The sequence below is a fragment of the Vicia villosa genome, linkage group LG7, assembly GCF_029867415.1.
Source record: "Vicia villosa cultivar HV-30 ecotype Madison, WI linkage group LG7, Vvil1.0, whole genome shotgun sequence".
NCBI classification, from domain to species: Eukaryota; Viridiplantae; Streptophyta; class Magnoliopsida; order Fabales; family Fabaceae; genus Vicia; species Vicia villosa.
This window is the reverse complement of record NC_081186.1, coordinates 37,957,628-38,029,716: the sequence shown is the minus strand read 5'-3', so window position 1 is coordinate 38,029,716 and position 72,089 is coordinate 37,957,628. Positions and strand designations below refer to the sequence as shown.

The window sequence follows — 72,089 nt, the reverse complement described above, 5'->3', positions numbered from 1 at the left end:
ATAAATAAAATAAAACCATAGAATATAATCCAAATAGTCTTTGGGCTTATTTTGATCTTAAAATCACGTGGGTAATCCATAATCCATGGCCCATTACTTAAAAACACAAAATTCTTCACCTAGGGTTTCATGCATTTTTTCAATTTTTGGCCAATTTCTAACAATCATAACTCTCTCAATTTTTGTCCTAAGAAGATGTTCTAGGACTTTTTGGAAAGCCCAAGATATCCTCTACAAGCCACTTTGGAACATATTTTTCATTTGGAGATTTTATCTCGATGATATTGCTCCTGACAAAAAACAGCTTTTTGCGAGCTTCTAGAAGGACCTGTAATGTTTTGACTTATATCTCTTAGGCGGAAGCATTTCTTGACCTCGGGCCCAACATGAAAGTTGTAGAGAATTGAATTTCCTTGGGAATAAGCTTTGGTTGGGGAATTTATGATAAAGCATGAGAGAATTATGGCCAGTCAAAGTACAGTTGACTTTTGCTTAGAAACCCTAAATTAGCAACTAGGACTTTTGTGGATTTCTGAACTTTCCTTGATGAATTATGATCAATCCTTGATCAAATGATGAATGATACTTTAAAATAAGTATGTAGATAAAAAATCAGGAGTTTTGACTGTATTTTGACCACAGTTGACTTTTAGGCCAAATTAGTCGACTGTTGACTTTTTGATCATTTGACTGAGCAATCTTATGAATCAGTGCTTGCAACTTGGCATGAGGATCCTTTGAGGCATATGAGAGACCAAGGGTTCCATTTGAGGTCTTAGAACTTGATTTTACTTTGAAAATATCAAAACCCTAGTCTGAGGGTTGTTGTTTAGGAGAGTGTACAGTCAGTCAAATCTTGAGCTTCTGATATTCAAATGAGCTTGAGTATAAAAATGTGGTGGGCAAATTTTGGGGTATGACAGTCAACAATTATGGAATTTGGGGAAAGGTCTTCTTACTTGACCATCTCCAACAAGAGAGAAAGAAAAGCTCAAGGAGTGGTTCGACGACCTTACAATTGATCAAAATCGAAAATATTTATATTGTGGTCGTGACTTTTGTGGAAATGACAACATTTAGATTTATCCGTTCGAGCGAACCCCCAACTAGATATGAGTTTTTTATTCCGATTCTTTAAACTCCTTGTTCACGCATTCCTTTAAGATTTTCTCACGCGAAGTGTTCAAGTGGGTGTAAGTATGAAACCTGGAGTGGAGTATGCACTCATTTTCTCTTTTAAACTGTCTAACACCTTTCTCTAATGGCCCCCACATGTCTCAATTTCCGTGTTTTCGTGTAGAATAGTGTGGAATGCGGACATCCGTTAAATTAATATGGATGGTTAGCATGATATTTGTGGATTGTTTGTTCAATGGACATAAAAAAAAATCTACAAATTCCACATTCAAAGTCTCGTTTCTTCATCATTGAGTATTTTTCTTCTGAATCTTACGGACGGCCCATAATATGCTATAAGTTTTTTTTTATAAAAAAAACTACTTTTTTTACTAAAGAAGGATCGTGTCATTAAACCATAAATCATAGTACAAGATAATAGTACAAGATAGTAACGAATAAAAAATGAGAATTAGATTCTAAATAATAAACAATGCCAAGACAAGAAAATGAACGACTATATTCACTTGTTTACGAATAAAGTAAACATTATAATTTAACTAACTATGATTGAAGCCATATTCGGAATGATCATATATTATATGTTAACTAATAGTACTATGATCATCATCCAAAATAAAACGTGGCCATATTCAAGCCATCTCTTAACGGAATATTAAAGCTACTTCCATCAAATATAGAGAAGTCTTATACGACATAACAGAGTAAAAACCAATGAAAGTTCAAACCACAAAAAATAAAAATAAAAATAAAAACAGCAAATTGTAATATAAACAAACTACTTGTCTTGGTTTTGAGCCATAACTTCAATTAATATACATATATTTGTTCCATGATTACCTATTAAATAACTATACAAGTACAATTATAGAACAACTCTATAATCATGGCTTCACATGGTCACAGTTAATATTCTAAATTCTTTATTTTTCTATGATTTATATAAATTGTTTAAATTGTTTAAATTGCCAACAACATTTTCACGTGGACGAATAACATCGACTAATAATATATCTTTTTTTAATTATATGACAACTAATTTAGCAATATACATATAAATATCTAGAACAACTTTTCTAGATGGAATAGAGCAACTTATTTTGACCTTTTAAGCACGGTAGAAAGTTTCTAAATGGAGCAAAGCCAGACTCCTCTGATAAGGACTAGATTCCACTTGTTTAGGGCATGAAATGTCAGGCCACTTTGTTGATATTTTATATGAGACTTGGTTAACAATTTACAATTTATTTAAAGGTAATTAATGAATGTAAATTGTCTTAATCTTTGTTAAAATTGTTTAATGACTAATATACTATATTATATTGACCTTGACTATACATGAATGGACCCATTAAGTAAGAACAAGAATGCCAAAAAGTTGAAGTGAGGAGACTTTGTCGACGACAAATGTCTCATTCAGTTGTTTCTTACTTCTTAAGTTTGTTTCTTGATCACATTGGTACAACTTTTGAGGTTTGAATAGTAAGCTATTGCGAATACTTCTATTTATTTTACGTAACCACACCAAAAAAAAAGCAATTTGAAAAAGAGGTGGAAACACTATTTTCAATAATTTATATAACATTAATTCATGTTATAATTGGATAAAAATGTTCAGGGCTAACCCAGGTGACTGGCTCATTAACCCCTGTCAAATTTGTAAGCCTAATAATTTAAAAGTTAAGTGTCCAAGTTGGAGTTCCCTTCTATGTTTAAGTTACTGCTAAAAGAATTTATACTTAAATGTCAGAATTTTGTATTTAAATTCACCATTTTTTAGCTGTCTGTTTATTTGAAGAGAGATGAGTACACCATAAATGTCATACTATTTCTTTGGTTGGAAATGTACAACAAATCTTTGAATTAATATTGATTTTATTAACTTGCAATCTATCAAATGAGCAAAAACACAACAACAATAACAACAACACTATCATGTGAGATAGATTATAGATTGCACGGGTAGAAAAATGTTTTTTTCTAGATAGAAGAACATTGGAGATTTTTTCTATCTTGCAATCTGTTAGGGTAAAGGTGGTGATTAGCTTCTCATTTCATAGGCCAATGCCTTATATACACAAGTACAATAGGATGCAATAGCTAAATCACAGAGGCCCAGTCAATTGGCCTTTAAGCCCAACAAACCCTCCCTTAAGTTGAATATCACAACAGATATCAACTAAAACAACAAACAAGAAAAAGAACATACAGCAGTAAGTAAAATTACATAAGGGAACTAATATCACACATTCCAAGTCCCTCCCTTAATCTGCAGAATGTTTCCAGCTTTAGAACCTTGGTCATGATGTCTGCAAGTTGCTCTTCAGATTTGCAATGCTTCAGTTCTACAATTTCATCCCTGCTTAATTCTCTAAGGAAGTGGTATCTCACATCAATGTGTTTAGACCTCCCATGCATGACTGGATTCTTTGATAACTTTATGGATGAACTATTGTCACAGTACACAATCGTGTTCCCAGTTTGTTCTTGCTGCAATTGCTTCATTATAGCTCTCAACCACACACTTTGACATGCACAAGAAGCAGCTGCCACAAATTCTGCCTCAGTGGTTGACAGAGTAACTATGGGCTGTTTTTTAGAACACCATGATATAGCTCCTGATCCTATAGTAAAGACATAGCCTGATGTGCTTCTCCTATCATCATAATCTCCAGCATAGTCAGAGTCTGTCCATCCTACCAATTTCAAATTTCCATCCTCACTCTGCTTGTACAGAATTCCATAACTCATAGTGCCTTTTAAGTATCTCAAAATCCTCTTGATAGCAGCTACATGTAATTCAGTGGGCCTTTCCATGTACCTTGCAGCAAGACATACTGAGAAAGCCATGTCTGGTCTAGTTGCCAATAGATACATCAGACAACCAATCATCTGTTTGTAGTAGGTGGCATCAGTAGGCTTTCCATGTTCATCTTTGATAAGTTTACATCCAGGCACCATTGGGCTGCAAACCTTGTTACAATCAGTCATTCCAAATCTGCTCAGTATCTCAGAGGCATATCTGTGTTGATGAATGAAGATTCCTTGTTGGGTCTGATTCACTTCAACCCCCAAGAAATACTTCATTTTGCCTAAGTCAGTCATGGCAAATTTCTCCTTCATAGATTCCTTGAATTGTTTCATCATTTGTTCATTGTTTCCAGTGTAGATTAAGTCATCTACATATAGGCTAACAATTAGAATCTTGTTTTTTCCTTCACACTTAACAAACAGTGTGTGTTCATGAGAACACTTCATGAATTTTTCAATGATAAAATAAGACTCTATCTTGCTGTACCAAGCCCTAGGGGCTTGTTTTAATCCATATAATGCCTTCTTGAGCTTGTACACTTGATTCCTGTTCTTTGTTTCAAAACCCAAGGGTTAATCTACATACACATCTTCAATTAGTTCACCATGCAAGAAAGCACTTTTAACATCTAATTGAAAAACACTCCAACTCTTGAAAGCAGCTAGAGAGAGTATAGTTCTTATGGTATCCCACCTGGCCACAGGAGCAAATACTTCATTAAAGTCAATGCCATATCTTTGAGCATATCCCTTTGCTACAAGCCTAGCCTTGTGCTTCTCAATTTTTCCCTCCTCATTATATTTTGTCTTGAAAATCCACTTCACCCCAATAGATTTTATACCCTGTGGAAGTTCAGTTAATACCCAAGTGTCATTCCTTTGAATTGAATCAATTTCTGACTCCATTGCTTTTCTCCATACTTCATGTTTTACAGCTTCATCATAAGTATCAGGATCTTCTTTAGAGCTAAACAGGGCAAGGCTTTGCATTGAATCGTGTTGATCTTCTGTGACATAATCTCTGAGGTAACTAGGTGGCTGTCTTGTCCTAGCAGGCCTTTCTTCCACATTGTCACTGTCACTGTGTTCTTCTCCAGCTTCTTGTCCTTCTTCTGTAATGTTGTCATCTGCACCATTGTTTCCACCAGTTTCATTAACAGCTTCAATCTCATCTTGGCTATCTAGTGCCTCATTAATTTGCTCTACTTCATTGTCAGCAATCTGATTTTCTCCCCTGCTGTTACCTTTGTTGCCCCAGTCCCAGCTCTTATGTTCTTCAAACACAACATCTCTGCTGATGATGATCTTTCTTTCAGTTGGATTGTACAATTTGTAAGCCTTGGATTCTTCACTAACACCAAGGAGAATGCACTTTGTACTCTTCCCATCCAATTTCTTTCTCTGCACATCTGGAATATGTACATGTGCCAGACAACCAAACACCTTGAAATGATGGACTGAGGGTTTTATACCACTCCATGCTTCTTCTGGAGTCATGTTCTTCACAGCAAAGGTAGGACATCTGTTCATGACATAAGTGGCCCAGTTTACAGCTTCAGGCCAAAATCTCTTGGGAACACTTCTAGCTGACATCATGCTCCTGACCATGTTCAAAATAGTCCTATTTTTCCTTTCAGATACTCCATTCTGCTGAGGTGTGTAAGCTGCAGTTAAGTGTCTTTTTATCCCTTGTGCACTACAAAATTCATTGAAAGTTGTTGATGTAAATTCTCCACCTCTATCTGTTCTAAGACACTGAATAACACAGTTTGATTCTTTTTCAACTAAGGACTTAAATTTTTTGAAAAATTCAAGAGCTGCAGATTTTTCTTGCAAAAAATAAGTCCAAGTTTTCCTAGTGTAATCATCTGTGAAGGTAATAAAGTACCTGTTGCCACCATTAGATTCTGGCTTAATTGGTCCACATATATCCGAGTGCACTAATTCAAGCCTTTGAGAAGCTCTCCAACTAGATTTCTTAGGGATGTTGTCTCTGTGTTGCTTGCCAGATAAACAGTCTGCACATTTGTCTTCTGTAGCTTTCACCTCTGGCAGTCCCCTCACCATTTTCTTTTGATTGAGAGTCCTCAAACCCTTGAAACTAAGATGAGCATACCTGTGATGCCACAAGTAGGATTCATCAATTTTGCTCATCTGCAGACACTTGGGTAGAATTACAGGAGCAAAAATCCTGTACATTCTATTGTTTGAAATTTGAGTGGTGAGAATTAACCCCTTTTCATCATGAATAACTTGGCAGATATCCCTTTTGAATATTAGAGTTAAATTTCTCTGTTGAAGTTGGCCAACACTCAACAGGTTGCTACTCAGCCCAGGCAGATAGTAAACCTCAGTAATCACATGAACCTTTCCTCCAATATTCAGTTTGATGTTGCCTTTGCCCATAACTGCCATCTTGGAGTCATTTCCTAGTTTGACTGATTCTGTGAAACTGTCATCAAAATCATGTAACCATTCCTTTGTGCCAATCATATGATTGCTACAGCCGGAATCAAGATACCAAATCTCCTCTTTGGTGCATTCACAGTTTGACTCAGCCATCAGTAGCATTTCTTCTTCCTCGTAAACCTCGGCGTAATTTGCATTTTCCCATTCAGGACACTCATTTTGATAGTGTCCAAATCTGTGACACTTATAGCATTGAACAGTTTCTTTGCTTAGTCTTCCTCTTCCTCTACCTCTTGCAGAGAATCTTCCCCTTCCTCTTCTACCACCTCTGCTAGCGCTAGCTACCTTCAATGCTTGTTCATCACTTTGGTCCTTCTGACACTTCATTCTTCCCTCATGAACAAGCAAGCTGCTCTGTAGCTCATCAATGGAGAGGGTTGTAACGTCATTCGATTCTTCAATAGAACACACCACATAGTTGAATTTAGCCGGCATAGAGCGGAGAATCTTTTCAACCACTGTGATTTGTTCAAGCTTTTCACCATGACTTGTCATGCGATTCGCAATTGCAAGCGTTCTCGCAAAGTAGTCATTCACCGTCTCATTTTCCCCCATTGCAAGAATTTCAAATTCTCGCCGTAAAGATTGTAACTGTGCTCGCTTGACCTTCGTAGAACCTTGATACTTCTTGCGCATCGCCTCCCAGATATCTTGTGCAGTATCACGAGTGAGAATCATCTCCAAGATCGATCGATCGATAGCTTGAAAAAGGTAGTTCTTGACCTTCAAATCACGGAGTTTACTGGCTGCCGCAGCTTGTTGTTGAGCCTCAGTTGCATTTGTCGGTGCTATTGTGACGCCATTTTCAATTTGTCCCCAATATTCCTTCGATCGGAGAAGGTTTTCCATAAGCATTGCCCAATGTTCGTAATATCCTTCGAATTTGGGAACCGCCGGTTGCAGAAATTGAGAGGAGTCAGCCATGAACAAGCCTGAGAGAGAAGAATGCAAGAATTGGAAAAGAAAGAAGGAGTGCGAGACGGTTAGAACCGTTAGAAACAGAAACTGCAGTTTTGTGAATTGTGAGAAAAATGGATCGGGGCTCTTTGATACCAATTGTTAGGGTAAAGGTGGTGATTAGCTTCTCATTTCATAGGCCAATGCCTTATATACACAAGTACAATAGGATGCAATAGCTAAATCACAGAGGCCCAGTCAATTGGCCTTTAAGCCCAACACAATCCATCCTAAAGAATGATGCATGCGAGTTTGGGCGACTTCAAATAAGTAAGGATTAGGTTAAAATTTATTTGACGAGTGCTTTTATAGTGAAATCTGATTATTTGATCCCTCAGTTATATCAAAAAACCGAAGGTTTAGTTCATTTAGTTTACACTTATAAACAAATAAAAATATAAACTGCAAAAACTGGAATTCGAAGCGTGTCCTGATTTATTTTTCCCCTCGGTTTTCATAAAAACCAAGGGAATATGTTATTTTTATTATTTTTAAAAAATAAAATATGGCACGCCTAGGCATAATACCTCTTTTTTTTCTGGCTGAGGTGAAAGCTTCGTCATGAAATATATTATTTGTAGTTGTGAGGCCAAGAAGCTTTTATGATATATCATTATAGATCCTAATTTTCAATATACAGGTTGTTTCACTTAGGTCCTTCATAGAAAAGTATTTCCTTAGCCAAGTTTTTACTTGGTGCAAGATAGAGACATCATTTCCAATGAGTAATATGTCATCTACATATAATATCATAAAGATGATCATGCTCCCACTAAACTTCTTGTAGACACAATGCTCATCCTCATTTTTAATGAATCTGTATTATATTACAATTCCATCAAAAGAAAGATTTCAGCTTCTGCATGTTTGCTTCAAACAATAGATTGATCGTTGTAACTTGCATATCTTTTTGGCTTCTTATGATACGTTAAATTATTCAGGTTGTGTCATGTAGATATCCTCAAGAAGATTCCCATTAGGGAAAGCAGTATTGATATCCATTTTCCATATTTCATAATCATATATGCATCAATATCAAGTAAAATCCCAATAGATTTGAGCATTGCAACTAGGGAAAAGGTTTCATCACAGCCAACACCATGGATTTTCTTATAACCCATAGCAATCAGTCATGCCAATAAGTATGTACGTTACCATCCATGTCAGTCTTCTTTTGGAAGACTCGCTTGCATTCTATAGGATTAAATTCTACACGAGTATCTACCAAGGTTCAAACATGGTTTATGTAGATAGATTCTATTTCATATTTCAAGTACTTTAGTCAGTTCTCAGACTCACCACTAGTGATGGCCTCTTGGTAGGTCATAGGCTCATCTTGATCCATGGGCTGTTAGTTCTCTATTTTGTTGATTGACATTAATTTTAGTAAAACAAATATAGCAACAATATGCTAAATAGAACGTGTTAACTTGCTAAGAAGAATAGGTTAAGCCAGAAGTACTATTTTATGTAGAAACATGTTGAGATGAAATATTTCATCATTCGGAGCAGCATGTCGGACAAGATATCCTATACATAAGTCATTTGACATCGTGACTGTTTGGGCTGAGCTATTGGATCGGTTCAAGATTTAATAGATGCAGAATATTCTAGGAATATTATGCAGTCCTATGTGGCTCAGATTTTAAAGATCTGGAAGATTCAAGTCAAAATCAAGAAGAATATTCACTTTCTAATAATGGAGATGATTTAGGAAGATTTTATTGAAGACCTATTTTTGTGCAGAATCTTCTGCAGATTTGTAGTAGCTCTTTTTCTAAACAGTTTGTTTGATGATCAAGCGATGCCATGGTTGTTGTAGTCTGCTCCATATACCTGTTAGAGGGAATCTCCTCTTTAGGTGCAAAATGACGGCATTTGACACCTCAAAGTCAGACATGAGGTCTGAAAGAAGAAGATTCTTGAGGTGTGCATGCTACTGCATGTTCCTATGGTCTAATCTTGAAGGTTGATCAACTACTGATGTGTATCTCTTGATGTCTGAACTAATGTTGGAACATTATTTCAGTTAGATTCTCTTTCAGTCAAGGAAAGTTGTTTTGCTCATGATGGAGTGCAAGGTCAAGCCTCTGACCTAATCTGGAATGGTGTGTCTAGTCGCTGGAGTAATTTGTGGCATGACTATTTGGCGTGATGAAGAGTCCTTGTGTAGTAGTGGCATACAGAAGGAGGAAGTCAGACAAATTGTGCTAATAGATAGGAAAGCATAATCTATTGTTTGGTATGAGGAAATTCTCCTCTAATGACAAATACCTTAACGAGAGCTGGGTATTAGTCAGATATGTTGGAGATGTGCATGTAACTGATGGTAAAGGCCTTGTCGAGAGCTGGGTACTTATTTGATGTGTGGATGCAAATCTGCTTTCTGAACTTCTTGCTTCCGAAACTGTGTGTGAGTTTCTTTCTCTCCATGGTGTTTAGGTGTATATGATAACCTGAATAAGCTGCAGAAGGTGTGTTTTAAGAGTTTCTTGAATGACCTTTCTGCATAATGAGCTCTTTGGATGATGAATCCTGAACAAAATGATTAGGTTCAGTGATAAGAAGATGATGTCCTAAATGATGTTGGAACAATATTTATGTGAGTATCTTGGAAAGATGCTTGGGGGTGAATGTATTTTCAGAAGAGGCGGTTTATGATCATATGGATTAGAATGTGCAGATTCTGATCTTGTCTACGGTAGTGTGCTTGGAAAATGCATGACCACCATATTGAAGACTTCTCTAGTATTATCAATTGCTACTGAATGGGAGGACATAGGAATGTTGTCAGATAATGTGATCTGATATATTTTTCAAGGTGTTTTATTCTGTGGCAAGTAACCCTAAGAGATATTGGGTTGCCCGAACTTCAGTAAAGTTGTCAAGTAAACTGAGAAATTTAGAGTAGAGTGCATGATATCCTGGTCTTCTAAGAATCATGACTTGGGAGGACATTGTTCAAATATGTCCTTGTTAAAGCATATAAGTTATAAGATTTTGTTGTGCCCTCAAGGAGTGATAGTGTGTATGTAAAGGTGTTCATCAAGTGTGAGAAGCTGCAAATCTTCACTATGAGAGTATGAAGTCTTTCATGTCTTTTCATCTGGTGTTCAAGTGGTTATGATCAGTAGAAGCACAGTTTATCCATGACAGAGGGAGTTAATTATTTATCTATGGATGGTTACTGCAATAATACATATATTCTTTAAGCTTGGGCATTGTTCAAGCTTGTGGTTTTGTTATGCCTCTTATGAGAAAGGGTGTTTATGCTTAGATGTTCAGTTGTGACTTATGTTCTGAGTTACCAGAGGTGGTGGTTGTGTTTCCCTTAAGGTTCCTCTTATTCTCCATGGTTCTCTTATGCCACCACTTGAGAGGAAGATTTATCCCTCTGTGACAAGAAAAGGTTCTTGGGTTGAGGGGGAGTGCAAGCTGTAAGAACAAGATTTGGTTCTGCAATATATCTCTGAGTTTTGATGATAACAATGAAATTTTTGTGAAAAAACTATTTTATATTCTGGTGTTTGTTTCTGTGCAAGATTATACTTATCAAAATTATCAAATCAAATAAACACTATCAAGACGAGTGCTAAAGATCATATGCGAGTTATTATGTGTAACACAAGTCGCAAACATTTTGGAGAAGCAAGTATGCTTCTACATCTGATCACAATCGGAAAGATCTAAGGATATATGATATTGCTATTGTAATGATCCTTTGGATTATATCTGAGAAGTGGTTCTGTTTTGGAAGCCAGCGGAGATTGTGTATGAATAATCCTCTGAAGAACCAAGTGCCGAAGACTCTGAAGACTACAGGTTCTGAAGGAACAAGTGCTAAAGATTATGAAGACTGGAGGATCTAAAGATGTAAGTTTTGAAGATCTGGTTTCTAAAACTAAGAATTCCAAAGACCAATTGCTGAAGACTCTGAAGACGCAGTTCTGAAGACTTGAAGTTCTGAAGATTTAAGTTATAAAGAAAAGCCTCTGAAGTTGAGAAGACAAATGTTACCGTTAGCAATGATAAGTACATAGTACGTATAAACTTTATTCCACTACCTCTCCATTAGTTTCAAGTATGAAAAAGGACAGACGTGGTAGTACTATTCTAAACCATTGTGTAACGACTCTCTTTCTATAGCCAGCTGCTTCTCAACAACTATTCTTCAACGGCTCTATTTTCTTTGGCTATATAAGAAGAAGATCACTTACCTTGAAATGTTGTTAGTGTTGTAATTATTAGAACATATCCAAACTATCAACCAGTATAACTGCAACAAAAACAACTTCCTTCAAATGGCTTTTGCATCATGTTGTTGATTATGAAGATGATCATATAGCTTCTCAATTACAAGTCCACAATATGAATATTGTGCTGTGAGATAATCATTGAAGAAATGAGAACAAGGGCTATTGTCCAGACCGTTCTCAGAAGAGTCAAGATGAAGACATTCTTCCTTTTGATTAAATCAAGATCAACAAAGCTGTTAGAAGCTTATGAAAAAGAAGACGTAAGAAAGTCAAGTGCTTTGGGCTATTTTCTGTGAAGAAGCTACTTGAATAAATGAAGACCATACATCAAGCTAAAATACAATGTAAAATTCTTAGTGTGTATTAGGATCTTCTAATGTACTTAATTGAGTTTACTCTTGCTTGTGTAGAAGCTCTAATTGTAAACGTAAAGTTAATCAACTGAATGTTGAGTGTTCCTTGAGAGACCGAGTGAAGGTCAGTAGCTCGAGAAGATAGTGGATATGGTCATTGTGGAAATCCTCTTAGAAGACCAAGTGAAGGTCAGAACTCTAAAGGGGTCAATGAATGTTATATTTTTTTATATCAGATCACTGAACAAGTCATTATTGGTAGTCAAAAGTCGTTGCTTGAGCAGGTGTTAGTCACAGGGGTCGCCTGTTCAAGATTGTTAGTCACCAGCGGTTTCCTGTGCATTATAGTTAGTCAATCGCGATAGCTTGTGCAAGGTTAGTCACCGACAGTTTCCCATGTAATTGTAGTCAATTTGGTTATAGTGGATTAAAACCTTAATTTCAAGGCAAAATCACCTCGGAAGGATGGACTGGATAAGCTTGAGAATCTCTCAAGTGAACCAGGATATATCATGTGTTATTTACTCTTTTTCTTTACTCTCCTGTTTATGCTTCCGAAATAGTTTAGAGAGAAGCACTTAACATAATCATGTTAAGAAGCGAGAATTTATCAAAGAGTGAAAAATCCAATTCAACCCCCTTCTTGTGTTTTCTTCATACCTTCACAAGCTATCTTCTTCTTCATTTACACCAAATGACTTCAGGATTTTCTACTCCTTATCCTGAGGTTGTTGTTCTTTGGTGTTTAGTTTTTGTGATGCAATGGAGCTGCTATGAAGAAGATGTCAAATATGATGTTTTAATATCATTATGAGTGTAAAGAGATGTTCCTCTATGTTGTTGTTGTTATGTGCAATAGCTTCTGAAGATTGTTGATGTTTGTAATCTTTTTCTTGTTGTAATTCTCGGTTGTATTGTGTTTATTTGTTTTAGCCAAAATTTACCAAAAGAGGAGATTATTAGTTCTCTATTTTGTTGATTGGCATTAATTTTAGTAAAACAAATATAGCAGCAATATGCTAAATAGGATGTGTTAACTTGATAATAAGAACAAGTTGAGCAAGAAGTTCTATTTTACGAATAAACATGTTGAGATGAAATATTTCATCATCCGGAGCAACATGTCGGACAAGATGTCCTATACAAAATTCATTCGAGATCATGACTGTTTGGGATGGGCTGTTGGATCGGTTCAAGATTTAACAGATGCAGAATATTCTAGGAATATTATGCAGTCTTATGTGGCTCAGATTTTAAAGGTTTGGAAGATTCAAGTCAAAATTAAGAAGAATATTCACTTTCTAATTATGGATATAATTTAGGATTGATTGAAGACCTATTTTTGTGCAGAATATTCTGCTGATTTGTAGCAACTGCTATGCTATGATTTTGAAGCCCAAATCTAGTTAGGAAAAGGTTATAAATAGAAGCATTGTAACTTAAGAAAAAGCGTGGGTCCAAGATGTAGAAGCATTAAGGTTTTGTATTGTGCCACTTTCTAGGAGAGTTGGTTTGTGTGATCCACTCAGGTTGTGAGTTGGACTGTGTTATAGAGTTGTAAGTATCTATTATTGTTCTCCTCGAAGCTGTGAAGCAGGAATGAGTATTGTTCTTGATCAAAGCTTTTAAGCAAGATCAAGTATTTGTTGATTAAGGGAGTCTTAATCGTGTAGTTTTTCTAATTGAAGATTGTGGTAAAGGGCAATCAATAGCAGTGACTAGGGTAGTTATTGTGAGACATCACTGCGGTTATTGGAAGTGAGAGGGGTTTCTCTTATCTAGGAAGTTCTTAGGTATAAGTTGCACTAGGGAGGGATTAAGTGAGAATTTGTAAATCGAAGGTTGTTTAGCTTCGAATTGATACTAATAATAGTTGATTTCCTTCTTGGCTTGGTAGTCTCCAAAGTAGGTGTTCTTGTACACCGAACTGGATTAACAATCTCGTGTGTTCAATTACTTACCAGCATTGTTTTAATTCATGAATATATGTCTGTTGTATGCTATGTCAGATCAGATGTCTTAACAAGTCATAGGATATCTTGAGTTTGAAGGTCAGAATTTCATGAATAAAACATCACCTTGGTCGATTATGATATATTCATATCTCTCAGGTTGGTCACATGTCTTGTTTAACCTACATTGGTCCTGTTCTACCCGAGCAGGTTACTCCTTCACAGCTTCTAGTGTTTTCTGCTCCAGTTCCTCCATAGGTGTGTCGCTACTTTTTTATTCTTGAATTTCTTCAATATCTACTTTGAAAATAAATTTCTTTTTCAAGAATATTCTAGTTCAAATGACAAACACTTTGCCCTCATAAGAATTATAGGATTATAGAAGTAATACACTTTTGTTTCTTTCGAATACCCCACAAAGCAACATTTATCACGTTTAGGCTCAAGCTTATTTTAAAATTTTTGTTTCACATAAAATTTGCAAACTAAAATCTTCATGTAAGACATATGTAGTCTCTAACCACTCCATATATCATATGGTGTCTTCTCAAATATTTTGTACGAAACATGGTTCGTTGTGTAACACTACAACAAATAACGCTTTTTATGACGAGGCCTTCACCACATACAATAAAAAAGCGCGGGTACATGTGATCGGAGTGCCTTGTTTTATTTAAAATTAATAATAATAATAATAATAATAAGGCTTAATTGCAATTTTGGTCCCCCTATTATCATTTTTTTTAAGTTTTGGTCTCTCTATTTTAAAATCATGAGTTTTAGTCCCTTTATTTTAGTTTTTTGAGGATTTTGGTCCCCTTGCAAATTCGAAGGCAATTTTAATGAAATGAAACTCACATTGATGACATGTTCAACATAAATCTTAAATAAAATTAATTTTTTTTGACATTTCACTGCTGAACTGGCACTGACAAATCATCAATATGAGCGTCATTTCATTTAAAATTGTCTTCGAAATTGCAGGGGGACCAAAATCCTCAAAAAACTAAAATATAGGAACTAAAATTCCGGATTTTAAAATAGGGTGACAAAAAAATGATAACAGGGCGACCAAAATTGCAATTAAGCTTTAATAATAATAATAACAAGGGTTAATAGTCATTTACCCCCCTGTAATATAGGCGTGTTTTGATTTACCCCCTATAAAAGTTTTTTTTTTTTATTTACCACCATAGTTTTTACACGTTTAGGGGGTACCCAAAATTATATGGTGTATTTAAAAAAATATTTTTTAAAGGCAGATAAATCAAAACACGCCTATATTGCAGGAGGGTAAATCACTGTTAACCCTAATAATAATAATAATAATAATAATAATAATAATAATAATAATAATAATAAATCTGTTACCTAAAATTTAAATAAAACCTACATAAATATATGCTATGGGTTTAAGGTTCGATTCGTAACTCCTACTATTTAATGTTTTATATGGAACCAAAAAGGCGCCTTTATTTTTTTTAGATTTTACAACAGATATGTTACTTCGGTTTTCTGTAAAACCGAGATAAAAACTCACTAATTTTTATTCTTTTTGAAATCAAAAATTCGTCTTTAATTTTCATAGATTTTACGCCGGCTATGTTACGTCGGTGTTTTAGATTAACCGCGATAAATACTCTTTATATTTTTGTATTCCTTTAGTGTCTACCTAATTCAATTTTTGAGCCCTAATGAAAGAACACTACTTCTCCGGCCAACAAAATAATATTTCTTCTTCAAGGAGTCCTAACGAAAGAACACCACTTCTCTAGCTAACGAAAAAACTCTCTCACCATTAATCTAAAAGCTCTTCTCCGTGGTATGTTATTATTACTCTTGTTGTTGTTCTCCATTACTGTTGTTCTTCTTGTTGTTGTTCTCCATTACTGTTGTTCTTCTTGTTGTTGTTCTCCATTATTGTTGTTCTTGTTGTTCTCCATTACTGTTGTTCTTGTTGTTGTTCTCCATTACTATTGTTCTTGTTGTGTTCTTCATTAGTGTTATTTTTGTTGTTGTTGAGAAGCTTTATTTTAGGGACCGTAATTGGACTTTTTCGCTATGTTCATTTCTTATTCAAATTTTGTGACAATAACTTTGGGTTGTTTTAGATTTTGGTTTTTGGTGTTTTAGATGGTTATGCAAACGCCTTTTTTTATGAGAAAAATCTTGGTTAACATACAAACTGCCTTAAAGACCATGCATCAAGAATATGGGAAAGACAACAAGAAGAAATTTGGGAAAGACAACAAGATAATTTACTGTAAGTTATAAGTCGTTTTAGCATTCTTTGACCTCACTCACATGCTTTCCGAGAAACTTCCCAAAATGTCACCCATTTCAAAATTGCTCCCAGTCAAGCACGCTTAACTGTAGAGTTCTTATGGAGCGGATTACCGAAAAGAAGATGCATCTTGTTGCTATAATTAGTACCTATCAATCCTTATAAACTTTCCTTCAACTATGAAGTACCTTCCATGCATTGCCTCAGGATACCTCTCGTTCCGATGTGGCGACCACCCTTGCCCCCTTTGTCCTCAGGTGTTATATGTGGTGCAACCACTCCTTGCCTTCTTTGGCCTCGGGTGTTACAATTTACATTTCCTTTATTTTTGTTTTGCTGCAAGTACGTTTTGGTTTCATTCAGATTTAGTTGCATATAATCATAGGATGAAAGCTGATAGATTAGTGCGTATGAGAAAAGAGTTATTGAATTCTTTGAAACCATAGAATGAAACTTTGACCAAGTATAATTTTCTTCATCTTCATCATCGTCGTAATAGATGATGACTGGACTTTTTACCCTTCTTCTTGATCTCCTCTTCCTGAGAGCTCTCCTGGGTCTCAAAGGTTCGGTAGTAGGTTCTCTTTCAACGACTTGGACCTCTACAACTGCAACACATTCTGTTCTCTCAGCATGGATGAAGTACTCATTTTGCATTTTGGTTCTTCCTCTTCTCTGATTTCTTTGGTTGAAGTTTTTTCTTAAGTACTCATTTTGATTCTTCCTCTTCTTTGATTTCTTTGGATGAAGTTCTTTTTGTGTTTTGGTTCAAAGAGGTTTTTTGATTTTATATTGGTTCTTCTGATTCTTTCTCTTCTCTAATCTTTGAAAGTCTAAAAGCCAAAAGATTTCACGCATGTCAAGTTTCCTTCTAATTTTTGCTTCTTTAATTCTCCATATTTTCTTCTCTTGGAAGTTGGAAAGATCTTATGGTTGACTAACTGCCTTGAGCTGTTTAATGATTACATCACTTAGTTTTTCAAATTTCTTTTTCCCTTCTATTATATTCCTTTCACTCCTTCTTACATATAACTTGATGCAATGATGTGTACATTGTAGGTTGTTTGGTTCCTAAGGGAATTGTGTCATTGATGTTATTAATGTTCTTGTTGTTCTTGTTTATCTTGTTGTTGTTATTATTATTCTTCATTACTGTTGTTCTTGTTGTCGTTGTTCTCAATTACTATTGTTCTTGTTGTTATTGTTGTCCATTACTGTTGTTCTTGTTATTGTTATTTTTCTCCACTATTGTTGTTCTCGTTGTTAGTGTTTTTCTCCATTACTGTTGTGGTTAAGAACACTGATTTATTACCTCGGTTATTCAAAACATTGAGTGTTAATATTGGACGCGCCATCCAATTCTAAAAATAATAAAAATATTGATGATGGGAATCGAGTCCACGTGCAGTTGACTTTATCCCTCGGTGTTTTAATATCCGAGGTGATAATGGATATCTTTTCACCTCATAAAATTATATGCTTAGATATTTTTGAATTCTTTGAACTATTCAAAGGACTCGGATTTGTTTTTAACAACTATCCATTAAATACACATATAATCATCAATAAATATAATGAAGTATTAAAAACCTTATTTGATTGATGTGTTCAATGATTCACATACATCAATGAGAGCCAAAAGATTAGTAACTCTTTCACTTTTTTTTTAAAAAATATACTATTTATTTCTTTGTTTTGATGATAAATACATATGATGTAGTATATATAGAATACAAGAGGCGGAATTTGACCGTGATAGGTCTCAAAATTAATTAATTACATAAAACACGATATTTAATATAACATTATGACTAATTTGCCCATGTAAACTTGGTGGTTGTTGTATTTTTCTACTTGTTCATTTAATCACTACAAAAATTAAATTAGCTCACAAAAACTAAATTTGTTCTCAATAAAGTCTTTGAAGAGTCTAATGTAATATAATTCTAGTCTTTTCTTTTTAAACCCCAGATATTTTTTGAAAAAATGTTTCTTATTAATTCCGAGTTTAATCAAGAGATATGTAAAATGTTTTTTAAAATAATTTTATTTATAATTTAAATTTAGATTCTCTTTTGAACTTGATGCTTTTTTGTCTTCTTTTGTTCCTTGTCTTTTTCTAATTGATTCAAAGATAACAATTAACTTTGGCATGATGAACTTATTCGCATCTTAAATAAAAGGAACCTTGTGATGTTTCGCCCAACCACACTACCAAAGTTTCTACTAATCTTTAGCATAACAACTCAACATTACTAATACTAAAGTAAGACAAAAATTTCACATGTTGGATGTCTTTGTATGTCTCTATCTTTTTTAGATATAAATGGCACTCACTACTCATGAAATTCGAATCTACTTTACGTAACATACTTGAATTTTTCACCACTAATTAAATCTTTACTACCGCTTATATCCCTTTCATGAATTTTCCTCTTGTTTGACCATAAAGAGCATTTTTCTCTAACAACTTTTTATTAATGTTGATGAATAACAACAAATTCCACTATGTTCAAGATTGGGAAATATATGGTGGATTTAAGTTTTGCTCTAATTTCAAATTGTTTCAAGCTCATTTTGAATCAATTTAACCTCGTGAATTAATCCAACTTAATGAATTAGTATCAATGTTTTTATTAAATAGATAGTTGTTTTTATATTCAAAATAACAAAAAAAAATTATTTTACCTCTACAATATTAACGATTTTTTATTTATCCCTCATAATAAAAACAATAATAAAAGTTATAAAAAAAATTTAAAATCTTTTTTATAAAAAAAAAATTAAAAAAACAAAGTTAAAAGTAAAATTTTTAAAAATTAAAAAAAATATTTGTGTGTTTTAAAAAATAAAAGAAAATTCACGTGGACATGTCACATAAACAAAATTGAAAATTTCATGCCACTTAATCAATTGAGGGGCTAAAGACATGAAATCTAACATTACAACAGGGAATTTAACTTTTTTTTTCTCTAGAATGTTGTAATGCCGAAAGACTTTAGAGTTTTGTTGTATTGAAGTTGTATTTAATTTATTTTATTAAGAGTGTGATTTTCTTTTATAATATCTTTAAAAAGAACTTGATAATTGCATGTTAAATTTAAAAAATTTGGATGAAGGCTCTTAAACTAAGCTTGTGCAATGTTCATTTATGGGTAGGTCTTGTCTAGAAAATTAAGTTATTGTTAAAGTTGTTTGAGTTGATCTCTAAAACAAGTTTCAATTTAGTAGAACTTCCAAAAGAAATATCTTGAGGTCAGGAGAATGTCACGTGGTTAAGCTGAATTTGTATATATCTATCGTATAATTTCTCTATCTCTTTTTTTTTTTTCTCTGTATATATTTATATATACATATATAAACATTTTCAATTTTTTTTAAAATTATTCTCAAATTTTGAATATCATAATTTATTCTCTCGTGTTTGGAAATTTGAAGACAAGTCTTAGAAATATATGGCTTTCGCTTAAACTAAAATAAGACAGAATATATAAAATGTAAATTTTAGCAAAAGAAAAAATTCTTCTAACCTAAAGGTGAAAGTTGAAAACTATATCATACCACAAATCAAAAGATATAAATTGTTAAATTCAAACTGGGTGATTTTTTTTTTTATAAGGTCAGGTGGATAAAATCCACCACAAAATATATTAAAGAAAAAAGAGGTTACAGAGTAGAACAAAAAGAGAGGGGGAACCAAACCAAAACCCATTAGCGAATGATGAATGATCCTAAACTGGGTGATTAAAATTAAGGAGAGTCTTAAAGAAAAATATTTTATCAAATAATAGTAAGACATGTGATGTTATACGAGGTTGAATATTGAGAAGTTAAGAATCAACGTATCAATTAATTAAGTGTAACATAAATGATGATATTCCACTTAATGTTAAATAGTACGACTAAATAAGATTAAAAATGATAATATTATTATAAAATATTATAATATTTCATCTATAATTAAAAAAAATAAAATTTTTAGAAAGTTTTAGTATTAAAAAAATACACATATTTTATGTTGTAATGAAATTAGATTAGGTGCATGTTTGGATTGATTTCTACATGTTTCAAAAATATTTTCAGTCAATTTCAACTTGAAAATGGTTTTTTTTGTTTGGATATTTTTCCAAAATCAATTCTCCTCTTCCAAAAACAATTCTAGTAGAAGCTACAATTCCTAACTTTTGAATTTAGTAGTATCAATTCTACATTTATTATATGTTATTTATTACAACTCTTTTAAATATTCTTTTTTTATCCCCTTAAATTTTTATCAATTACTCTTTTCTTTTTTATTTGTATTAGAATTTATTACCATTTTAATAATTATACCATTCAAAATCAATTTTATTAAAACTATCCAAACAACATTAATTGATAATCCTGTATCATTATATCCAAACATAAATCAATTTTACCAAACTCAATATATTTGCTTGTTCCAAAAAAAAAAAAAAAAAAAAATTCTATCCAAATCATCAGTGCCTCTATGCCGCTCTCCTCGGTGCATAAAAGCTCCACTTTACTAACATTAAATCCAGGCAGAAATTTCACATGTTGGATGTCTGTCTCTCTTGTCTCTATCCTTTTTAGGTATAAATGGCACTGCTCATGAATTTCGAATCTACTTTACGTAACATACTTGAATTTTTCACCGCTAATTAAATCTTTACTACCTCTTATATCCCTTTCATGCATTTTTCCTCTTGTTTGACCATAAATAATATTTTCCATTCATTTTCCTATAACTACTTTTTATTATATTGATGACTAACCACAAATTTCACTATATTCAAGATGGGAATATAAAGTGGACTTATCTTTCTTACTAATTAAGAATTGTTTCAAACTCATTCGGGATCAATTTAACTTCATAAATCAATCCAACTTAATGAATTAATATCAATGTTTTTATAATTGGATATTGTAAACAATGACAAATAGTGAGATTAAAATAGCAAAATAGTTTTATCAAAATAAATTGTAATTGCACAATTATTGATTAAGAAAATATTGTAGTTTGATATGTTTTAAATTTTCGCACTTCTATAAATTTTATTTATAGTATGCTGAATCAAATATTTCTTGAATTTAGTGATAAAAAATAAAAATATACTATTAATATATTTATATGTCAAGATAAATTAATAATATTTTAATTGAGACGTAGTCTTTAATATTTTTAGATAAGTATCAACAATTTACACAACTAAAAAAAAAGAAATTTCTTTACGCATCTCTCTACTTTCTTGGTCACCTCCGGTGAAAGACGCAAAATACCCTAACTTCGGAAATGCATTTTCGAAATGTTTTTTTTTTCAAAATTTGTCTTATTTCGGAAATGCACTTCCGAAAACACAAAAAAAAATGTGTTTTCGGAGATACATTTTCGAAAACACCCCTTTTTTGAGTTTTCGGAGATGCATTTTCGAAAATACCCCTTTTTGGGAGAGGGGTGTCTTCGGAGCATATCCGAAATATTCCAAGACCAAATTGGTCTTGGAATGTTTCAGATATACAATTCCGAAGAAATTCAATAATTATTAAAAAATTAAAATCAAGGTGAATCAATATAATTAATAGATATAAAATCAAGATGAATCAATAAAATCAAGGTGAATCAAAATTTCCTAAACAATTTTAAAGTTAAAATTATTTTACTAACTTATATAAATCAAAAACATTTTAATTTCATAAGTAAATTTTGAATTATATATAATTAAATATAAAATTTATTTATTAAATAAAATTAAGACAAAATCTTTTTTTAATTTTTTTAAACTAAATAAAAAATTACAACTCATTTTTAATTATGAATCAGAATAGAAATATATAAATATATATTAATAATTATTAATTTTGTAAGTGAAATATATAAATATATAATAATTATTATAAATTAAAACACTCATTTTTTTAATTTTTATAATTATTATATAAATATATAAATATATTTATAATTAATATATAATAATTATTATATAAATATATAAATATATAATAATTTTTATAAATATATAATAATAATTATTATTATATAAATATATAAATATATAAATTAAAACACTCATTTTTTTAAATTTTTTGAAAATATATAAATATATAATAATTATTATAAATATATAAATAAAAAATTATAACTCATTTTGTAGATGAAATTTTTTTTTTAATTAAAATTATTTTAAATTTTAAAATATGAATCAGAATAAAAATATATAATTATTATTATTCATAACTCATAAATTATATCAAAATATATAATTATTATTATTCATTACTCATAAATTATATCAAATTTATGATATGTGAATTAATTAATATCCCAAAAATTTTAATTTTTAATTTTTGGGATTTTTAATTTTTTTTTGTTTTTTCGGAGATGCATCTCCGAATTAATCAAAATCTCAATTTTTGGGATTTTTTCGGAAGTGCACTTCCTAAATTTGGAAAAATTTAGAAAAAAAAATATTTCGGAAATGCATTTCCGAAGCAGGGTAAAATGGGGTTTTCGCTGGGGGTGACTCCCATAGGGAGAAGGGTAAAGAAAAAACCAAAAAAAAGCAAATTAGTGATGGAATACAGTGAGGAACGAATTCCCTCATTAATTGGGAATGAATTAAAAAGAAAGTACAAAAATTTCATATATTTTTAGTTAGGAGAGAAAGTCTCTCTTCTCTCTAAACTTTCTTTTGGATTTAGAGCTTTGTGCATCTCCTTTAACTCCAATGGAATGGAACAATGTCAAAGGAAGGACGTTCAGAAACTTAAAGTAAGGTGGGACGTTTTCTCTTTGGATAGGAAGAGCAAGGAGCAAGAAGGAGGTTCGAGAATGTAGTAGAAGTGGTTATACCACCTAAGAGAAATAGATTTGGGAAACGTTTTGACTTTGCAAGGTTTAAGGAGGTGGGAGACGAAAGAGTGTGTGCGGTGAAGTTGGACAACGTGGTCATTGATGGTAGGAAGATTCATGCAAACTTCCCGCATTTCGCAAGGAGTTCGGAGGCTGTCCAGAATGTGGGAGCCGAAGCCAATAGAGTGAGACGCACTGGGAAGATGCCCGACGGTAACCCAATTAGAGGAAACGTGGTTTGGGGACCGAAGAGGGGTGGCAAGTCTTTTGTTGAGGTTGTCAAAAACGGAGAGGGCCCAGTATCAGATGATGATTTTCTTCTTAACTATGAACCGAACAAGGAAGATTTGGTAAGGTTGAACAAGGCTTTTATTGGAGTTGTGCACGAACCAGGTATGGCTTACAACATTCAAACCAGTTTTGAGATTGAAGGGTATTTTGCTATCAAGGTCTCACCCTTAGGCACCAATTTGTGTCTGTTGGAGGAAACGGAGGAATGAGTTATTAGCGATTTGATCAATGAAGGAAAGAGTTGGTGGAGTCAATGGTTCTCAGAGATCAGAAGGTGGAGGGAAGAGGATGTAGACACTGACAGGGTCACTTGGGTTAGAATCCATGGTGTTCCTTATCAAGCATGGAATTTTAAGTTTTTCGAAATGGTGGCTAATAGAGTAGGGAAGTATATTTGTTGCGATGATAATACTCAGAAGGCGATTAACATGGATATTGCAAGGATAATGGTGAGAACCTCTTTGGCTTCAGTGGTGAATGATTCCCTAATTGTTAAGATTAATGGAATTAAGTTCTGCATTAAGATATCAGAAGATGCTTATGGCCCTCTAAGGATTGTTTCAAACCAGATGGGAGCCGAAAAAGTGGGAACGGGATTATCGGAAGCTTATTCGAAGAACAGTTTAGACTGGTTTAATAAGGATGAGGTTATGAACAGCAACGAAGAATTTTCAGAATTTGGGTCTGCAAAGTCTGAGAACGATGGGGAACATACGTTTTGCACGAAGGACAAAGAAGCGGATCATATTTCTTCTGAAAAGGGAGTGTTTGAATCCTTGGCTTATGTTCCTTCACGCAACAAGGAAGTTATAGGTTGCTTTGATGAGGCTATTGTTGCAGCTAGGGAGGTGGTACCAGAAGATAGAGAATAGGGTGGGGCCCTCGGAAGTTTATTGCTTTTCCCTGAAGTAAACGAGAAAGGGTTTAGTTCGGTTGACACTTTTTTCAAGGTGAATAAAGCTGATACTGGAAGGCATAAGACTTTGAAAAAGATCTCAAGAAATAGAAGTATATATGATTTTGGTGGGCCTCGTTTTAAGAAGATAATTAGGCCCAAGAAGAGAGCTCTAAAGGAGTGTTCCGATTCTATATCCTCTTTTGGGCTGTCTTTGGATAAGAAACAAGATGGTGACTCGTGTTCAGCAACAAACAGGCTTTCTGATGAAAATAGAGGTGTGAATATTACAAAGGGGAAGTTAATAGTTTCTCAGCAGGTATCATTTTGTGCGATGAAAGTATTACTGATTCAGACTTGATTAAATGCAACCATAGAATAGTTGATAATACAGACTCTAGGGTGGGGAGAAAATTGTGGGCTACTATATATAAACTTGGTGTTGTTCCCTGTGGGGAGGAGAGGGATATTGTTAAAAGTATAAAGATAATGGAGTTAGCTGATAAAGAGAGATAGAAAGGGAAGAAGGTGATTAAAGACAGTTCCCAATGATTGTAGGATCCTTAAACATAAGGGGTGAAGGTAGTATTTTGAATAGGAAATGTATTAGCAGGATTATCCGGAATGGTGAAGCTGATCAATTTTCCCTTCAAGAAACTAAATTGGCAGTGATTGACAGGGTGAAAGCAGGTAACTTGTGGAATCAGGACAGCATTGGTTGGTCGTATTCGAAGGCGGAGGGGAGATCTGGGGGGCTTGAGATTTTATGGAAAGAACATAATACAGAAGTGGTGCTCAGCTTCAAAGGTCACGGATTCTTGGGCGTAAAGGTGCGGAGGAAGGACAGGTATTTCTATTTTGTTAATATTTATTCTCCTTGTTCTCTAAGCGGCAAGAAATTACTTTGGAAAGAATTGTTGATTCATAGAGACAAATTTTCTGATGGGGAGTGGATGATGGGCGGTGATTTTAACGCAATGAAATCAGATGGAGAAAGGAAAGTAAGTAGTAATGGTTGGTCTGCAGAGTCTAGATTGTTTGCGGATTTTATAGAAGAAAGTAGGCTTATCGATTTTCCGGCCAGCGACAATCAATTTAGTTGGTATAGTGGTGACGGTAAAGTAATGAGCAGAATAGATCATTTCTTGGTGGATGATTCCCTTATAGATAGATGGGGGATTGTGGATCAACGTATTGGTCCTAGATCCATATCGGACCACTGTCCAGTTTGGATTATTATCAACAAGAAGAATTGGGGGCCGGAACATTTTATGGTTAACAATTCGTGGTTTAAGAATAAGGAGTTCCTTCCGTTTGTAGCATCTGAATGGGATAAGATTAGGTTGGAGGGAGAGGCAATTTTATTCTGAAGGAAAATTTGCGTTTGTTGAAAGTCAGTCTTAGGAGGTGGAATACAGAGGTATTCAGGAGGATCAACTTGAATATTAGGGAAAGCGTGAACATTATCAATGATACCGATGCGCTTCTTTCTTCGATAAAGGAAGATGAATTGAGGGATGTGGTGGAGTTAATGAGCGAGGCGACAAGAAAGATGTGGTTGAATTTGAAGATCAAAGAAAACATGTTATTGCAAAAGTCTAGAGTTAAGTGGGATGCCGATGGAGATATGAACAGCAGGTATTTTCATTGTACTATGAAAGCAAGGAGGAGGGGAAATTTCATCAACAGTATCCAGTCGAAAAACGGTGTTGTGGAGTCGGTGGGAGAGATACAGAAGGAAGTTATGAGGCATTTTGCGAACAAGTTTTCTGAACCTGTTTTCCAGCGCCCTTCTCTAGAAGGAATATCTCTTAAAGCTATTTCTTACAGGGAGAAATGCACTTTGTAAGATCTGTTTTCGGAGGATGAAATAAAGGATGCGGTTTGGGGTTGTGAGGGGTCTAAGAGTAAGGGTCCGGACGGTTATAATTTCTTCTTTATCAAAAAATGTTGGAGTTTCATGAAAGATGATTTCACGAGGTTCTTCAATGATTTCCACTATAAAGGTATCCTTTCAAATTCTATTGTGTCATCGTTTATCACTTTAGTTCCCAAAAAGGAGAACTCTATTGCCCTTGATGATTTTTGCCCTTGATGATTTTTGCCCTATATGTTTAGTTGGTTGTTTATACAAGGTTGTGTCCAAACTTTTGGCAGCGAGACTGAAGTTGGTGTTGGGCTCTATTATTTCGAGTATGCAGTACGCTTTTATACCCGGTAGGCAACTCATTGAGGCGGTGGTGGTTGCAAACGGAGTTCTTGACTCGGCTTCTAAGGAGAAGAGAGGCTGCCTTCTTTTTAAAGTCGACTTTGAAAAGGCGTACGACAAAGTGAACTAGGTTTTTCTTAAATATATGCTTAAAAGAATGGGATTCGGGGAAAAGTGGATTAAATGGATGAAAGCGTTGGTTTGTTCGAGTTGGACGTCGGTTCTCGTTAACGGTAGTCCAACGAGAGATTTCAAGGTTAAGCGAGGTTTGAGGCAAGGGGATCCGTTATCCCCTTTTTTGTTTGGTATCATTGCTAAAGGTTTGGCTTCTTTGGTGAGGAAGGTCGTGAGTGTCGATATCTACTCCAGTTTTAAGGTGGTTAACTCAGTTGCCATAGACATTATTCAATTTGCTGACGACACAATGCTGGTTGGAGAAGGGAATTAGGGGCAGGTTTGGGCACACAAGGCGGTGTTGAGAGATTTCGAGGTTGTGTCGGGCTTGGGTGTTAACTTTCATAAAAGCAGGATTATCGGGATCAATCTTAGTGAGAATTTTGTGGCAACTGCAGCTAACTTTCTGGTCTGTAAGGTTGAACGTGATTCATTCCTTTTTCTCGGTATTCTGTTGGGTTCGAATCATAGAAGGATCTCCTGGTGGAAACCTTTGATCGACAAGATCAAGGGTCGTCTCGCTTCTTGGAAGGGGAGATTCTTGTCCCTGGGAGGCAGAATTACGCTTGTGAGATCGGTTTTATCTAGTTTAGCGATATTTCAGTTATCTTTCTTTGAAGTGCCTTTGAAGGTTTGCAAAACTATTGAACAAATCCAGAATAATTTCTTGTGGGGATGTAGTGCAGAGAAAAGAAAGGTGATTTGGTTTCGGTGGGAATCGCTTTGTTTACCGATTGAAAAAGGAGATTTGGGATTTAAGAGAATTATGAAACTCAATACTGCTCTGTTATTCAAGTGGCATTGGAAGATTTTGCAAAGTTCTCAGTCGCTATGGACGAATATTCTTATGGCGAAGTACGGTAATATGAAATATATTATTCTAACGAGGGGTGCCTCGGCTAGATGGTTGGGCAAATCGAGCTGGTGGGCTGACATTTTATCTTTGGAGAAATCTTATAACTTCAATTAAACTCCTGTTTTAATTTATGGTTGCAGGTTTATTCTAGGAAATGGCTTAGAGACTACCATTTGGAGTGACTTGTGGAATCCTGCAGGAAGATTCTTAGACTTATTCCCTCAACTTTATCAAGCCAGCAATATGAAGGACGGTAACGTCAGAAGCTTTGGCCATAGGAACGCGAATGGATGGGAATGGGGAAACTTAGGGATCACTACTCTTCACTCTAATCTACAGGGACAGCTGCAGACTTTGCGTGATTTTCTTGACAGTTTGTATCTGTCTGTTGCTGGTTTGGACACGGTTGAGTGGCATCTAGAAGTGCTGGAAGGTTACACGACTAGGAACGGCTATAAGGCACTTACTTTTCTTGCAGATTCAGTAGCAGTTGTCTCTAACTCTGCTGGTTTTGTAGCCGTTTGGAAAGCCTCGGTTCCTTTCGGATTTAGAGCTTTCGAGTGGAGAAGTCTCCATAATCGGCTTCCTTCCAAGGAGATGCTGCAGCGTAAAGGTATTATAGTCAATCCGATAGAGTTCAAGTGCATTTTCTGTTTGATAGCAATTGAATCTGTTGATCATTTATTTTTGGGGTTTGAATTCTCCAAACTAGTTTGGTCTGGAGTTATCAATTAGGTAGGTGGCCGTTCGGTTTTAGGAGGGGATTTGGCGTCTAGTTTGGCAATTTGGTCTCATGATAATCGGGTTAGGAAATTGAGAAAGGGTTTCTCGAACATAATTTGGTTGGCAGTTTTATGGTGTATTTGGAGCCAAAGGAATGACATCATATTTAATAACGCAAAACCTTGCATTTCGGACTTAGGTTGGAACATTAAACTTAAGGTGTGGAAATGGTCTTGTATCGGTAAGATTCCCCATTCCAAGTGTAACTATTATGACTTTTGCAAAAATTCTTTGCTGTAGGTTTTTAGTTCTAGTTGGTGGATAATGTTGTGTCCGAGCTTTGGCCTCGTCTTTTATAAGCGGGTTTTGAGTATCCCTAGTACTCTCTTTATATCATATCTTGCTTATAAAAAAACATTAAAAAGAGATGTTAAGTTTTTTTTATTAAAATCAAATTAGAAAATATTAGTGACGGAACATATGTGAAAAAAAATTTGTTACTAAATTTCTCTTACAAAATCCCCCTCAATAAAAGTTATTAGTTTTGATTTTGTTTGAAATTTTGTGAGAAAATATATTCCTATCTAAATATTTTCTCACAAAAACCTTCACTAGTAAGAATTATAAATTTTATTAGAAAATCATTTCATCACAAATAAAATTTTAAACTTTTTATTAAAAGATTAAAATATTCTTAATTTTATTATTTTAATAACTTCTATTCTGATTTTTAATATGTAAAATATTATTATATTTACTAAAATATTCTCCGTTAAATTTTAGTATTTTAAAATTATTTATTTTCTTTCACGTTACTGTTTCTCTTCTATGTGATTTTTCTTTATTGTTTTCATCAACTTATTATAACGGTCATCTACCTTCAAATTATTTTCAAATTTTTGGAATTAATATAAATCATGATCATTGCATTATTTTATAATTTTTTTAATGTTTATCATGTTCATTTTTCTTCTAATTTTGTTATTTATCCTATCATATTTTCTTTTATATCAAGTTTTAAATCATTCATTTTATTTTATTTTTTATTTATTCATTTTATTAAAAAATTTAAATCATTAATTTTAATAAGAACTTATTTTATGTATTGTTTTGTTAGATGATTCGTTAGATTTAAAAATTGTTATTAGCATATAGTTTCATTTGTGTCGGAGAGTTATAATCTGAATCAAGTGTACTCAGTTTATTAATATTATGGTAAATTATAATGATTTAGTCTCTCAATATTAGAGATTTTATCACCAAAAAATATGCATGAATTTTTCATATTTGAATATTAATAAACATCTCCCCTCCCCTCCTGAGCCAAACATATTTTTAATTAATACTTATCTCTTCCTCTCCTCTCTCTTCTTTTGAACCAAACACGAATTTGATTAAAAAAATCCTTCATATCCCCTCCCCTCATTTGAACCAAACAGACTCTAATAGAAAACAAAGGGAAAAAGTATAGAAAATAAGATAACATTGTGAATTTTCATATCCATTAATGTTATATTTTATACTTTAATACCAAGTCATTTTTAATGGATCTAAATGGTAATGGATTAAGATCCACTTGAAGAAATTCAAATAACAATTGCAATAGAATATAAGAATTTAAATTATTATTTAGAGATATGATTTTTTTTTTAGTCAAAAGATTTTTGGGAAGTTCTCTTAGGCCTATCCAGCTTGTTATAACCACTTTCGGGCCACTAAAAACCTAGTCAACTAATTTATGGTTAAGGTCCAAGTGGGACAAATGCTATGGACCGGTAAAATGGTCCTATGGATTGTTCCATAAAAGGATTTGTTGAGACAAAATTTGTGGATGATGTACTATGCCTAGGTGGTGTGTGCGGGTTGGCTTGGATAGGCTTAGAGATGAAGGGTATGGATTGAATTGGACAAAATAGTTGTGGGAATAAATGGTTTGAAGAGAATTTGAGTGAATGAGGAGAGTTAGCATGATCTAATAATGGAAGGATGAGGGGTCAATCTACATAACAAGCACGTTGATTGAAGTTGGAAGCTTTAAACCTTGCTCAAGGGCATGAGTATATGAGGGGAGCTTGATATAGTCATTGGGAATCCAATGATAATGGAGAAATGGAGTTGGTAGGTGGATCTTAGGTAGAGTCTGAGATGTGGAACATGGTAGAATGAGAATGTTTTGTGGTTGGTTGGGGTTTCAAAAGTGTTTTTTGTTTCGACTATGCCAATAAGATCCTCCTGCATACTCGAAGTTGTACATTCAAATGTATGTGGCCCTTTTAAGGAGCATAGCAATGGTGAAAACAAGTATTTCGTCTCATTTGTCAATGAGTACAGTCGAAAGCTTTGGATCTATTTAATCAAGCGAGAGAATAAAGTATTCAAAATCTTTAAGATATTTAAGATGTTTATCGAAAACCATAGTGAAGAGAAGATCAAGGTTCTGCGAATAGATGAAGGTGGAAAATACACATCTATTACATTTGAATAATTCGGTGTAGAACACGGTATTAGTCATGAGGTAATTTCTCCTTATACTCCTCAGCGTGGAAGTAGAAGAAACAGGAGGTAAATAAAATAAAGAAGAAATAGCATAAAGAAGAAACAGGACCATATTGGATATGGCGAGATGCATGCGGAAGTAGAAGAATTTGCCATATGGTAAGTGCTGCTATCAGCGTGCCCTCTGTCGAAAAAACCATAAAATTATGTATATGTCATTTCGTGAACTAAAATATGGTGGATACATGACTGGTTGAGAAGTTTCTCTACTGGAAATGGAACTTTAATAACAACAAAACTGGAAATATAAGGAACAATGACAATTCTTAGCAATTATAGGCCTACATTACTAAACAATGGATGGTAAATAAAATAAAATAATTCAAGAATTGAGAGAAAATGAAAAATACTAGAAGACAAATGGAATATGTTCAATATTTGGGTCAACTAAACAATCTCCAGGTCTCAATAAATGGAGTTTTATTTTAACCTGCAACCACAAAAGTCTAATATTGCAAGTAGAGGCAATTATTAACGATGCACTTAAAGGAATAGAAAACGATTATCATCAAATTCGTAATGCAAATTGTAACGCCCCGAATTTAATTAATTGGCTAATTAAATTATTAAGGGATTAAATATTGGATTTAGTCGAATTTGGATTTGTCGATATTATTTTTAAGAGGCGTATTTGGATTTATTAAGTTAAAGTCGGATTTAGTCGATATTAGTTCGGGATAGCGGATCGATATTTAATCGGATATTTTAATATTTTTAGTATTAGAAGTATTAATGAGCTAATATTTAGAGTTTTTGGGAATTTTCCGAGTAATTAAGATTAGACCGGAATTATGAGGTATTGAGTAATAAGTCGGTATGTTAAAATAATCGGATTTTATTTTAATGGTAATTAAGTGGAAGTATTATTTTTATATTAAGTGTAGAAATGATATTGGGCTTAAATAGTGGTGTTACTATGTATTAAGGGTTATAATTTTATTAGGCCCATTTGGTGGTTTAGTAACTAAGAGGAGTCTCATTTGGCATTGGTGGAAAAAATTGAAGTTGTGAAGTAACCGAGAAAGAGAAAGGGAAAGCAAGGCTAGGGTTGTTAAGAGGAGAAGAAGGAGACCCAAAGTGTTGCTCTCAAGTGCCATTTTCCTCCAATCTTCCATTGATTCTCCTTAAAGCTACACTCAATCTAAGGTAAGGGAGGATTCTTACTACCTAAGTGAGAATATGATGGGTTGTATGTGGGTTTAGGGTATAGATTGGTCATTGTGTTATGTTAATTTTGTTTCTGTCACTGTTTGAAATTGTTGTGGCTGTTCATTGAAAGTGGAATTTATTAAGAATGTTGTGCGTGTGATAACTATGTTGTGTGACGTCCGACAGTCCAAGAGTGATGCCGACAATGTGTGTTTTAGCCATAAAATTTACGTGTTTTGGTTTATGTTGTTCCTTGTTAAATTATTAATGCCACTTACTGTTCCAAACCTACCATGTGGCCTTGTTTCATGTTATGATGTTTCCAGGAATAGTGCTATGCACCACTTACTGTTACTTGGTTATTCTTCATGTAGCCCCTTGTTTCGTTTTATGATGTTCATGGGTAATTGCTTTTGTGCCACTTACTGTTCCAACATGCCTTGTGAAATCGTTTTTCTACTGTGTCCACATTTTCATTAGTTACTTATAATAGTATAGTAAAAATGGGAATGGAACCATTATGAAATGAAAGTATAATTAATTAATTAATAGCATAAGAAGTGTGTAACAGTAGCAATTATAGAACTAATGAAATGCAAAACAGTCCCGTTTGATCGAAATAGCCGAATTAAGCGGTATAATTAGTTGTCTAGAATTTGATGAAAATTTACGTGGTAGCTAAGTTTAATTAGTAGATTAACGTGGTGGTGTTATTTTGTTAAAATTGGGCTATTTTACGAACCGACCGAAATTGTGCGGATTTGAGTATCCTTTATATTAAATGTTAGTTTTGGAATAGAGAATGAAATAGTAATTGGAAAATGAATTGAGAATAGAATATTGAATTGAATTAATTTGGTATGATTGTTAATTGGTTGGTTTAATTAATAGACGAATTAATTTCAATTAGTCTATTTAATTGGAAAATACTTGGACTTAGATAAATTATTCGGTTTGTCGATAAATAACGGTATCTTGAGAATTTAACTGTAATCATGTTTTGGGATTTAGTAAATAACATAGGGATTATGGTATGACAGTAAGTAGTGAATTTAACCGAATGAATCGGATAATCGGTGAAGTAATTGAATTGTATTTGATTAATTGGCATTGAGTTGTGATTATATCTTATGGATTGGTTGTGAATATCTTTGTGATTATTTGTTAATGGTATCAGAGCCAGACCTCTCCCACTACGATGTGGTTCGAGGACGAACCATGCGGAAGCTGGTGGGCATGTAACACCCGAGGCCGAAGAAGGCGAAGGGTGGTTGCACTACATGTAACACTCTAGGCCGAATATTGCAAGGAGTGGTCTCCACATTGGAATGAGAGGAATCCTAAGGCTATACAGGTATGGGACTGCATAGTTGAAGGAAGGTTTATAAGGATTAATAGGTACTACCTATACCAACAAGATGCATCTTCTTTTCGGTAGCCCGTTTCATAAGAACTCCACAGTTAAGCGTGTTTGACTTGGAACAATTCTGGGATGGGTGATCTTCTGGGACGTTTCCCGGAAAGCGTGTGAGTGAGGTCAAAACATGCTGAAAAGACTCGTGTTGGTTTGTGGGGTTAGTCGATTATCCCGAAAGCAGTCTGGGGCGTTATAGAAATCAACTAACTGCTACGTCTAGAATCATGCTAGATCTCAGCTAGAAATTCAAAAACCTAACATCTAATAATGCAATTAACATGTGAATAATTATAATGGAAATTCGAAGAGCATACCACTCCGGGGATGCTGTAAGATTTAACGTTGAGTTTTTGATCGGAGTTGTAGTCCTTTGTCAAAAGATTCAACAGCAAAAAACAAAAAACGATTAGAGTTAATTCTGACTTCATGTTCCAGAAAAGTCTTAAGCACTTATGCTATAAGCTTATTGAACTTATTTTGTTAAGCACTAATCCTATGAGCTTGTATTGAAATTCTATAAACAATGCCAGAGTAAATTCATACCTCTAATGCCGAAGAAGAACGATATAACCCAAATGAAAGTGATTTCGTTTTGCAAAAGAAGAAAATCGCAATTGTGGGTTCGATTAGGGTTTTTAGAATTCGCTGAAGGGATTTTCGTGAGAGAAGAAAGAAGACATTCGCGGTCGTGGGTTATGGTTCTTCGAATTCAGAATGTTTATTCGTGGATTCAGAAGGTGTGTTCGTGGATTCAAAAGATTTTTCGTGAAATTCTAGAGATCCTTAAGGGTTTTTAGTTTGGAGAAGAAGAACGATAATAGTACTGGAGAATAGAAAGTAATGATAACAGTGATTATAATCTATTTTTTAATTTCAATTTTAATTTGCCTAAGGCAGCGCTTTCAGAAAGCACTTTCTAATGTGAATATAAGGCAACACTTTCAGAAAGAGCTTTCTAATGTGAATCTAAGGCACCGCTTTCAAAAAGCACTTTCTAATGTGAATCTAAGGTTGCACTTTCAACGCTTTCTATTTGGACCTAAGGCAACACTTTTAGAGAGCGCTTTCTAATGTGAATCTAAGGCAGCGCTTTAAGAAAGCGCTTTCGAATGTGAACCTAAGGCAGCACCTTTGCTCAACTTTAGGCAGCATTTTTGATAAAGCGTTGTTTAATGTGTATATTTTTAAATTATAATTTTTTATCTAGACATATAGCATCACTTTGGTAGAAAAGCATTATCTATGGTGTGCTGCATAAAAGCAGTTTTGGTGTAGTGCTCAGACATACGGGAGATTAACACAAAAAATATATACCATTGTAACACCCTTAACACCTCAGTCAGACTAGTGATCCAAAGGAAGTGTAAAGTAGACAAGGAGAGAAGGATGACCATTGATAAATAGGTCAAAAAACAAAGGAAGCGCAAATGTATTATTGGTAAAGAAGACTTCAAGAAAAGTGGAGGATGTGTGTAGATTTCTCAGACCTCAACCTGGTGTGCCATAAAGATCTACATCATCTACCTAAAAATGGAATGTTAATTGACGACTCACTATGGCATAAAACATTGAGTTTCATGGACACTTATTATGTCTACAATCATATTGAAATGGACCTTCATGACGTGCCCAAAACCGCCTTCATGTCTAACAACTACAAATGTTACTATAAAGTGATGCCCTTTAATCTCAAGAATGCAGGTGCTACCTATCATATGTTGATGGATTGGGTTTGATCAAATTGATCTCTTGGGAGTGGTTGGTTGTCTTCTACAAAGGGGATGTTAATGGTGTTTGGGAAGAGTGGTGTATTGATCCTAGGCTAGTGCTTTGTTGATTGATTTGAAGGGTTGTGGACTCTTTTTAGTGTTCTTGTTGTAATTTTGGGTTGTAGCACCCCTAGTGCTATTTATTGAATCCCTTTTGCTTAAAAAAATGTTGATGGATGTTATATTATTAAATTAGATAGGGAGGAACCTTGATGTTCATATAAATGACATGGTCATAAAGGCCCTAAATAAGGAAAACTACTACGTACAGTGATATGGAATACATGTTAAACTCGACTAGGAAATACAACATGCATTTGAACCTAGCCAAATGTTCATTTAGTGTCTAGGCATGAAAAATTATGGGTTTCATGTTGACCATGAGAGTGATAGAAGCGAACTTGAGAAAATGTTATGCCATCATCAACATGAGGAATCTAACCTCGATCAAAGAAATCCAAAAATCATCAGGGTGCATGACCCCTCTCTCTTGTGTTGCTTTCTTGTGCCGCATGTAAAGCTTTCCACTTCTTCGCCATCCTAAAGAAGAAAGAAAAATTTGAGTGAACCGAAGAATACAATGAGGCATTTGCGAGACTGATTACCTTTTTTGAGAACCCTCCAATCATGACTCACTTGACAAAGGTTGTGACTTTATTTTTGTACCTATCAGTAACTGAAAAATCCATGAGCTTTGTGCTAGTCTAAAAATGGGAATGTAATGAACAAATGATATACTTCGTCAGTAAAGTATTCAAAGGTTCCAAGTTAAGATATTAGAAAATAGAAAGGCCAACATTGAAAATGGTGATAACAATGAGAAAGCCGAGGTCCTATCTCTAGGGACACATAATTATGGTAAACAAAACTACCATATTCGTTAGGTATTGAAGAAACCAAGCTTGGCTGGAAAAATGGTGTCATGGTCTATCGAACTATCAGAGTATGAGATACACTTCCTCCCTAGGGGGAGTATAAAGTCTAAGGTACTAGCCAAATTTATAGTCGAGTAAAACTCCCCATCTAGTAAGGAAGCCTCTTATGTGTGGACCTTGTTGGTCGAAGGCGCGTCAAACCTTAAAGGAAATGGAGCAGCAATTATGATCGAAGGCTCAAAAGATATTCTCATAAAATAATTCTCGAGGTTGATATTCAAATACAACATCAATTAGGCAGAGTACGAAGCCTTGATTGCCAAGATGCTTTTATCCAGAGAGATGAGTGCACCCATCTCAGAGGTAAAAGTGACTCACAACTGGTCACAAGCTAGGGGCGCGAGCCAAATTTGTAGACACTTGAACATGTCTTCTCATCCATCCATATATCAAATTACCAAGCCTATAAATACCCTAGCTAAACAGTTGGAAAATCCATTAACTATTTTACGGATCAAAACACAAAAGTCTTCTTGTGTATCTCACCGCACACAAAGTATCACTTATTATACTTATATATATATATATATATATATATATATATATATATATATATATATATATATATATATATATATATATATATATATATATATATATATATATATATATATATATATATATATATGTAAATTTGATTTATCAATTAAATAAATAAAGTAAAATAATTAAATAATCTTTTTTAATATTTTAAAGATATTAATTGTGAGGTTACATTCAATTTATTTTATTTTTGATAATTTTACTTGTTGTAATTCATTTACTCTAAAAGGAAGCTTTGATATAATATTTTAGGAATGATCGTTTTTGAAAAGAAGCAAAGTTGAAGTTTTACTGAATGTGTAGAATGTCCAAAAAAAAAAAAACCCTGAATATATAATATATATACATTCTCTTTTGAACTGATCCTAATGAGTATGAAAGTTTAATTCATCTTTATTTTTTATTTTTAATCAAAATTTTTAACACTATTTTAATCAATCTAAAGTCCGTTAAACGAAATATTCATTTTAATTAAGAGTAGCATTTAAAAAATATTTTGTTAAATTGAAAAACGCGAGTGTCCTATATAAATTACTATAATTTTAAAAGTATAATAATGAGTATCTTAGATATACTCTTTAAAAATTTCAAATAAAAAAAATACTCTTTAAATAAATAAATAATTTTAATTTATAATGCAATGAATAAAAATATTTAAAACTTTTTTTACTCCTTAAAAAATTAATTATTTTTATTTCTAATAATATAATTTAAAAATATATAATTTTAAATTCTTAATGATTATCAAGTCAAACACTCATTAACATTTTCCTTATTTTAATTTTTAAATATGTTGAATTTTTTGTTGTATCCAAATAAATATATATTATTAAAGATAAATATATAATTGTATCAAGATAAAATATTTTTTAATCAAATGCAATCCCTCTCAATACTTTAATAACAGCTCATCAGTTGAAAAAAAAATAAAAAAAGAAACACTTTAATATTTTTTTTGCAAAACCCTACAAAGGACTAAAGTATTATCTATCTTCCCCATGAGTTCCTTTCTATCCTACTAACCGTTATTATATAGTAATAATATTATATTATTATTTTGAATAAAGAGTAAGACCCAGTATTAAAAGAATAACCCAACGTTATTCTCCCTCCTAATAAAATCAAAACAGCGAAAACCCCAACTAGTCCGTCCCTTCTCCACAAACCCACATGGGTAACAGCGTCATCCCATTACTTAACGCGTCCTTTCTCTCTCTCAAAATATCTTCGGTTTCGATTCTATCTTAAGCTATAACACCCTGCATTGCATCCTCACTCTTACTAACCTGTCTCTCAATTCTTAACCCCAAATTTTGACCCATTCTTTTTCCACCACGAAATTGCCGCTATTTAACACCTGTCTCCCAGTTTTTATAAATAACCCTTCTCTTCTCATTAACAAAACTCTTCTTCTCCTTCTCTGTACCCAAAAGTTACATACATTATTTCATTTCATCTCATCAGATCGCTGCAAAATCATAACCAATTTTCAAGGACCCTTTTGTGGTTGTATCTCAGAACACAACCATTAAAGGAGTTTCCTTGTTTCCATCTTTTCTATCTACATTCTTGCAGGATCTGATACCGACATTCATTCACTCATCCGCCACCGCCATCCATGGAGGTTGTTGAGAAAGAGAAGAAGTATATATCATCGGATGAACTTTCCAAGCACAACAAGAAAGGAGATCTATGGATCTCAATTCAGGGTAAGGTTTACAATGTTTCTGATTGGGGTAAAGATCACCCTGGCGGAGAGGTTGTTTTGTTGAATCTCGCTGGCCAGGATGTTACCGATGCGTTTATAGCATATCATCCTGGTACTGCATGGAAACATCTTGAGAGATTTTTTACTGGCTTTTACCTTGATGATTTTAAGGTGTCTGAGGTTTCTAAGGATTATAGGAAGATGGTTTCTGAGTTTGTGAAACTGGGTTTGTTTGAAAAGAAAGAGCATGTTACTTTGTTCACATTAACCTCTGTTGCAATTATGTTTTCTATTGTTGTTTATGGTGTTGTGGGTTGTGAGAGTATTTGGGCTCATTTGGGTTCTGGGATGTTGTTGGGTTTGCTTTGGATGCAAAGTACTTATGTGGGTCATGATTCCGGTCACTACGAGGTTATGTCCAGTAAGGGGTATAATAAATTGGCGCAGATTATTTGTGGGAATTGTTTGACTGGTATAAGTATTGCTTGGTGGAAATGGACTCATAATGCTCATCATATTGCTTGCAATAGTCTTGATTATGATCCTGATTTGCAGCATATCCCGGTTTTTGCTGTCTCTTCGCGATTATTCGGGAACATCAGGTCTTATTTCTATGATAGACAGTTGAAGTTTGATGCTTTGTCTAGGTTTTTGATCAGTTATCAGCATTGGACTTTTTACCCTGTCTTGTGTTTCGCAAGGCTGAACTTGTATCTTCAGACGTTTTTGCTATTGTTTTCGCCGACCCGAAATGTCCCTGATAGACTTTACAACATCATGGGAATCGCGGTGTTCTGGACTTGGTTCCCTCTTTTGTTGTCATGCCTACCTAGTTGGCCGGAAAGGTTGATGTTTGTTCTTGCTTGTTTTGTGGTTTGTTCCATCCAACATCTTCAATTCTGTTTGAACCATTTCGCTGCTAACGTGTACGTCGGTCCTCCAAGCGGAAACGATTGGTTTGAGAAGCAGACGAGCGGAACATTGGATATCTCTTGTTCGACATGGATGGATTGGTTCTTTGGTGGTTTGCAGTTTCAGCTTGAACATCATTTGTTTCCAAGGCTACCTAGGGCTCAACTGAGGAAGGTTTCACCGTTGGTGATTGATCTTTGCAAGAAACATAATTTGCCTTATAGAAGTTTGACATTTGTTGAGGCAAATCTTTGGACTCTCAAGACTCTCAGAACTGCTGCACTGCAAGCAAGGGATTTCACTAATGCTTCTCCACAGAACTTGTTGTGGGAAGCTTTTAACACTCATGGATGAGCTTGAGAAGAGAGAAAGAAGCATGTGGATTTTGAGTTGTGCAGAGAAGGTTTCAAACTTTTCTATTATTATTACTATTATCAAACATTCATGTTATTGTCATTATGTTTGAATTATGTATTGAGTTCAATTTCTCTTTTATTAGGCCTGTTTTGTTGTAATAACTGATGATGATATGATCACTGTTTATGTGTGCTATAACATCTGAACATAAAAAATATATTCAGGTTACATTTTCATTTTCTTATTACCTATCTTATTTTTTTTTGGTTGTGTTCCTACATTGGTCAAAATATGGTCTGAACATGTGTTTATAAGTTGAGACATTCTTAACTTTACCAGCCGATTTTGTATGGATAGGTTAAACTCAAACCATATTTCTTAACATGATATCAAGAGTTTCGTTTAAGATTTGATAAATCTCTGCTACCATAGAAATTCTTTAGACAGTTGTACTGTTTATTTTTCTGCTTTTTCTATTAATATGAAAAAAGCTTGATGTTCAATACTATGTAGATGAAAACAAATTCCTCTCATTTAGGAATCCACTGTCGGTATCATGATGATAAAACAAAGTTAATGGAATCCAACCAAATAATTGCCATAATAAAGTGTAGGTTCCATAACTTTGATTTTGCAGGTGGCATTCTAGCCTTTACTTACACAGCTTATGAATATTCTTTATGACATTCTTAGCAATTATGTTTCTTTTAAATTTTGTCATCTATTTTGGGCCCTCTAATAAAAGAGTGGTATGTTTTCTTTTATTGGGTTCTCCTCTTCTATCATCAGTCATACACCCTTCTATTTCTTTTTAGGTTTGATGTTACTTTATATTTTTATATTTATTTTTAAAATCAAATTTTTAAGGTTCTTCAGTTATCATATTTATTGCAAGTTTGGTCAAAATTTAGATTTTGAATCCATAAATTGGTGATTTGTTAAATATCATTTTTAGCAACAATCACCATTTTTAGACTTTATAAATTTTTGGAATAAAAATTATGTGTTGGATTAAAATAGAAGGATTAAATGTGAAATTAAACCTTCTTTTAGAATGTTTTTTTTTTTTTGGAAAGAGTTAAAACCTTTTTAATTTTCTTGATTTTACAAAAACAAACATGGTAGAAATATATTTACTAATCTACCCTATTTAATGAATCATCCACTCATAACATTAAATAATGTAAGAATATATATTTTTTTTGGAAACGCATGTAAGAATATTTTTGTAACAATAATATTTCAAGACAGGCATTGAAATTTTTTTGCTTAGTTGATTGGAATTATCTGATGTAGATATTTCTTTGATGAGGTTTCCTTCAAAGTGGATTACATGGATCTGGAAATGTACCAGCTTTGACGGGGTTCCCTTCAAAGTGGATTTTTGAATTCTCTCTATTATTCATTTGTGTTAGCGCACGTTCTTTGCAAACAAACATAAATAGAATCGACCTACCATGTATAAGATGATCTTATCTATCTATTATTGTGATAAAAAAATAAGGTAAAATACCCTTTTTCGTCCTCTAACTTTCACTCGGGTCCATTTTGGTCCCATGACTTTTAAAAAGTTCAAATAACTCCCTTATCTATTAAAAACGTAGCACAAGAGTCATTTCCGTCCAATACAGGCAAACAGACGTTTGTAGATGCTTATGTGGCATCTTACGTGGACGTTACTGTACTCTTCTCCTTCGTTAAAAGGAATTGGGGGCTATGGTTAAACCAGATTCTTCTTCCTCTACCAGATTCTTCACAAATTGGGGGTTAGGGTTTGCTTGATTCCAGCTTTTCGAGATTGGGAAGAAATTGGGGGCTAGGGTTTTGCAGAAACATGAAGTCGTCTCAATGTTCGTCACATATCTTACAAGGTAGCCATGAAAGTTTAAATTCTGAGAATTATAGGAATGCGAATCTGCTATGTAATGTTGTGGTATGCCATTGTGGAGCTAAAGCCACCCTACGAAAGTCAAAGACAACGAAGAGTTTTGGAAGACAATTTTGGGGATGTCCCAATTTTAAGGTATGTTAAGTTTTTAGAGATTGTTGGTTTTCTGAGTTTATGGTAATTTAACATCAATCTATGGCACATGTAGGGACCTGTGAATCCTGGGTGTGGATTTTTCGAATGGTATTTGGAGGAAGCTGTAGATAAAGATGGGCATTGTATGCAACATATGGTGGAACAGCTTGGAAACAAATTTGAAGACCTACAAATGGATGTTGTCAAAGTTAGATTGTCAATTGAAGAGATAAGGAAGGAGACTGATCAAATTCAAAGGCAACTGAAGAAGATGATGAAATTGGAAAAATTTTGTAGCTTGATGATTGTGATCATGTTATTGGTTCTGTGTTTTTTTAAGGTTTAGGTGTAATTTTAAGGTTTAAGTGTAATCAGTAGATGTTATTGTTACCAGTAGATGTACCTTTTAACATTAATGAAATCAGTGTTTTGGTTAGTCTTAATGAAAGCAATGGTTTGCAATATCAAACATGTGTGCAATATTGAAAGATTGTAATAACACCATACATGTTCATTAACCATACATGTTCAAAACCAAACATGTTCAATACCAGACATGTTTAAAAGCTTACATGTTCAACATCATACATGTTTAAAAGCATACATGTTCCAAATTGACACTGACAAAAGATGAAACTAACAGTCTAAACAATCTAAATATTTTAAACATTCTTCTTGGATGAGTTTCTCTTTGTTGGAGTTGTCTTTCTAGTTGTTGGGCCAATTCTTGATGCACCTAATCTTGTGGTTGGTCCAGGTGGTACCCAAGGAGTTGGTGCCCTTCTCACACCCAATTTCTTTGCCTTCTGAGCAGCAGGTTGTCTACTTCTGGATGTCTGAGAAGCTTGTGTTGGTTGTTATTGAGTAGGCTGAGTTGTTTGCTGTTGAGTAGCTTGTGTTGAAACCTGTTGAGTAGCTTGTGTTGAAACCTGTTGAGTAGTTTGTGTTGGCTGCTGTTGAGTAGTTTGTGTTGACTGTTGTTGAGCAGTTGGTGTAGTCTGATGTTGAGTAGGTTGAGTAGGTATGGCTGGCCTTGTTACCTTACATGTGGCTTTGTTGTGCCCAGACTTCTTGCATCTACTGCACTTCACAATTAGCCCAGTTCTCCTAAGTTTTTTGTCAGACCCACCTCTCCATAAAATAAGTTCTGATCTCTTCAATCATTGTTATAAGAGGCTTGGACCTTGACTCAAGTATCACACTGTTGAATGACTCAGATATGTTGTTGAGTAAAGTGTCACATTTGTTAGTTACCTAGCACAATAGACAAAAGCATTCAGAATCATTCAGACAAAAGTTAAAAAATTTCAGTGACATTTACCTTAAAATGTGATTTACTCCAGAATCTGGGTGATGTCTTCAACATATGTAGATATGCCTCACCATTGATAAGCCTCATAGCCCTCATTTCTCTTTCCGAAGCTTGTACATATGTTGTCTTTGCAGCCTTCCAGATGGCATCCTTTAACATTTTTCCAGGGAACTTCTTTCTAAAGTTGTTGTAAAGATGCCTTACACAGAACCTTTGTTCAACACCTGGAAAAAGTTCATCCATGGCTGGTAGTAGACCCTGCAAAATACAAAATATGAATAGCACATATAAAATATAGTAGTAATTAGCACACACAAAATATGATTATGTACACACCTTTTGTTGGTCAGAAATGAAAGTGTATGTAAGGCATTCTTCTTGACCTCCTAAATCCTCAATCAAGAGTTGCAGAAACCAGGTCCAACTATCTTTGTTCTCTCATTCCACAACTGCAAAGGCAACTGGGAGCATCTGATCATTTGGATCCCTACCTATTGCAGCAAGAATCTGCCCACCATATAATCCCTTCAAAAAACAGCCATCTAGACCTAAGATATCTCTAGACAACTTGAAGCTTTCCTTACATGCTGCAAAGCAAACATACATCCTTTTAAAATAAGGTCTTTGATCTTCTACACCTTCTTGAACTGGTTCAACATTAAGCTTCACAGTGGACCCTGGGTTAGCTCTAAGTAGCTCATGACAGTAATCTTATATTCTTGTGTAATCCCCTAAGAAAGATCCATCAACCATATCTCTTGCTTTGAATCTTGCCCTTATTGCCTTGGTCTTATTAACACCCACATTCCACTTTCTTTGAGCCTTTGCCTTTATATCCTTTATCTTCATCCTTGGGTTGCTTTTCAAAGAGTTTTGAATTCTCTTGCTCAGCCATTTAGTGGTCAACAATTTAACATTATAGTCCCTACTGCACTCATGCTTGTCAACAATCTTCCTTAATTGCCAAGTATCCTCATTTGGTAATTTGGCACAATAGGCTTCCCATTGACAACCATCCTTGCAATGCACTCTGACCCTCACTTTGTCATTCTTTATGAACTTCAAATTTCTTCCACTTTGGACAGCATATGAAGTTATGGCTTCCTTGAATTCTTCCCTTGACCTAAAGTACACTCCAACTTCCCATTTGAAATTAGCCATGTCCTTCTTCAGATTGAACATTGGGTAGCTCTTCTTGGTAACTGGACCAGTGCTATCATCACTATCACATCCACTATGAAGTTCTTCACTGTCATCCTCCATATCCTTTTCCATATCTTTATCAAACTGCTTTTTGCTTGGTTCCCCATCAACATGTGGTTCATGTTAAAGTAGATTATCTAAATCTTCTTCCTCCAAGTCATTAAAACCATCAGATGAATCATCAAATGCCACTTCCATAGCACTCTCATAATTCTCACCAGCACTGTCATCTCCACTATCATTACTAAACTCATCATGCACCTCACCAACATTATTATCCTCCACAGCCACATTACCTTCATCCAAACCCATATTACCTTCATCCTTTTCCATAGCATCATCAGCTTCTTTCTCCATAGCCACATTACTCTCCCCCTAACCAACTACTCCTTCATATATTTTAGATAGTAACTCTTCCTCCTCTTCATTCACTATGTCCTCCTCTTCATTCACTATGTCCTCCTCTATAGGGTAGTCACAAAATTTTGGCTCACATACAGTGTGTTGAATATATATGTCAACCCTTAAGTGAACCCTGTAAAAATCAGCTATGTCTAAGGCTCCCTTATCATCAACTAACTCAGTCATGCCAAATGTAGGGTCCCTATACCAGATTCTCTCAAACTCCCTATAGCCTAAATGCTTAAGAACACCAACAAATTCAAAATAGCTCCAGGTGTCTACATCTATTTTCAAGGAAGCAGTTTCTCCTCCTTCATGGTTATTATTGTCACTATCAACGAAGGCACCACTATGGTGAATTATTAGATAAAGAATCTCGTCCATTAGACCTGATTCATATTAAGACCATAAATAAGAACCCTAAATCATAATAAACCCAAAATTATAATCAAGCATTAAACCCCTAATTTCAGAGAGTAGTGATGTAATAAACCCTAAATCAAAACAATCAGAAACATTTACAAGAACCAAAATACAAAACAATCAGAAACAATCAGAACCCTAATACAAATGAGCGAACCCTAATACAAATGAGTGAACCCTAATACGAACGAAGATGAAGAGAACCCTAAAAACGAAATCCATTCGCAACAATCAGCACCATTTAGAGGTATAAATGACATACTTGTGATTCTTCAGGAGTCGATATTCTTCACGCGTGCGATTTTGAGCTTTAGAGGTACACCCAGAACTTCTCAGCTTCAACTTCAGTGGTTGATATTCTTCAATTGTTGCTAAGTATGAAAAATGAGCCTTCTAAAGGATAAAGGTATAGTTTTAAATTAATGATACACACGCGGATAATACACATCAACATGTTAAATACCACTTGTATAAAAAATAATAAGACAACTAACAGAACCAAACGGAAGGATAAACGTGCTATGTTTTTAATAGATAAGGGAGTTATTTGAACTTTTTAAAAATTATGGGACCAAAATGGACCCCGGGTAAAAGTTAGAGGACGAAAAAGGGTATTTTGCCAAAAAATAAAACCAATTTTGAAAAAGTATTTAAAAATGGAAATATAATTTGCCAAAAGGACCATAAATTAGAGAAAACCACGTATAAGATGAATCCTTTTGACAAAAATGATAGATCAACAAAATAAATAAATCCGGTAATGATGAATCTAAGGAAATGAAAATGAATTACTATATAATAAGGAGTCCTAAATGTAAGTAATGTGCGTTTTTAGAAGTTAGTTTTAAGGGGAGAAAATGAGATTTAAGCATGGTTTTCACAATGTGAGGTTTTGAGTATTCTGGAGGTTATATTTTATTGGAAAACTAAAATAAGGAAGAAACAAGAGTTTGAATGTGATCAGTGCATATTTGTGCAGATTCTCCTATATTTTTACTTAGGCATTTCTTTACTTTACCTTGGTTATTTTTCTATTTTAATGTATTTTTATAAATCAGTTTATTTTTGCACTTAATTGATTTTCGCACTCTATTTTCAGCATTAGCAGTCTGCACTAAAATGATCATAACTGGAGCTTCAGGAATCGGATCGACGCGTTCTAATAATCGTCGGAAAGCTAAGAGAAAGAGCTACATCTTTCATGTTGAAGTCAAAGGCAAATTCGAAATGCATAGTTCCCAGAATTTCGTTGAAGTTTCAGTCATTAGAATAATTTGTTTTTGGGTCATTAGTTTATGGGCTTGGGTTATGTTTTTGACCCAGTTTGAGTTAGTAGAGAAGAAAACCTTATTTTGTTTTATAAGGGTTGGCAGCCGCTAGAATTCGAGAGACCTTGATTGCCACAAATTTCACTTTTGGTTTCATGATTAGAATGAAGAACTAATTCCCGAAGGCAAATCCTGCTGCTTATGGGTTCCATTGCTTTGAGGTTATTCTAATACTAATTTAAATTCGATTTCTGTTCAATTCTTTTCTATGAAATCATTTGCTTAATTTGATTATAATATTTGCTTAATTCGATTGTTGTTCATAGGATAGAATTGATTAAATTCGATTGTATGCATGTTCCTAAATTTAATTGCGTGTTATCGTTTGCTTAATTCGTTAACTTGTCATATTCTTAACCGTTTGCTTAATTCGGTAAACAGGAACATAACTCGTATGATTTTGATAAGCGCTTGTCTGATTAATCTCATAATCGAATAGGATCGAAGCCGTTTAGGGATTGGTGTTATTATAACCGATGATAAGTCGGAACCCGAATCAGTAGGATTAGCCGTTTAGCTTATTTTGATAATCACTTATTTTACTCTGTTTTATAAATTGATTCTAAAACCATAAACCCCCAATTTTATTTATATTAGTTAATAACAAAACAAGAATCTTTGTGATACGACTCGAGTCATTGTCGCTATATTACGTTTTCAAAATACTCGTTTTTGATCCGCGCGCGACAGCGGATCAAATTGGCGCCATTGCCGGGGATTCTTGTTGTAATTAACCGATATTAGAGTCATATGTATAGTGTTCTTTCTAGGATTTTTCTTGTTTTTTTTTGTGGTGTGTTTGTTGATTTTCAGGGTTGCAATACCGGTTGCATTACAGTGATAAGTTTTCCATCCTATCAGGTAAGTTTGGAAGCTACTGTCTCGATTTACTCCGAAATTTTTCTTGAATACTAGAAAAAAATCGGCAAACAGTACTCCTTTAGATAGAATAGAATTCTAAAGGATTTCTGCCCCCAAAATCGCAAATTCGTTATTTTTCTATTTTTTACGATTTATTTTCTATTTTCATAGTTTCAGAAAATTCCAAAAAAATTCCCAAAATTCGTATTTGCCTTAAGTAGATTAAATTTCGTGTTTTTATATTTTTCTAAATTTATTTTAATCGTTTTCCTTCTTTTTATTTGTTTCTGCCTATATGGGACATAATGGGTATTTCTGTGTTTGTTAAAACCATGACTGAACAAAGAACTTTGACGCAGTTGGCTGTCCCTAATGTGAACTATAATGGTTTATGTATTGACTATTCTGCGACTGATGCACCTTTTAAATTGGAATATGGTTTAACACATTTGTTGCCCAAGTTTAATGGTTTTGCAGGCGAGAATCTGCATAAGCATCTGAAGGAATTTCACGTTGTCTGCTCTGCACCTTCCGAACCTTCACTAGAGGATATTGTCAAACAAATGGCTGTGAATAATCTCCAGTATCAACAACAAATAGATTCTACTCTTCAGACTTTGCAAACCCAAATTGGACAACTTGCCACTTTGGTGAATGCCATGCAGCAACCTCAAGGATCAAACCAACAACCCTTGGAAGAGCAATCTATTTTTCAAATAGAGTTTCTTTCTGAAACTGTTGATGATACTTGTACTGATTTTTTTGCAGCTGATTTTCCATCATTGTCTAGTTTTGATGATGTTTACTCTTGTGATGTTTGTACTGACACTAAAATTTGCTCTGTTTGTGCTGAAATTGAGCTTGCCTTGCAAAATGATATTCTTACTGCAGATGAGGTTGCAAATGAAGTTGTTCATGTAGATGAAGTTCTCGACACCCCAGCTGCCCGGAACAAACCATCCATTGAACAACCACCTTCCCGAGAGCTGAAACCAATTCTTGAAAATCTTAAATATGCTTATTTAGAGATGGATGAAAAACTTCCGATTATAATTTCTTCTAAACTTCATTTTGATCAAGAAAATAAGTTTTTGCAGGTTTTGAAGAAGCATAAGAAAGGAATTGGATGGACCTTGGATGACATTTATGATATTAGTTCCTCCATGTGTGTGCATAGGATCTCACTTGAAGATGTAGCAAAAGTAGTAAGGCAGCCCCATAACTTTTGGTTCCTTGATGTTGTGAAAGATGAGAGCACCTTCACGTGCCCGTTTGACACTTTTACTTTTAGAAGAACACTCTTTGATCCTAGAATAAAAGGCGAAGGAGCTAAACCACTTTTTAAGGACGGTGAGCATTACCCAAAGCTACTCCATGAGAGCCCCACTTTGGAAGAAGAGAATGTAGAAGATCACTCTTTGGGAAAGGCTGCTTATGTGATCACATATCCTCCTTGACTACTCGGGTGTGTTCTTTCCTTTCTCTCACTCTTATTTTATATTTATGTTCTTCCATTGAGGACAATGTATGTCTTAAGTGTGGGGGAGGGAATCATTTATTTTCTTTGCTTTTGTTTGTCGTTTTGTTTTATTTTTAGTTATTTCAAACAAAAAAAAACTTCTTTGAAATTTTTAGGCTATAGATTAATATGAGGTTAGTTGTGAAGACTTGGGAAAAATTCACAAGATCGGTATCGTTTTAACACCGTAAGTCTCATGCATATGGAAATTGATTTGAATTTTTTATTATGTTTTAGCCTTAAATTCTCATTCTCTGACAGCTCTTGAGTAGTTTATTTCAGCAGTCGGCACCATCTCTCACACACTTTACGCAGGGAAGCCGATGAATATAAGTGAGTGTTCCAAAAAAAAGAAAAAAAGAAAGAAAAAGGGAATGCACCTTCTAAGTTTGGTGACCCTCACTCGGTCACTTAACCCAACGGTTGTGGAACCTTAAAAAAAAAGTTGAAAATAAGACTCTTTGTTAGTTGGTTCAGTGGTTTCTGGTGCTGAACTTGGTAAGGCGGATCACGGTCCGATCCCCCGCAACTAAAACTGAGTAAGCAAAGGGTTATGCCACGTAAGTACCAGAACCCCGTGCAGAAAAGGATCAGAGTCACTAACCGGTCGTATTGCTATAAGTGTGTGGAGATAACGTGCTTAATGTGATTGCGCCTGAATGAAAAAGAGCAAAAAGGATGAGTAAGTTAGGCTATGGTATAATAAAATGATTTGAATTGGTTTGTGTATTTAGGAGGCTTATGTCTGCACAGTTGTGGATTAGTGTTCCTACGATATCCTTAGTGTGCAAAATTAGTACCTATTGATGCAAACTTAACCGAAGAAGACTTTTAGCCTGAAATGAGTAACTGTTGATGTGTTTGTGCTTTCTTTGTTTTGATTTTATTTTGCTCGGAGTGCAAAAGTTCAAGTGTGGGGGAATTTGATCAGTGCATATTTGTGCAGATTCTCCTATATTTTTACTTAGGCATTTCTTTACTTTACCTTGGTTATTTTTCTATTTTAATGTATTTTTATAAATCAGTTTATTTTTGCACTTAATTGATTTTCGCACTCTATTTTCAGCATTAGCAGTCTGCACTAAAATGATCATAACTGGAGCTTCGGGAATCGGATCGACGCGTTCTAATAATCGTCGGAAAGCTAAGAGAAAGAGCTACATCTTTCATGTTGGAGTCAAAGGCAAATTCGAAATGCATAGTTCCCAGAATTTCGTTGAAGTTTCAGTCATTAGAATAATTTGTTTTTGGGTCATTAGTTTATGGGCTTGGGTTATGTTTTTGACCCAGTTTGAGTTAGTAGAGAAGAAAACCTTATTTTGTTTTATAAGGGTTGGCAGCCGCTAGAATTCGAGAGACCTTGATTGCCACAAATTTCACTTTTGGTTTCATGATTAGAATGAAGAACTAATTCCCGAAGGCAAATCCTGCTGCTTATGGGTTCCATTGCTTTGAGGTTATTCTAATACTAATTTAAATTCGATTTCTGTTCAATTCTTTTCTATGAAATCATTTGCTTAATTTGATTATAATATTTGCTTAATTCGATTGTTGTTCATAGGATATAATTGATTAAATTCGATTGTATGCATGTTCCTAAATTTAATTGCGTGTTATCGTTTGCTTAATTCGTTAACTTGTCATATTCTTAACCGTTTGCTTAATTCGGTAAACAGGAACATAACTCGTATGATTTTGATAAGCGCTTGTCTGATTAATCTCATAATCGAATAGGATCGAAGCCGTTTAGGGATTGGTGTTATTATAACCGATGATAAGTCGGAACCCGAATCAGTAGGATTAGCCGTTTAGCTTATTTTGATAATCACTTATTTTACTCTGTTTTATAAATTGATTCTAAAACCATAAACCCCCAATTTTATTTATATTAGTTAATAACAAAACAAGAATCTTTGTGATACGACTCGAGTCATTGTCGCTATATTACGTTTTCAAAATACTCGTTTTTGATCCGCGCGCGACACGGATCAAATTGGCGCCATTGCCGGGGACTCTTGTTGTAATTAACCGATATTAGAGTCATATGTATAGTGTTCTTTCTAGGATTTTTCTTGTTTTTTTTTTGTGGTGTGTTTGTTGATTTTCAGGGTTGCAATACCGGTTGCATTACAGTGATAAGTTTTCCATCCTATCAGGTAAGTTTGGAAGCTACTGTCTCGATTTACTCCGAAATTTTTCTTGAATACTAGAAAAAAATCGGCAAACAGTACTCCTTTAGAATAGAATTCTAAAGGATTTCTGCCCCCAAAATCGCAAATTCGTTATTTTTCTATTTTTTACGATTTATTTTCTATTTTCATAGTTTCAGAAAATTCCAAAAAAATTCCCAAAATTCGTATTTGCCTTAAGTAGATTAAATTTCGTGTTTTTATATTTTTCTAAATTTATTTTAATCGTTTTCCTTCTTTTTATTTGTTTCTGCCTATATGGGACATAATGGGTATTTCTGTGTTTGTTAAAACCATGACTGAACAAAGAACTTTGACGCAGTTGGCTGTCCCTAATGTGAACTATAATGGTTTATGTATTGACTATTCTGCGACTGATGCACCTTTTGAATTGGAATGTGGTTTAACACATTTGTTGCCCAAGTTTAATGGTTTTGCAGGCGAGAATCTGCATAAGCATCTGAAGGAATTTCACGTTGTCTGCTCTGCACCTTCCGAACCTTCACTAGAGGATATTGTCAAACAAATGGCTGTGAATAATCTCCAGTATCAACAACAAATAGATTCTACTCTTCAGACTTTGCAAACCCAAATTGGACAACTTGCCACTTTGGTGAATGCCATGCAGCAACCTCAAGGATCAAACCAACAACCCTTGGAAGAGCAATCTATTTTTCAAATAGAGTTTCTTTCTGAAACTGTTGATGATACTTGTACTGATTTTTTTGCAGCTGATTTTCCATCATTGTCTAGTTTTGATGATGTTTACTCTTGTGATGTTTGTACTGACACTAAAATTTGCTCTGTTTGTGCTGAAATTGAGCTTGCCTTGCAAAATGATATTCTTACTGCAGATGAGGTTGCAAATGAAGTTGTTCATGTAGATGAAGCTCTCGACACCCCAGCTGCCCGGAACAAACCATCCATTGAACAACCACCTTCCCGAGAGCTGAAACCAATTCTTGAAAATCTTAAATATGCTTATTTAGAGATGGATGAAAAACTTCCGATTATAATTTCTTCTAAACTTCATTTTGATCAAGAAAATAAGTTTTTGCAGGTTTTGAAGAAGCATAAGAAAGGAATTGGATGGACCTTGGATGACATTTATGATATTAGTTCCTCCATGTGTGTGCATAGGATCTCACTTGAAGATGTAGCAAAAGTAGTAAGGCAGCCCCATAACTTTTGGTTCCTTGATGTTGTGAAAGATGAGAGCACCTTCACGTGCCCGTTTGATACTTTTACTTTTAGAAGAACACTCTTTGATCCTAGAATAAAAGGCGAAGGAGCTAAACCACTTTTTAAGGACGGTGAGCATTACCCAAAGCTACTCCATGAGAGCCCCACTTTGGAAGAAGAGAATGTAGAAGATCACTCTTTGGGAAAGGCTGCTTATGTGATCACATATCCTCCTTGACTACTCGGGTGTGTTCTTTCCTTTCTCTCACTCTTATTTTATATTTATGTTCTTCCATTGAGGACAATGTATGTCTTAAGTGTGGGGGAGGGAATCATTTATTTTCTTTGCTTTTGTTTGTCGTTTTGTTTTATTTTTAGTTATTTCAAACAAAAAAAAACTTCTTTGAAATTTTTAGGCTATAGATTAATATGAGGTTAGTTGTGAAGACTTGGGAAAAATTCACAAGATCGGTATCGTTTTAACACCGTAAGTCTCATGCATATGGAAATTGATTTGAATTTTTTATTATGTTTTAGCCTTAAATTCTCATTCTCTGACAGCTCTTGAGTAGTTTATTTCAGCAGTCGGCACCATCTCTCACACACTTTACGCAGGGAAGCCGATGAATATAAGTGAGTGTTCCAAAAAAAAGAAAAAAAGAAAGAAAAAGGGAATGCACCTTCTAAGTTTGGTGACCCTCACTCGGTCACTTAACCCAACGGTTGTGGAACCTTAAAAAAAAAGTTGAAAATAAGACTCTTTGTTAGTTGGTTCAGTGGTTTCTGGTGCTGAACTTGGTAAGGCGGATCACGGTCCGATCCCCCGCAACTAAAACTGAGTAAGCAAAGGGTTATGCCACGTAAGTACCAGAACCCCGTGCAGAAAAGGATCAGAGTCACTAACCGGTCGTATTGCTATAAGTGTGTGGAGATAACGTGCTTAATGTGATTGCGCCTGAATGAAAAAGAGCAAAAAGGATGAGTAAGTTAGGCTATGGTATAATAAAATGATTTGAATTGGTTTGTGTATTTAGGAGGCTTATGTCTGCACAGTTGTGGATTAGTGTTCCTACGATATCCTTAGTGTGCAAAATTAGTACCTATTGATGCAAACTTAACCGAAGAAGACTTTTAGCCTGAAATGAGTAACTGTTGATGTGTTTGTGCTTTCTTTGTTTTGATTTTATTTTGCTCGGAGTGCAAAAGTTCAAGTGTGGGGGAATTTGATCAGTGCATATTTGTGCAGATTCTCCTATATTTTTACTTAGGCATTTCTTTACTTTACCTTGGTTATTTTTCTATTTTAATGTATTTTTATAAATCAGTTTATTTTTGCACTTAATTGATTTTCGCACTCTATTTTCAGCATTAGCAGTCTGCACTAAAATGATCATAACTGGAGCTTCGGGAATCGGATCGACGCGTTCTAATAATCGTCGGAAAGCTAAGAGAAAGAGCTACATCTTTCATGTTGGAGTCAAAGGCAAATTCGAAATGCATAGTTCCCAGAATTTCGTTGAAGTTTCAGTCATTAGAATAATTTGTTTTTGGGTCATTAGTTTATGGGCTTGGGTTATGTTTTTGACACAGTTTGAGTTAGTAGAGAAGAAAACCTTATTTTGTTTTATAAGGGTTGGCAGCCGCTAGAATTCGAGAGACCTTGATTGCCACAAATTTCACTTTTGGTTTCATGATTAGAATGAAGAACTAATTCCCGAAGGCAAATCCTGCTGCTTATGGGTTCCATTGCTTTGAGGTTATTCTAATACTAATTTAAATTCGATTTCTGTTCAATTCTTTTCTATGAAATCATTTGCTTAATTTGATTATAATATTTGCTTAATTCGATTGTTGTTCATAGGATATAATTGATTAAATTCGATTGTATGCATGTTCCTAAATTTAATTGCGTGTTATCGTTTGCTTAATTCGTTAACTTGTCATATTCTTAACCGTTTGCTTAATTCGGTAAACAGGAACATAACTCGTATGATTTTGATAAGCGCTTGTCTGATTAATCTCATAATCGAATAGGATCGAAGCCGTTTAGGGATTGGTGTTATTATAACCGATGATAAGTCGGAACCCGAATCAGTAGGATTAGCCGTTTAGCTTATTTTGATAATCACTTATTTTACTCTGTTTTATAAATTGATTCTAAAACCATAAACCCCCAATTTTATTTATATTAGTTAATAACAAAACAAGAATCTTTGTGATACGACTCGAGTCATTGTCGCTATATTACGTTTTCAAAATACTCGTTTTTGATCCGCGCGCGACACGGATCAAATTGGCGCCATTGCCGGGGACTCTTGTTGTAATTAACCGATATTAGAGTCATATGTATAGTGTTCTTTCTAGGATTTTTCTTGTTTTTTTTTTGTGGTGTGTTTGTTGATTTTCAGGGTTGCAATACCGGTTGCATTACAGTGATAAGTTTTCCATCCTATCAGGTAAGTTTGGAAGCTACTGTCTCGATTTACTCCGAAATTTTTCTTGAATACTAGAAAAAAATCGGCAAACAGTACTCCTTTAGAATAGAATTCTAAAGGATTTCTGCCCCCAAAATCGCAAATTCGTTATTTTTCTATTTTTTACGATTTATTTTCTATTTTCATAGTTTCAGAAAATTCCAAAAAAATTCCCAAAATTCGTATTTGCCTTAAGTAGATTAAATTTCGTGTTTTTATATTTTTCTAAATTTATTTTAATCGTTTTCCTTCTTTTTATTTGTTTCTGCCTATATGGGACATAATGGGTATTTCTGTGTTTGTTAAAACCATGACTGAACAAAGAACTTTGACGCAGTTGGCTGTCCCTAATGTGAACTATAATGGTTTATGTATTGACTATTCTGCGACTGATGCACCTTTTGAATTGGAATGTGGTTTAACACATTTGTTGCCCAAGTTTAATGGTTTTGCAGGCGAGAATCTGCATAAGCATCTGAAGGAATTTCACGTTGTCTGCTCTGCACCTTCCGAACCTTCACTAGAGGATATTGTCAAACAAATGGCTGTGAATAATCTCCAGTATCAACAACAAATAGATTCTACTCTTCAGACTTTGCAAACCCAAATTGGACAACTTGCCACTTTGGTGAATGCCATGCAGCAACCTCAAGGATCAAACCAACAACCCTTGGAAGAGCAATCTATTTTTCAAATAGAGTTTCTTTCTGAAACTGTTGATGATACTTGTACTGATTTTTTTGCAGCTGATTTTCCATCATTGTCTAGTTTTGATGATGTTTACTCTTGTGATGTTTGTACTGACACTAAAATTTGCTCTGTTTGTGCTGAAATTGAGCTTGCCTTGCAAAATGATATTCTTACTGCAGATGAGGTTGCAAATGAAGTTGTTCATGTAGATGAAGCTCTCGACACCCCAGCTGCCCGGAACAAACCATCCATTGAACAACCACCTTCCCGAGAGCTGAAACCAATTCTTGAAAATCTTAAATATGCTTATTTAGAGATGGATGAAAAACTTCCGATTATAATTTCTTCTAAACTTCATTTTGATCAAGAAAATAAGTTTTTGCAGGTTTTGAAGAAGCATAAGAAAGGAATTGGATGGACCTTGGATGACATTTATGATATTAGTTCCTCCATGTGTGTGCATAGGATCTCACTTGAAGATGTAGCAAAAGTAGTAAGGCAGCCCCATAACTTTTGGTTCCTTGATGTTGTGAAAGATGAGAGCACCTTCACGTGCCCGTTTGACACTTTTACTTTTAGAAGAACACTCTTTGATCCTAGAATAAAAGGCGAAGGAGCTAAACCACTTTTTAAGGACGGTGAGCATTACCCAAAGCTACTCCATGAGAGCCCCACTTTGGAAGAAGAGAATGTAGAAGATCACTCTTTGGGAAAGGCTGCTTATGTGATCACATATCCTCCTTGACTACTCGGGTGTGTTCTTTCCTTTCTCTCACTCTTATTTTATATTTATGTTCTTCCATTGAGGACAATGTATGTCTTAAGTGTGGGGGAGGGAATCATTTATTTTCTTTGCTTTTGTTTGTCGTTTTGTTTTATTTTTAGTTATTTCAAACAAAAAAAAACTTCTTTGAAATTTTTAGGCTATAGATTAATATGAGGTTAGTTGTGAAGACTTGGGAAAAATTCACAAGATCGGTATCGTTTTAACACCGTAAGTCTCATGCATATGGAAATTGATTTGAATTTTTTATTATGTTTTAGCCTTAAATTCTCATTCTCTGACAGCTCTTGAGTAGTTTATTTCAGCAGTCGGCACCATCTCTCACACACTTTACGCAGGGAAGCCGATGAATATAAGTGAGTGTTCCAAAAAAAAGAAAAAAAGAAAGAAAAAGGGAATGCACCTTCTAAGTTTGGTGACCCTCACTCGGTCACTTAACCCAACGGTTGTGGAACCTTAAAAAAAAAGTTGAAAATAAGACTCTTTGTTAGTTGGTTCAGTGGTTTCTGGTGCTGAACTTGGTAAGGCGGATCACGGTCCGATCCCCCGCAACTAAAACTGAGTAAGCAAAGGGTTATGCCACGTAAGTACCAGAACCCCGTGCAGAAAAGGATCAGAGTCACTAACCGGTCGTATTGCTATAAGTGTGTGGAGATAACGTGCTTAATGTGATTGCGCCTGAATGAAAAAGAGCAAAAAGGATGAGTAAGTTAGGCTATGGTATAATAAAATGATTTGAATTGGTTTGTGTATTTAGGAGGCTTATGTCTGCACAGTTGTGGATTAGTGTTCCTACGATATCCTTAGTGTGCAAAATTAGTACCTATTGATGCAAACTTAACCGAAGAAGACTTTTAGCCTGAAATGAGTAACTGTTGATGTGTTTGTGCTTTCTTTGTTTTGATTTTATTTTGCTCGGAGTGCAAAAGTTCAAGTGTGGGGGAATTTGATCAGTGCATATTTGTGCAGATTCTCCTATATTTTTACTTAGGCATTTCTTTACTTTACCTTGGTTATTTTTCTATTTTAATGTATTTTTATAAATCAGTTTATTTTTGCACTTAATTGATTTTCGCACTCTATTTTCAGCATTAGCAGTCTGCACTAAAATGATCATAACTGGAGCTTCGGGAATCGGATCGACGCGTTCTAATAATCGTCGGAAAGCTAAGAGAAAGAGCTACATCTTTCATGTTGGAGTCAAAGGCAAATTCGAAATGCATAGTTCCCAGAATTTCGTTGAAGTTTCAGTCATTAGAATAATTTGTTTTTGGGTCATTAGTTTATGGGCTTGGGTTATGTTTTTGACCCAGTTTGAGTTAGTAGAGAAGAAAACCTTATTTTGTTTTATAAGGGTTGGCAGCCGCTAGAATTCGAGAGACCTTGATTGCCACAAATTTCACTTTTGGTTTCATGATTAGAATGAAGAACTAATTCCCGAAGGCAAATCCTGCTGCTTATGGGTTCCATTGCTTTGAGGTTATTCTAATACTAATTTAAATTCGATTTCTGTTCAATTCTTTTCTATGAAATCATTTGCTTAATTTGATTATAATATTTGCTTAATTCGATTGTTGTTCATAGGATAGAATTGATTAAATTCGATTGTATGCATGTTCCTAAATTTAATTGCGTGTTATCGTTTGCTTAATTCGTTAACTTGTCATATTCTTAACCGTTTGCTTAATTCGGTAAACAGGAACATAACTCGTATGATTTTGATAAGCGCTTGTCTGATTAATCTCATAATCGAATAGGATCGAAGCCGTTTAGGGATTGGTGTTATTATAACCGATGATAAGTCGGAACCCGAATCAGTAGGATTAGCCGTTTAGCTTATTTTGATAATCACTTATTTTACTCTGTTTTATAAATTGATTCTAAAACCATAAACCCCCAATTTTATTTATATTAGTTAATAACAAAACAAGAATCTTTGTGATACGACTCGAGTCATTGTCGCTATATTACGTTTTCAAAATACTCGTTTTTGATCCGCGCGCGACAGCGGATCAAATTGGCGCCATTGCCGGGGATTCTTGTTGTAATTAACCGATATTAGAGTCATATGTATAGTGTTCTTTCTAGGATTTTTCTTGTTTTTTTTTTTGTGGTGTGTTTGTTGATTTTCAGGGTTGCAATACCGGTTGCATTACAGTGATAAGTTTTCCATCCTATCAGGTAAGTTTGGAAGCTACTGTCTCGATTTACTCCGAAATTTTTCTTGAATACTAGAAAAAAATCGGCAAACAGTACTCCTTTAGAATAGAATTCTAAAGGATTTCTGCCCCCAAAATCGCAAATTCGTTATTTTTCTATTTTTTACGATTTATTTTCTATTTTCATAGTTTCAGAAAATTCCAAAAAAATTCCCAAAATTCGTATTTGCCTTAAGTAGATTAAATTTCGTGTTTTTATATTTTTCTAAATTTATTTTAATCGTTTTCCTTCTTTTTATTTGTTTCTGCCTATATGGGACATAATGGGTATTTCTGTGTTTGTTAAAACCATGACTGAACAAAGAACTTTGACGCAGTTGGCTGTCCCTAATGTGAACTATAATGGTTTATGTATTGACTATTCTGCGACTGATGCACCTTTTGAATTGGAATATGGTTTAACACATTTGTTGCCCAAGTTTAATGGTTTTGCAGGCGAGAATCTGCATAAGCATCTGAAGGAATTTCACGTTGTCTGCTCTGCACCTTCCGAACCTTCACTAGAGGATATTGTCAAACAAATGGCTGTGAATAATCTCCAGTATCAACAACAAATAGATTCTACTCTTCAGACTTTGCAAACCCAAATTGGACAACTTGCCACTTTGGTGAATGCCATGCAGCAACCTCAAGGATCAAACCAACAACCCTTGGAAGAGCAATCTATTTTTCAAATAGAGTTTCTTTCTGAAACTGTTGATGATACTTGTACTGATTTTTTTGCAGCTGATTTTCCATCATTGTCTAGTTTTGATGATGTTTACTCTTGTGATGTTTGTACTGACACTAAAATTTGCTCTGTTTGTGCTGAAATTGAGCTTGCCTTGCAAAATGATATTCTTACTGCAGATGAGGTTGCAAATGAAGTTGTTCATGTAGATGAAGCTCTCGACACCCCAGCTGCCCGGAACAAACCATCCATTGAACAACCACCTTCCCGAGAGCTGAAACCAATTCTTGAAAATCTTAAATATGCTTATTTAGAGATGGATGAAAAACTTCCGATTATAATTTCTTCTAAACTTCATTTTGACCAAGAAAATAAGTTTTTGCAGGTTTTGAAGAAGCATAAGAAAGGAATTGGATGGACCTTGGATGACATTTATGATATTAGTTCCTCCATGTGTGTGCATAGGATCTCACTTGAAGATGTAGCAAAAGTAGTAAGGCAGCCCCATAACTTTTGGTTCCTTGATGTTGTGAAAGATGAGAGCACCTTCACGTGCCCGTTTGACACTTTTACTTTTAGAAGAACACTCTTTGATCCTAGAATAAAAGGCGAAGGAGCTAAACCACTTTTTAAGGACGGTGAGCATTACCCAAAGCTACTCCATGAGAGCCCCACTTTGGAAGAAGAGAATGTAGAAGATCACTCTTTGGGAAAGGCTGCTTATGTGATCACATATCCTCCTTGACTACTCGGGTGTGTTCTTTCCTTTCTCTCACTCTTATTTTATATTTATGTTCTTCCATTGAGGACAATGTATGTCTTAAGTGTGGGGGAGGGAATCATTTATTTTCTTTGCTTTTGTTTGTCGTTTTGTTTTATTTTTAGTTATTTCAAACAAAAAAAAAACTTCTTTGAAATTTTTAGGCTATAGATTAATATGAGGTTAGTTGTGAAGACTTGGGAAAAATTCACAAGATCGGTATCGTTTTAACACCGTAAGTCTCATGCATATGGAAATTGATTTGAATTTTTTATTATGTTTTAGCCTTAAATTCTCATTCTCTGACAGCTCTTGAGTAGTTTATTTCAGCAGTCGGCACCATCTCTCACACACTTTACGCAGGGAAGCCGATGAATATAAGTGAGTGTTCCAAAAAAAAGAAAAAAAGAAAGAAAAAGGGAATGCACCTTCTAAGTTTGGTGACCCTCACTCAGTCACTTAACCCAACGGTTGTGGAACCTTAAAAAAAAAGTTGAAAATAAGACTCTTTGTTAGTTGGTTCAGTGGTTTCTGGTGCTGAACTTGGTAAGGCGGATCACGGTCCGATCCCCCGCAACTAAAACTGAGTAAGCAAAGGGTTATGCCACGTAAGTACCAGAACCCCGTGCAGAAAAGGATCAGAGTCACTAACCGGTCGTATTGCTATAAGTGTGTGGAGATAACGGGCTTAATGTGATTGCGCCTGAATGAAAAAGAGCAAAAAGGATGAGTAAGTTAGGCTATGGTATAATAAAATGATTTGAATTGGTTTATGTATTTAGGAGGCTTATGTCTGCACAGTTGTGGATTAGTGTTCCTACGATATCCTTAGTGTGCAAAATTAGTACCTATTGATGCAAACTTAACCGAAGAAGACTTTTAGCCTGAAATGAGTAACTGTTGATGTGTTTGTGCTTTCTTTGTTTTGATTTTATTTTGCTCGGAGTGCAAAAGTTCAAGTGTGGGGGAAATTGATCAGTGCATATTTGTGCAGATTCTCCTATATTTTTACTTAGGCATTTCTTTACTTTACCTTGGTTATTTTTCTATTTTAATGTATTTTTATAAATCAGTTTATTTTTGCACTTAATTGATTTTCGCACTCTATTTTCAGCATTAGCAGTCTGCACTAAAATGATCATAACTGGAGCTTCGGGAATCGGATCGACGCGTTCTAATAATCGTCGGAAAGCTAAGAGAAAGAGCTACATCTTTCATGTTGGAGTCAAAGGCAAATTCGAAATGCATAGTTCCCAGAATTTCGTTGAAGTTTCAGTCATTAGAATAATTTGTTTTTGGGTCATTAGTTTATGGGCTTGGGTTATGTTTTTGACCCAATTTGAGTTAGTAGAGAAGAAAACCTTATTTTGTTTTATAAGGGTTGGCAGCCGCTAGAATTCGAGAGACCTTGATTGCCACAAATTTCACTTTTGGTTTCATGATTAGAATGAAGAACTAATTCCCGAAGGCAAATCCTGTTGCTTATGGGTTCCATTGCTTTGAGGTTATTCTAATACTAATTTAAATTCGATTTCTGTTCAATTCTTTTCTATGAAATCATTTGCTTAATTTGATTATAATATTTGCTTAATTCGATTGTTGTTCATAGGATAGAATTGATTAAATTCGATTGTATGCATGTTCCTAAATTTAATTGCGTGTTATCGTTTGCTTAATTCGTTAACTTGTCATATTCTTAACCGTTTGCTTAATTCGGTAAACAGGAACATAACTCGTATGATTTTGATAAGCGCTTGTCTGATTAATCTCATAATCGAATAGGATCGAAGCCGTTTAGGGATTGGTGTTATTATAACCGATGATAAGTCGGAACCCGAATCAGTAGGATTAGCCGTTTAGCTTATTTTGATAATCACTTATTTTACTCTGTTTTATAAATTGATTCTAAAACCATAAACCCCCAATTTTATTTATATTAGTTAATAACAAAACAAGAATCTTTGTGATACGACTCGAGTCATTGTCGCTATATTACGTTTTCAAAATACTCGTTTTTGATCCGCGCGCGACAGCGGATCAAATTGGCGCCATTGCCGGGGATTCTTGTTGTAATTAACCGATATTAGAGTCATATGTATAGTGTTCTTTCTAGGATTTTTCTTGTTTTTTTTTGTGGTGTGTTTGTTGATTTTCAGGGTTGCAATACCGGTTGCATTACAGTGATAAGTTTTCCATCCTATCAGGTAAGTTTGGAAGCTACTGTCTCGATTTACTCCGAAATTTTTCTTGAATACTAGAAAAAAATCGGCAAACAGTACTCCTTTAGAATAGAATTCTAAAGGATTTCTGCCCCCAAAATCGCAAATTCGTTATTTTTCTATTTTTTACGATTTATTTTCTATTTTCATAGTTTCAGAAAATTCCAAAAAAATTCCCAAAATTCGTATTTGCCTTAAGTAGATTAAATTTCGTGTTTTTATATTTTTCTAAATTTATTTTAATCGTTTTCCTTCTTTTTATTTGTTTCTGCCTATATGGGACATAATGGGTATTTCTGTGTTTGTTAAAACCATGACTGAACAAAGAACTTTGACGCAGTTGGCTGTCCCTAATGTGAACTATAATGGTTTATGTATTGACTATTCTGCGACTGATGCACCTTTTGAATTGGAATATGGTTTAACACATTTGTTGCCCAAGTTTAATGGTTTTGCAGGCGAGAATCTGCATAAGCATCTGAAGGAATTTCACGTTGTCTGCTCTGCACCTTCCGAACCTTCACTAGAGGATATTGTCAAACAAATGGCTGTGAATAATCTCCAGTATCAACAACAAATAGATTCTACTCTTCAGACTTTGCAAACCCAAATTGGACAACTTGCCACTTTGGTGAATGCCATGCAGCAACCTCAAGGATCAAACCAACAACCCTTGGAAGAGCAATCTATTTTTCAAATAGAGTTTCTTTCTGAAACTGTTGATGATACTTGTACTGATTTTTTTGCAGCTGATTTTCCATCATTGTCTAGTTTTGATGATGTTTACTCTTGTGATGTTTGTACTGACACTAAAATTTGCTCTGTTTGTGCTGAAATTGAGCTTGCCTTGCAAAATGATATTCTTACTGCAGATGAGGTTGCAAATGAAGTTGTTCATGTAGATGAAGCTCTCGACACCCCAGCTTCCCGGAACAAACCATCCATTGAACAACCACCTTCCCGAGAGCTGAAACCAATTCTTGAAAATCTTAAATATGCTTATTTAGAGATGGATGAAAAACTTCCGATTATAATTTCTTCTAAACTTCATTTTGACCAAGAAAATAAGTTTTTGCAGGTTTTGAAGAAGCATAAGAAAGGAATTGGATGGACCTTGGATGACATTTATGATATTAGTTCCTCCATGTGTGTGCATAGGATCTCACTTGAAGATGTAGCAAAAGTAGTAAGGTAGCCCCATAACTTTTGGTTCCTTGATGTTGTGAAAGATGAGAGCACCTTCACGTGCCCGTTTGACACTTTTACTTTTAGAAGAACACTCTTTGATCCTAGAATAAAAGGCGAAGGAGCTAAACCACTTTTTAAGGACGGTGAGCATTACCCAAAGCTACTCCATGAGAGCCCCACTTTGGAAGAAGAGAATGTAGAAGATCACTCTTTGGGAAAGGCTGCTTATGTGATCACATATCCTCCTTGACTACTCGGGTGTGTTCTTTCCTTTCTCTCACTCTTATTTTATATTTATGTTCTTCTGTGGACCGTCCTTTCGGGCCATACCCCTCCGTGGGTGGGATACGTGAACTGACTCTTTTTTGTCGATCGGACGCTTTCGCGTCACTTTTGAAAAAGTTTACAGAGTCGCCACCGACCTTTTATTTTATCCAATGAAGGAAAGGTTTATAAAAGAAACAGAAAAAAGACCTTTGAGAGAGTCTGGGTAAGGGGGTAGGTTATACAAAGGGAAGGTGTTAGCACCCTTTGTATCCATGGTTATCCATGGGCTCTTTAGTTTGCTTAGCTCATTTGCTTTACTTTTCAATTGATTCGGAATGCTTTACCTGTGTTTTTGAAATACCTTTGCAAATAGAATTTGTAATGATCCTTGTGCGGATATATACAAATGCTTGTTTATCTTTCGAAAGATGTTTTGAAAAGATCGTTAATTTTGTAATGATCCGTGTTTGGATGTATACAAAATATTGTCTTTTGGAAAATTCGTTTTAAAAACAACAGTGTATGAGAATTTTGTTTGTTTTGATTTTGAGCAAGCAAACTAGGAGGTCTACCCTGAGTTAGGAGGTCTTTATCCTTGTTCCCTTTAAAAATCTATCCATTCGTCGGATATAAACAAAAGGTTCGATTTTGTACTCGAAACAGTAGAAATGTAACTTTGATTTTGAAAAGAGTGAAAAGGGGTTACCCTAGGAGGTGCAAATGTGATTGTGATTGAATTCAGATATTTATCTTTGAAGTTAGTGATCTGACGGTTCAATTTTATCTTTGACATACACGCAGTTTATATGGGTGCTGGAAATTAAAATGCGGAAATGTAAAGTGCAGAAAGTAAATCTACGCTATTACATCGATTGTGCGGGAAATGTAAACTAGCCTATTTACATGAATTTGACATCCTATACATTTATCTAGGAATTTTAAATTGCAAGAAATAAAAGGCATATTTTTGTATTTTTGTGATTTATTTTAAATATAATTAATGCATTATTAATTAATTTAAAATAAAGAAAAGATGGAAATATGATTAAACCTAGCAAATAAGTTTAAAAATATGTACAAAATGTTTGTTAATTGATTTTAGAACAAAACTAATTTTTTTGGAATTTTTGAAATTTGTTTTTGGATATTTTAAGTTAATCAAAACATAATTATGCAAATAATTACACAAATAATTAAAACTTAAAGAGAAAATTATCCTAAATATGTACAAAATTAGTTTATGATATATAAACAATATTTAACACAAAGAACAATTTTTTTTATGATTTTTTGACTAATTAAAATAATTAATAAGCAAATATACAAATACATACTAATTAATTATGAAAAATATTGAAATTTTGAAGAAAAATAAAATATTTTTGTTTCATAAAATAATATATTATTTTAGAAGTTTAAAATATTTTTTGTGGAATTTTTGGAAGTTTTTAACTATTTTTAATTAATTTATCAAAGAAACTAAAATAAAAATAGAAAATAAAATTAAAAATATAAGGATACTGATCTGGTGTGGCAATTAATGAAGGAGCATGGTGAGCTTGCATGTGTGAGGCGTTGGATTGGCTTTGAGATTGATCCAAGGGCACAGATTTGTAGGTGCATGGTATGATGGTGTACACTGAATCCAAGGGGATTCAAAGTCTTTGCAGGGGCCCACGCTGGATTGACCAGCGAATAAGATTTGAGGGAAGGGCCACCTTGGCGCGCTGAAAAGTCAGACGAACCACGCTTGGACGCGTGGTCGTCTTCAACCTCCAGAAGTGAGGTTTTCAGCTTCAAATAGCGGGGGTTTTTAACCTCCCCTATTTGGACGTTAAAATTCCAGTTTTTTAACAACCTATGAACCTGCAAAAAATACGAGTTAGCAATAGAAACAAGTGACCCAGATCCACTAATTAGAGTGTCCTGAATCCAAATATGACATTTGTTTTAAGGTTTGAAGCTCCTAGCTATGGATACGAAGAAGATGAAGCTTAAACACTCATGGACTCGTTTTAATGGTGGAGCCTGATCCTCACGTTGGAACACTCATGCTAAGGCCCAGATCACACATATAGGTCCCCATAAGGATGTTAGGGTGGTTAGTTTGCAGTGAAATTAGTTGCATATACAAAAACGAAAATAAAACTCATATGTACATGAAGAGCTTTAAGTGCTTTATACGACTCTCATATGTCTATATTTAGAGCTCAATCTTACTCTATAATGTTTGAGGAGATGATTAGAAGTGTTTATTGGTATTGATATTGATTGGAAATTTGAATTTGAAAATTACAAAGTATATGCAAATTTTGAGAATTTTTGTGATATTTCTTGCTATACTCTTGCCCTATTTCGTGTGTCCCCCATTTTGCTGAAGTATGATGCTTCTTTTATAGCCCAAAGTTGCTTGGAACTCAAGCTAAGAAGCTTTGTTGTCTTTGTTGAAAGTTTGATTTTTAAAATATTAAAAATCTTTGAATTGTTGACCAAGCTTGACTCCATTCAATGCTCTTGTCTTGCTCTTCAATTCTTGCAGAAAAAATGAAGATTCCTTGAAGTGAGTCATACTTGGAGGCCAAGCAACCATTATCCATGCATTTTCCTTTTAATTTTAATCTTAAAGTAAGATAAAATTATGCAAAAAATGGCCAATAAAGATGTGGGCTTTGTCTTGGTCGTGGGAGGCCCATAGTAACATGGCAAAGATGTTTGGACCATAAAAACTTGGACTCATTTGGAAAAAAAAAAACATTTTTGAGCAATGTTGATTTCATGCATTTTCCCAAAATTTAGCCAACTTCAACAAGGTGTAAATCCTTCAATTTTTGTCATATGAAGGAGATCTTGCACTTTTTGGAAACCTCAAAGAGTCCTCTAACCAATGTCTTTGGTCTCATATCAAAATGATTTTTGGTTCTCCTTGTGTGTCCATTTGAAAAAAGTGTCTTTTTGTTGACTTTGAAAATGACCTGTAATGTCTTTGGCCATATTTTTCAAATGGTGAATGCTATGACCATGGGATCAATTGCATTTGAAAGATAATTGAATTTCCTTCAAAATGAGCTTTGGTTGACATTTTTTGGATGAAGGATGAGAGAGTTATGATCAGTCAAAGTTGAGTTGACTTTTCAGGCAAAAACCCTAATTTTGAATCTTAGGGTTTTGTTGATTTTTGATCTTTCCTTGATGAATTGTGATCATCCAATGATCAAATGTTGAATCCTTTGACAAAATATGGACTTTGACAAAAAATTTCATTTTTGACTGTCAGTTGACTTTTTTGGTCAAACGGGTCGTCTGTTGACTGTTTGAGCTGCTGACGGTGCGTCTGAGTGAATTGAAGTTTGAAAATTTGTATGATGGTACTTTGAGATGTATGGATGTATATGAAATCCATTTGAGCTCTCAAAACTTGTTGCTCCTGTTAAAACAAGAAAAAACCCTGATTAGGGACTGTCTGTATAGGAGGCAGTTAAGCGTACCTGATTTTTGTGCAGTGTTGAGTTTCTGCTAATCATGTGATATTCAGAAGACTTCTAACACAAAAATCTTGGAAATTTGAATTGTGAATGATTGATTTGATTGATTGTACAAATCACTGTGAATTGTACTGCCAGCAGTTTGGCTGTCAACTGACTGTCCAGGTATTGATGCAGCAGTTAGAGTGAAAAATCAACAGTCAAAGTTAATTTTCTTTTTTTTGTTGTTTTTTGTTTTTGTTTTATGTGAAAAATGAAAGTTTATTTACATGACTTGTTAGAAAAACACAGACATAATAAATAACTAATATTTACGGTATGCGGGCAAAATTACCGATAATAACCCTGAAAATCATTTAATGCACAGAAATAGGAATATTTGACTGGCAGAAAACACACAAAATATTATCTTAGTAACTAAGCAATATTATGACAAATAGTACAACATTTAATACTGACAGTACAAATATCACATACTATATTGAACAGTACGACGAATAAACGGTACATTTAAGAAATAAGAAATACGGCAAATTTTAAGAATGACGATTAATGACCCATGCTATGAACAATAACATGTAGATGATTGGGAGCATAACCATTGCAGGTCCACACTTCTCAGGACTGTGTAGGCAGAAGAAAGTTGTGATCACCGTAGCAATGGTGACGACTGTAAGAAGCAGTGTTTCTATCCATTTTGCCATTTTTGCTAGGGAAGAAGAAATGATGGATTATGAGGTAGGAATTTGAAAGATGATTTAGAATTTGATGTGAGATTTGTGGGAAGAATGAGAGGTATTTATAGAATGGAAAGATGATAGAGACGTTGGGGAATGATGTGATTCCGTACAAAAGGAAATTTGAGTGGTAGTGAGATTTGAAAGAAAGTGTAAGGTATTGTTGGGAAAAGAGAGATGGATAGAATAAAGTTGAGATTTGAATTTGAAAGGATAGATTTGAAAAGATTTTGAAAATAATGGAATATAGCACAAAAGTTAGTGGGAAAACAAAAACAATTGTTACCAGTACAGTGTGAGTTTCCTGCTTTTGCGCCTGCAAAAAGATTTAACCCTGCATGAACTGTGTTAGTACTATTTATCTGTAAAATAAATAAATAGTATTTGTGAAGTAAAGAACAGTATTTGGCGTTTGCGTAAGAATAAATTCCACTGTAAGCCAAGTTACTGTGTAAGAAAAATTCTGAAAACCAAGTTCTTCATATGTCAGGATATTTTGAAAAAATCCATGTTTATATGAGACTCTTAATTTTCATATTGAAACTTTCCTGAAAAAAGAAGTGGGCAAATTTTGGGGTATAACAGTTGCCCCTATTCAATCTTCTTAAACCTGAAGAGATTGTCTGAAATCTGAGGGTAGAAGATGATTGAATAAATAGATGCCCTGAAAATTTGCACTTACCTTGATCAGCAGAGATGTTGGAAGTTGCATTTGAATGTTGTCTGTGAAATGTTGTTGGCAGATTGAAACATTACCTGAGATGGGCTTTCGGATGCCACCTGGACAATGTGTTGATGGTTTGTTCATCAGAATGAATCTGTTGATTATATCTTGATGAAGGATTTGAAAGTTGATCATTGTGGAACCGTTTGAGGTATCACTTTAGATCTGCAATGTTAGATCGTTCTGGAACCGTCTGAGGTTTCGCCTTAGATCTGAAATGCTAGATCGTTCTGGAACCGTCGGAGGTATCGCCTTAGATCTGAAATGCTAGATCGTTCTGGAACCGTCTGAGGTATCGCCTTAGACTAGCAATGTTAGATGATAAATGAGTTGAGAATGAGAGTTCTTCAGAGTGAATCATTGGTTTGATTGTATCTGAAAGGACTGCTTGTCTGAATAAGATTCAGGATGAACACTGCATGTGAGTGAGAACATCTTTGCTGAAGACATCTGTCTACCTGAAAAATCAAGTTAATAATATGCGATGTCTATGATGCATGTATGATATGAGATCCTCGAGCTAGAGGAGAAATATGCAAGTTATGTTGTGTATGAATATGCGTATGATGCATGATTGTGAATGTGAATATGAGTGTGAATGTGATGCATGGTTTATGCAGCTTAGAGCGTGTCAAGCTCCTGATTGGGAAAATAAATCCCAGCTTAGTCGTCAAGAAATGAAGGCATTGTGATTGGGAAAATAAATCCCTGCTAGCCATTTGGAAGTGAAGGCATCGTGGTTGTTGATGATCTTCTGTCTCGCTTGAGTACCCTGGGTTGGGGAAATTCTTTGAGAACCAGGATGTTCTATTGAAGGATCTTTGATTACTGCTCGGGGATGAACAGTAGTTTTGAGAGTTCGGACTGTGACGCCCTTTGGAGTGGGAATGAGGAAGATGCATAATCCTCCGATGCACTATCTGACCAAGTTTGGGTGCGGAGATCACACCTTCTGAAGACAGTAATCTGGAACAACCCTGCTGGGGAATAAGACTTCTTTCGAAAGAAAAATCTTTTTGAGGGATTTGTTGAGGAATGTGTCTCCATTGGGGAAACTTCCTTCTGATGCTGGTTTAGGATAATGTCCAAATAATTGGGACATGTCCGGAATGCTATTCCTGTTTTTCCTGGTAAACATCAATCATATTCAAATGCATATGTTCATTCAAAATATCATTGGGATGCTCGCGTATTCAAAACAGAAAAAATGAAAATGTTAGTTATAAGCTGCATTGATTTTTGAAAAGGTGCCGTGATAGGCGGATTAGTATAGGGAGACAACAATCCTAGAAGTAGGAAATTGTCAGAAAGTTTTGAAAAGTATTTATGAAAAGAAATAGCTATGTGAGAACGATCCAGTCAAGTTTCAATTCTGCTATTGCCAATCTGTCTTCGAGCATCTCATCCCTCACTTGTTGGAAGAAAGTGATTGGACTGATCGGTGTCTTTGAGGTGTTGAACCTTGTCGGTGAGTAGGTAGCTGAGCGGGACATAGTTGTATGCTTTATTCCCTAATTTTTGCCTAGGCTGCCCTTTCAGGTTTTCAGCCTACCGGGATTGTATTTGTTTTGTCTCTAATTTTTGCCTGGATCGCCCTTTCAGGTTTTCAATCCACCGAGACGCTCATTTTTGCCTAAGTTGCCCTTTCAGGTTTTCAACTTAGCGAGCTGTATTTTTTTTTTAAGCAAAGTACTTTTTGACTATGTCCGCATTCACAGGGTGTGGGAAATCCTTGCCATCCATGGTGGTAAGCAACATGGCACCGCCGGAGAATATTTTCTTGATTATGAATGGTCCCTCGTAGGTGGGGGTCCATTTGCCTCTGGGATCACCTTGTGGTAAGATGATGCGTTTGATAACCAAGCCACCAGTTTGGTATGCTTGACTTTTGACTTTCTTGTTGAATGCTTTGATCATGCGCTTTTGGTATAGCTGGCCATGACAGATAGCTGCAAGTCTTTTCTCATCGATCAAGTGTATTTGGTCGAATCGAGTTTGAATCCAATCGTCTTCGTCTAGATCGGCTTCTTTCATGATCCTTAAGGAAGGAATCTGGATTTCGATTGGGAGAACTGCTTCCATACCGTAGACTAACGAGAATGGAGTTGCCCCTGTTGAAGTACGCGCAGATGTGCGATAACCATGAAGAGCAAAAGGTAACATCTCATGCCAGTCTTTGTAGGTTACTGTCATCTTTTGTATGATTTTCTTGATGTTTTTGTTGGCGGCTTCGACAGCGCCGTTCATCTTTGGTCGATATGGAGAAGAATTATGATGTTTGATCTGGAACTGCGTGCAGAGTTCAGTAATCATTTTGTTGTTTAGATTCGTGCCATTGTCAGTGATGATCCTTTCGGGGATGCCGTACCGACAAATGAGATTGTGCTTGATAAACCTGGCTACCACATTCTTGGTGACAGAAGCATATGAAGCTGCCTCTACCCACTTTGTGAAGTAGTCAATAGCGACCAGGATAAAGCGATGTCCGTTGGAAGCAGTAGGTTTGATTTCTCCAATCATATCAATACCCCACATTGCGAAAGGCCAAGGAGCCGTCAGAACGTTTAATGGAACTGGAGGTACATGCACTTTGTCGGCATATATCTGGCATTTGTGACAAGTTTTGGAATGATGATGGCAATCTGTCTCCATGGTAGACCAGTAGTAACCTGCTCTCAAGATCTTTTTAGCCATTGTATGTCCGTTGGAATGAGTACCGAAGGTACCATTGTGTATGTCTTCCATGATTTGTTCTGCTTCCTTCTTGTTTACGCAACGAAGTAAAGTCGAGTCATGGTTGCGCTTGTACAAAGTTCCATTGCTTAGGAAGAATTTGGAGGCAAATCTCCTTAGAAACCTTCTGTCGTTAATAGATGCCCCTTCAGGGTACTCCTGGGTTTCGAGATACCTTTGTATTTCATGGAACCATGGTTTGTCTTCCATTTGTTCGGTATCGATCTCATTGCAATAGGCTGGTTCGTCTTGCCTGTAAATGGTGATCATAGGAGCTTCGTCGTCCCAATTGACTTTGAACATGGATGACATGGTAGCTAAGGCATCAGCTAGTTGATTTTCTTCGCGTGGGATGTGTTCGAAAGTGATCTCCTCGAAGTAAGGAATCAAACTCAACACATGTTTTTTGTATGGAATTAGATTTGGGTGCTTTGTGTCCCATTCCCCTTTGACTTGGTAGATTACCAAGGCCGAGTCTCCGTAGACTTCAAGGAATTTGATTTTTAGATCAATTGCAGCTTTGAGACCCAGAATGCATGCTTCGTATTCGGCTATATTGTTGGTGCAATTGAAACACAATCTGGCGGTGAAGGGTGTATGACCTCCTGTGGGGGAAATGATCACAGCTCCGATGCCATTGCCGAGCGCATTAGAAGCTCCGTCAAAAACCATAGTCCATCGGGATCCTGGTTGTTTGTAGTCATTGACTAGCATAATGTCTTCGTCTGGGAAGTCCAAGTTCAATGCCTGATAATCATCTACTGCTTGATGAGCTAAATGATCAGCTACCACACTTCCTTTGATTGCTTTTTGCGAAGTGTATTGAATGTCATATTCTGTTAGGATCATTTGCCATCTTGCAATCCTTCCAGAGAGAGCAGGTTTTTCGAACACGTATTTGATTGGATCCATCTTGGAGATCAGGAAAGTGGTGTGATTTAGCATATACTGTCTTAGTCGGCGAGCCGCCCATGCTAAGGCACAGCAAGTTTTTTCGAGTAGTGAGTATCTTGTTTCACAATCGGTAAACTTTTTGCTAAGATAGTAGATTGCGTGCTCCTTTCGACCGGAATCGTCATGTTGTCCGAGTACACACCCCATTGAATCTTCTAACACAGTTAGGTACATTATCAGAGG

The 72,089-nt window shown here is 34.8% G+C and overlaps 3 protein-coding genes across 3 annotated transcripts; 2 read left to right on the top strand and 1 right to left on the bottom strand.

Annotated features, from left to right (window-relative positions):
- Positions 1 to 3,360: 3,360 nt before the first annotated feature.
- On the bottom strand, positions 3,361 to 4,395 carry LOC131618893 (uncharacterized mitochondrial protein AtMg00810-like). Its single transcript, XM_058890049.1, has one exon. The coding sequence runs from the start codon at positions 4,393 to 4,395 to the stop codon at positions 3,361 to 3,363; it is 1,035 nt and encodes a 344-aa protein (XP_058746032.1).
- Positions 4,396 to 24,803: 20,408 nt separating this feature from the next.
- LOC131618892 (uncharacterized) lies at positions 24,804 to 26,104 on the top strand. Its single transcript, XM_058890048.1, has 2 exons — positions 24,804 to 25,610; positions 25,757 to 26,104. The coding sequence occupies exons 1-2, from the start codon at positions 24,804 to 24,806 to the stop codon at positions 26,102 to 26,104; spliced, it is 1,155 nt and encodes a 384-aa protein (XP_058746031.1).
- Positions 26,105 to 37,730: 11,626 nt separating this feature from the next.
- On the top strand, positions 37,731 to 39,807 carry LOC131620450 (delta(8)-fatty-acid desaturase 1-like). Its single transcript, XM_058891529.1, has one exon. It carries the CDS (start codon positions 38,205 to 38,207, stop codon positions 39,558 to 39,560), a length of 1,356 nt encoding a protein of 451 aa, XP_058747512.1. The 5' UTR covers positions 37,731 to 38,204; the 3' UTR covers positions 39,561 to 39,807.
- The last annotated feature ends 32,282 nt before the right edge of the window (positions 39,808 to 72,089 follow it).

Bases quoted from the DNA above. Each gene is read 5' to 3' on its own strand.
- LOC131618893 (XM_058890049.1), bottom strand. From the start codon at position 4,395: ATGAAGTGTTCTCATGAACACACACTGTTTGTTAAGTGTGAAGGAAAA.
- LOC131618892 (XM_058890048.1), top strand. From the start codon at position 24,804: ATGATTGTAGGATCCTTAAACATAAGGGGTGAAGGTAGTATTTTGAAT. The intron at 25,611-25,756 runs GCAATTTTATTC...TCTTCGATAAAG, and splicing joins AGATTAGGTTGGAGGGAGAG to GAAGATGAATTGAGGGATGT.
- LOC131620450 (XM_058891529.1), top strand. From the start codon at position 38,205: ATGGAGGTTGTTGAGAAAGAGAAGAAGTATATATCATCGGATGAACTT.